Below are 72,089 nucleotides of genomic sequence, written 5' to 3' on the forward strand. Positions count from 1 at the left end.
TTTAAGAGCTAACACCCCCTCTTTTCCTCATGTATTAAGATAATCTACCCATTTTGTTTTATTTTTCTGGCTTATATAAACCCTAGAATTATTGATATTATTCATTTCCTTAAATTTCGAGATCACTTTCAGAGTACTTTCCCAGGTGATGTGGAGTTGTTTTTCAATAGAAAAACTAAAAATGTAGGTGTTTTATGTCTTGACCCAAAGAATGTTAGGATACACCATCACATATATCTCTCGGCTTAGAATTCCCTTTACAAAATTTTATTTGAAGTTTTCTTAACCATTATAATATTACTCTAACTCAATTGTCCTTTAGAGGTTATAGAATATTACTCGGTCTTCTTGCCTTGAATAGTTGTTGATGGCCTTTTTTGAATTTATGAAAAATTAACAAAAGATAATAAAATATAGCCAAATATGGATTACAAATTGAGAAGAGTCCACTATTGGCTTGGGCCTAATGGTGGATTATTGCACACTTTTTTCTTGGGCTTTGATCACGTTTTCTGAGTAATGTCGAACCAACCCGTAGCCTCCTTACAAGAGTCCACTCCAAGGAGCATGCTCGTTGTAGTCTTGTCATCATTAAAAGTCAAACAAAAAAGACCAAGGCTGACGTTTATTGAGAAAGAAAATGTGGAAGCCAAGCATCTAACTAGTTAGTGAAAACATGTATGTTTAAGAAATGTTCTAGGTGATTAGAGTAATGAAATTGAAGCTAGAAGATTTAATAGAAAAATCAAATTTCGAAAGAGTAGAAAATTCAAGAAAACAATGTTTCGGTTTATCGTAGTTCGTGTAGATAGCTTACGGGAAATTTGCTGTGTTTGTTGGATTTTGTCTTTTGACTTTAGTTGTCTGCATAAAAAATGTATTATGACCTAGAAAAACTACTCAAAGGGTTTATGAATGTAAAAATACGAAGTGATCTCCAAAAAAATATAAAAAGGTAGCAAGAGAAAACCCGAAATGATGATTGGGTTCTGATGTTTGCGGACAAATCGATTTTGATTCGTTGGTGTGATTTGTATAGTGCTTGGGGTTTATTTCGTGGTTAAAGTGTTTGAGAATGATGGATGTGGTGTTTGAGTATTTGATTTGATGGAGAAGGGTGAAACTGGCTAGTGTTTAGGTTTAGGATTTATATAAGAATATAAATACATTAGAAAATAATTAGGGAAAATGATTGAGAGTTAAATAAGTCAAAGTTCATTTAGGAAAATATTTATTTAATGAATACCTAGTAATTTTAATAAATAAAAAATATGGAAACGGTGAATTTATCTAGACATCAGCATGTGCAGATTCATTGAATTTAAAATAAATAAATAAGAGAAAATACTAATGATTTATATTAAGGATTTAAGGATATAAATCCCACAAATAATTTTATTATTTGATAAATAAATATAAAAGAGACAAATGCTTTAAAATAATATTTTGTCCAAGATAAATATTAAAATAAAATTTATATAAAAATAAATTCGAGATTTATATAGTTTAATTGATATGATAAGAGATAAACCTGGAAATAATTTATCTCTTGATAAAAATGAAAAAACAATTGTTGAAGTGTTTTAATAAAATGAGAAAGGAAATGACCAAAAAGCCATTTACAAGTTTTTGTGCAAAATTATGCGAATCAATGTGTTTTGAAGCATGCAAAAACCTTCAAGAGGGTTCTTTTAGTAGTTTTGAGACTTTGGTCATGCTTGAGAAAATCTACAATTGGAATTTTGAATAATGCAAAAATGTTGTAAGCAGGGGCAAATCCAACCCCTTTGAGGGTAGGCCTAGGGTTACCCTCAGATTTAAAAAAAAAAAATTAATAATATATAGACTCACAAAAAATTGTTATAATATATACACCAAGCCCACCCTCATATTTTTTAAAAATGAGAACTATTATACATATATTTAGGCCTACAAAAAACTTGCTATTAATATATATACTAGACATGGGGTTCGCATATTACGGGTATGTTTATTCAATGTTTTTGAAATAGAGTGTAAACAAATTTATTCTAACCAAATAAACTAATTAGATTAAGACATAATAATTGTTAAATTATACAAATTTTAAAGTAAATATAAATTGTATATAATAAAATTAATAATTGTACTTATATAATTATTAATATCAATTATAGGTAGATGTTATTAAATCATTCATCCAACTTGAGAAGATTAACTAGATATTATATGATCTAATTATATATTCAAGATCATCACCTTGTACAATTGATATTATTTTTGCAGACATGTCTTTGGTATTCGATGTCAGTATTTTGTAGTGAATCATATATGATATTTAATATCATCCGAATATTATCAAGATCAACTATTTAACCTTAAAATTTATACTGACTTTCCACAATTTTTGTAATTTATATTCATTTTCAAGTTGCGTTGCGCGGACATGTTTATTATATATATTTTACATTATTATTGGTTTTTTTGTATTTTAAATATATATTTTCTGTATTGAAGTTCATTTTATATTGAATTGATAATTAAAAAAAATCAATAAATAAAATATCCATAAATTGAACTCAAAGTCTATATCATCATAGTTCTCCTCAAATATGTCACCATTTGACATCTACAACCAAAGTTTAAAACTTTGTCAAGAAAAGCCAAAAAAATTGCATGATAACCCACCGGGTATATTTCATAATTCTATAAATCAATCAAAGAAAAAGAAACCTCATTGAAAAATGTGAACTTTTAAGCAAGAGACTTGTAGAGCCAAAGAAAAAAACTGATTTTGATTGTTGAGCAGAGAAAATGAATTATTTTTATTATTATTATTTTAGAAATAAAAAAAATTAAGAATATTGAGAAGAGAACTCACATAGAAAGTAACAACAACTCTAATAGCATAATCTGAAGACAACTTAATTGCAGCATTGAAGAAGCCATGAAGATAAAGGTCATGCGACACAAATTCATTTACTGCAATTAGAATTGACCACCACATAGAGCAAAAAAAAAACATTTGATCATAGCATCCTAAACAAAGACGATAATTGTAAAACCCACAAAATCGACAAATTAAACAACAAAATCAATCCAAAAATTAACAAAAAAGAGATCGAACAAATACAATTAAAATTACATATCAATATTTCTTTTCCTTGGTCATCACTAAAATTGAATTTGTTTTATGTGTGTGATGATAAAATGAATGGCTCGGCAGTGGGGCTATAGTTATAAAAAAAAGCATATAATGTATTAAATTAAAGCCTTATCTGTCTGGTTTTCAAAGATTTAAACAACTCATCAATTGGATTTTTATTGAGCAAGTTATGACTAATTTACTACTGACTATTAATTAAGTGGAAATCAAGAAATAGGGGAAACCAAAATGTGTGTGATGATAAAATGAATGGTTCAGTAATGGGGCTAAAGTTATCCAAATTAAGCATATAATATATCAATTTAAAGTTCTGTCTATCTAGTTTCTAAAGATTTAAACCTCTCATCAATTAGATTTTTATTGAGCAAGTTATGGTTAATTTATTATTAACTATTTAGTGGAAGCCGAAATGTGTGTGATGATAAAACAAATGGTTCAATAGAGAGGCTACAGTTATCCAAATCAAACATATAATATATGAAATTAAAGCACTGTCTGTCTAGTTTTTAAAGATTCAATCCTCTCATCAATTGGAGTTTTATTGAGCAAGTTATGCTCAATTTACTACTGATTGTTCAGTGGAAACCTAAATGTGTGTGATGATAAAATGAATGATTTACTAAAGCTACATGGTTTGACATCAAACATGGGTTGATATTTGTTAAATAAATGAAGTTAGTTATATTCAACAACAACATCTTTTCATGATATATGTATGTAACATAAAAAAATATCAACAAAAAGAGATACAACAATTACAGTTAAAACTACATATCAATATTTGTTTTCCTTTATGGATAATAATAATGGTTGACATATTACAAATGGTTTACTAAAGCTACATGGTTTACTAACAAACATCAGATAATATTTATAATACAAATAAAATTGGTTATATTCAGCAGCAACCTATTTTTGATATATGTATGTAACATAAAAAAATATCAACAAAAAGAGGTAGAACAAATACAATTAAAACTATATATCAATATTTGTTTTCCTTTGTCATTGCTAAAATTGAATTAGTTTTATGTGTGTGATGATAAAATGAATGGTTCGACTGTAGGTTTATAGTTATCCAAATTCATCATATAATATATCAAATTAAAACTCCATCTTTCTAGTTTGCAAAGATTTAAACCGCCCATCAATTGGATTTTTATTGAGTAAGTTATGGTCAATTTGCTACTGATTGTTCAGTGGAAATCGAGAAACAGGGGAAAGCAAAATGTATGTGATGATAAAAGGAATGGCTAGCTAGTGGGGCTATAGTTATCCAAATTAAGTGTATAATATATTAAATTAAAGTCATATCTATCTAGTTTTCAAAGATTTAAATTGCTCATCAATTGGATTTTTATTAAGCAAGTTATGACTAATTTACTACTAACTATTAAGTGGAAATCAAGAAATAGGGAAACCGAAATATGTGTGATGATAAAATGAATAGTTTGAAAGTGGGGCTAAAGTTATCCAAATTAAGAATATAATATATCAATTTAAAGCTCTGCATGTCTAGTTTCTAAATATTTAAACCTCTCATCAATTGGATTTTTATTGAGTAAGTTACGGTCAATTTACTACTAACTATTCACTAGAAGCCAAAATGTGTGTGATGATAAAAAGAATGGTTCAGCAGTGGGGCTAAAGCTATCCAAATTAAAAATATAATATATGAAATTAAAGCACCGTCTGTCTAGTTTCTAAAGATTCAATCATCTCATCAATCGGAGTTTTATTGAGCAAGTTATGGTCAATTTACTACTGATTGTTCAGTGGAACCTGAAATATATGTGATGATAAAATGAATGGTTTACTTAACCCAAATTTAAGGGATTATCATATTAGGACTGATAAGAAATATTTCAATAACACCTATTAATTGGGACACATAATCAACTAAAATTAATTCATTTAACATATATACTCGCACATCGGTAGGACATAAACAATTAATCATTCATATAACAAATTAAAATACACGAATGTTTTTATAGAAAATATATTCAACACAAATGAACTGTTTTTACTAATATAAATATGACACATACTCATAGTTCAACTGACAATAGGATCATCATTGATTTGATCTTCGTAAAGTATATGAACATTTCCTTAAAAACAAACATAACAAAATTTCATCGATCTTTATGTTAAGATTGTTAAGGAACAATTATTCATTCGTATAACAATTGTTACCTGAAAAGGAAATCAACAAAAGTTAATTAATCTTCATATTAAAATTGTTAAGGAATACATTTACTGTTTGGCAGGACTAACATAATTAATCATTCAAATAGATTGACTGAACAAAAACAGTCATTCAATCAAATAATAACCATTAAAATAGTTAGGAGATACACTTATAATTTCGTATTAAAATAATTAGAAGATATAATTATAGTTCAGAAGAATGAATCAAAATAACAACTCATTTGACAATGTCAATCGAACATCCTGCCTTTATTCCATGCTAATTCACAAATCTTTGACATATAAACAACAATAAAAACATAAATAAATAAAAAACCATCGATTAACAAAATCATGAGGAACATACGTATTATTGACACAAACTAACATGATCTATAAACAATTAACAAAAGATCAGACATATTGTTAACACCAACTAACATATTGTGATAATACGCAACTGAACATATACCCCTTTGATAACCCCTTATTTAGACCTTTCGAATGCCAACACAATTAAATACGAATTGAATACGAAGAAATGTTTGCAATATCAATACAATGCACCTATATAATTATTAATAGTAATCCCAGACAGATGTCATTAAACCACAATTATTAATAGCAATCTAATGCACCTGTATACTTGTTATTATTGCACATCCAATGCGTCAAAATGGTTACAACTTTTGGAATGCCAATGCAATGCACCTATATTATTATTATTATTAATTATTAATACAGATCCAATAATTTTTATTTAAATACAAACCCAACGTGTCAAGATGGAGCAATTTGATTGGGCTCATTAACACACAAATCCTACTTGTCAATCTAATGTGTCAAGATGGAACAATTCTACAGCCCCAAAATGAGTTCCAAAATGTGCTACGTAATGTAATCAAAATGATACGAACCTTTGGAATACCAATGCAGTGCATTAATATCTCATTAAACCTAATCAAGAAACGTTTGGGTTGATATGAACATTTGGAATATCAATGCAGTGCAATTATATCTCATTAAATCACACATCTAATGTGGCAAGAGGGAGCAATTCTAGAGCTCCAAAATAAAGCAATTTTAGAGCAAAAAAAAAAAAAAAAAAAAAAGTATCCTATGTGTCACTCAAACAGGTATCCTTTTACCTTTGGATTTGGAATACAAATGCAACAATTAATATCTGTCCACATCATCACCAATAAAATTCAACCACATGGCAACCACAAATCCGACGTGTCAAGATAAAACAATTCTACATAAAATGAGTTCAAAATGTGCTACGTGACAAACAACCAAGGGAGGTATTCAGCTTTATATATATATATATATTTCAAGCCCATATCATATTAAAAATTTAAAACTCTCTCCTTTTTCTCCATGACTCTACCTGTTTTTTATGATTTTATTCCAAAAATTCTTTACTCTCTCATTCTTTTTCTCATGTTATTCGCTCTTAAAACTTTTGAAGACTAAAATTATTAAAGCTTTCACTACTCAAGGTGCCACAATTAACTCTGTTTTCGGTTTTATCAGTTTTAGGTATGTGTATTGCTTATTTCAATTTAGTTTATTTTAGGGTTGAATCATATTTTTTTTTTTTTTGTTTAGGTTTTTTATTCTAATTTGAGGGAAAAAGACATGAGCTTGTGAGTTTATTTTGTGTTTTGTGTCTAAGAATGAATCTAGTTTCCTAAATTAAAACCTTAACTATATTTTAAAGGATATTATTCTTCACCTGTCACCCACCACTTTCCTACATTTCAAACGTCACCGTTCAGCTTCTCAAAGTTATTAAAGAAATTTGAGTTACTATCTATGTTTATACAAAGAAAATTCCCTTTTTTTTTATTAATTCATATTAAAAGTCAACGTAATATTGACTTGATTTAAGTTTTGGTTGACTTTAACTTAGGTTAGGTCTGATCAAAGTCATGAAAATTTATATTATAATCTTTGAAAGCCAAAAATTAAAAAAAGGTTTTGCTTAAGGTTTATTCATCACATTAACTCAAAATTTTGCTTCTCATAGATTTATTCAAGTAGGAAAGTATTGTGTTATTGCATTCTTTTCTCTCATGCTCTTGATATTGTATTATTTTCTTTGCTTAAGATTTAGTGAATTTTTAGAGTTTTCACTAGTTGTTTGGCAAATAATGGCAAAGCCGCGAAGACCCTCCTGGGCAAAAATCTTGGATCCGGCACTGGTTGTAAGAGTGGGAATTTTGTAATATTCATAGAAAATAGAATATGTATTAGGTATTTTGGTATATGGGAAAAGTAAGAAACTTGGAAGAAACATGCTTTAAGAGGTCATAACGTGAACGCGTTATTTTGGTAATTTTGGGACTTTTGGCCTCTGGAGGGTAATTCATCATTTGGCTACCTAGATTAGTAAATATTAGTGTTTTAGGGCTAATATGATTTTTGGAGTTTAAAAAAGTATTCTTCCTTTGGGTTTTTTAGAAATGAGATTCCGCACCTATTGATCCAAGATGTCCAATTAAGTACTCCCCAAGTGGCCTAATTCAAAGAAACATCTTTGCCCAATAGACCTCTTTGGATGCTCTAATATTGCCACACTATAACCCATAAAAATTTCCCAATTGAAGTGGCTGGGGTCCACTGGTCTTTGGAAAGGAAAAAAATACTTACTCTGTTTACCTTATTATTCGATTGTAGGCCATTGAGTTGTGGAGCATTCTAGATTTTGCGTTGAGGTGAATTTGGGCCTTGCATTACAAAAGGAGTTATGAAAGTATGCTGATTGGATTCTTGGATTGAAATGGACCTGAAATAGAAATTGTCACTTGTAATAGGCGTTACGAACATTGCCATCGTGTAATGGGCTTTTATGGGACAATTAGTGCTATCTCTTGATAGATTTTTAGAAATGATATCATCATATAATGGGCTTTTATGGGACAATCAGTGTCATTTCTTAGTGAGCTTTTAGCAACAGTGTCATCATATGATGGGCTTTTATGAGGCAATTTGTGCCATCTCTTGTTAGGCTTTTAGCAATGAGTGTTGTGGACTTATATTATGAGAGTGTCATGGGTTTGTATGAAAGAATGCCTCGGGCTTGTGATGAGAAGTGCACTCATATTTAGTGATTTTAAGGGTATTTTGTGTGGGAATTAGGTTTAGTTAGTTAATTTTACTTAATTTTTGTATCTCTTTTGTTTTCTAGAATCACGGTATGTTTTGTGAATTTTCAGGTATTTAGGTGCTGAAAAATGAGGATTTCGAGCATGCACATTGAAGAGTGAAGAACCATAATCATGTAGGAAAAAACGGTTTGAGAATTGAAGTTCAAACGAAGAAGTTATGAATTTTTGGAGATTGTTTGCAAACAAGTGCAGCGAAAGAAGCATGCAAAATGGAAAAAAGTGGGCAGAAACTTCATGCTGTAGTGGATCTATTCATGTGCCTCGATGTATTTCATGAATTTTATGCTCGGGAGTTTTCTACTAGAGTATGTTGCATGCAAATGGGCATAACTTGAGCTACACAAATTCAATTGACTTGATTCTAGTGGCGTTTTAAAGATAAGAGACAAAGCTACAACTTTCATGTTTTGATTATGGGAAGTTCAACCTGGAGTGGTGCTAAAACTTAACCCAAAAGTTATGTCAATGCATAGAAGACAAGAAGACAAGCATATGTGTTATTATGTGTTTTTAATTGAATTGTGACTTGTTACCATACTACCCTCACAACCTTACTACTATAAATAAAGGTCCTTAGCAATATTTTGGGAGAGCTAGGGTTTACTATATCAATTAAAATTAGGAGAGGGTTTTGAAGGAAGGAAAAAGAGGCTCTCCCTAGGGTTTGTAATCAAGTTTTTGAACTCATGCTTTTGGGGGAAGTTGAGGTTTGCTTTCTTGCTAATTATGGGTAACTAAACTCTCCACTATGGATCCATGTAGCCTATTTTGAAGGCTTTGTGTTTTAATCAAAGCTATTGGTTTATCAATTCTATTATGTTCTTGATTCATTTATTGCACTTAATTTCAATTATTAATTACCATTATTGTGTGAGGACCTTTGATGTGAATTGATAGATTGTATGAGTTAGGATTAGGCATGGCCACATGCTAGTCTTAGATAGCTCTTGTGAATGGATGGTTTGTGTTTGTGCATATGCTCTGACAAATGTAATCATTAGGCTAGACTATAGGATTATCAAATACCCCAAAACTTACGATTTTCTCCTCCTCGAGCAAAGAAGAAAAATAAAACAAAAATATATGAAACACAAAAACAACATAAAGATACCCAACTTGAAACAAAATGCAAGTCTCAGAAATTGTTTACGAACGATATTTAAGGAAAAATACTCAGTGTTTCAAAAAGTCGAAATTGATAATCTACTCTATTCCTCTATCCATTCCCCAAGCAAGTAATCCCCAATCCAATCCATCATTCAACTATTCTGATCATTTTATGTAACTAGGTAAAATCTCTAAGACATTTAACAACTCCATAAGCCTATTTTTTTAACTATTCTCCAGCAATGTAGATTCAACATCACTAAGGATCAAAAGGTCTTTTCAGGACTGTAACATTAGGCTCGGGTAGTAGGCTCCAAAGAAAAGATAGGATAACAAAATAGGAGAACTCGGTTTTTCTCATGCATACTCTAAGAGCTACTTTAAGTCATGACATTCCCTCAAAACACAACCTCTAAACTATAGTAAACATCTTTTAGATCCCCCCAAACTTATGGGTTTCTTATTCTTGATTCTGACTTGAACCTTTTTTTTTTTTTTTTTGAAAGATTAAAACATGTACAATAACAATATCTACAGTATTTGGGAAAACCTTTGGGGTTGTTGCCTCCTTTTACAACGTTTTCACCACCCCCAAACTTATGAATTTCCGATTGGGAACCTAGTTACTACCTTTATTGCTCTTCTAAGTTATACTTGTGGTTCGAAGTTCTCCTAAAGTTATGATAAGTGTTTAGGGTGCAAAGGGTTGGACAATTTGGTTGTATAAGAAAAATAAAGCAAAATATTATTAAAAGGCTCAAAAAGGGTTACTAAAGACAATTTAAAATCGGGTTGGCTTGAAAGACTTAAACGTTCCAAAGAATGCCCAAATCATTTCCTCAACAACATCTAATTTAGGATTTCACCTCAAGCAATTCTCAAACAGGTTCTAGAATTCATCAAAATCATCAACATTCTATAATATTTGCATAAAATGTCTCTAAGCATGTTACAATGAATGAATTTTCATGGTTGAACTACTTAGGGAACTTCTAGTTTAAAATAGAGTCAACCTAATTTCAATCTTAGAGAAATACCTCATATTTTCCCAAAAAAAAAAAAAAAAAAAAAAAAAATCCAAACAATCAAAAATCATCATCGACTTATGAGAATCAATTGGGCATCACTTTCATTTAGACTCATAAAACTTAAAAATAAACCCAAAACTAACATCAAACACACAAAAACAATAGAATTCACTAAACTAAACAAAAACAAACAACAATTTTTATGTTTTTCCCTACCCCCAAACTTAAAGTGACATTGTCCTCAATGTCATGCATTAATGCACAGGAATAGAGAAAATAAATTTGGTTCAAAAATACCCTCATATATAATCCGTGAAGTGCAACCGCAATGTAAACGCCTGACATCCGTTCGTCATCTTCATCATCATAAAAATCTGTCAAAACATAACAACTCATGGTGCATTAAAATGTTAGGACACAACAAAGATTGAAAATATGGCTTATTTAACTCAAACACAAAATATCCAAGTTCAAACTTCAAAATAAGAATAAAAATGAAAAGTACCAACATTAAAAAACACAACCACAATTACAATTCTCAAAATGAAATGAAATAAAATTAAAGTTCATCAAAATGAGGCTTTAGAAGGTCAGTCTTCCATGGTGTCTTCATCATCCTCATCCTTGTCCTTTTCATCTTCATCATTGGCTACAGCTTCTGGTGGATAGCTTCAAATTGTTGCTTTCGGAACGATACCATGTCCATTCTATCGAGAATGCATTGTTGATATTGCATCTCAAACATTGTGTGCATTTGGTGACCCATCCATTGCTGGTATTGCATCATGTGTTGTATGTCTTGTGTTAGCTTCTTCACTTGCTCCTTGGTTAAGGCTTTTGTGGAGGAGGAGGGAGCTTGTGGGGTTACTTGATTCCTTAAGGCATCTCTATTCAACTTTTGTATGTACTTAAAATTCAAGATAGGGGCTACTTGGAGCTAGATCTCATTTAGATGAATCTGCACACATGCTTTAGTACACAGAGCAGTAATTAGATGAGGGAAAGGATAAATGGCTCTTACCGGTCTAGCTGATTGCAAAATATAACTCATAATTTTCTTCCCCATGTTCATTCTCTTCATTGTGTGAATACAGTAAATCAGGGCTACCTTTACACTATCCACTGAACTATAATGAGTAACTGAAATCAGTCTTGAACACATGAAATATTGCCAAATTTGAGAGTCAGAGTTCAAGTTGTTGCCAAGAAACTTTCACCTTCTATGCTTCGAAATCTGCCAAGTAGTTCCTAGCTTGGCTATTTGTAATACTCTCTCTTTAGCTAGTATATTCGGAAAATAACAATAAAACTCACAAAATATATATAAGAAAATATACATGTAGATGAGTATAAAATAATGGGCCCATAAGTAATTTTTCTTTACATACAAATCTTTATAAAATATAATAAAGTCACAAAACATCAACTCGACAGTGTTGCCCAACCCTTCCGCTGCGTGACATTCCAAGCGACCGCATCTCACCTATTACCTGCAAAAACATTGAAAACAATGGGGTGAGCACTAATTGCTCAGTAAGTAAACCCGCTATGCTACTCTTCTCTCTCCATTGCTTAAATTCTGAATTTCTTTCCTTACATCACACCTCTCTATTCTTCCCTGTTCTTTCTCTATTCTCTGTCTATTCTCTGTCTATTCTTTGTCTGTTCTTTCTCTATTCTTTCTCTGTTTCTAATTTCTCACTACCCATGATAATAGGTGTGGTATCATGCATAGGTATGATGCAAATGCACAAATGCATAGAATGTGCATTTTCTTTTCTCTTTTCTGTTTCTTTTCTCTGTATTTCTTTCTTTCTTTTTTCTGTTCTTTCTTTCTTTTCTATTATTTCTTTTCTCTTCTTTTCTTTCTTATTCTCTTCTTTCTCTTCTTTTCTTTCTTATTCTTTTCTTTTCTTTCTTATTCTTTGCCGATCGGACTTTGTTGAGGCATGGATTCGGAATCCTAGCTGTGTAAGTGAGTACAGTCCTTATCTACATGCACTTTTATAGACTGTACAAATTCTTCTTCTTCTTAGGCCGCTCACTAAAGGCGGCGTGCATGTAGGAATATTCTTCTGGGTACAGTCCTCATCCACATGTACTCTTACGAACTGTACAAATTCTTCTTCTTCTTAGACCGCTCACTAAAGGTGGCGTCCATGTGGGAATATTCTTCTTCTTGTCACTCACGGGTTCCCCATCACAACAACCTTCTTTTCTTTTATCTTTTTACACTTCTTTAGATAAAATTTCAGATTTGAACTTCTTTAATATTCTCATTTCTTTCTATTTACTCTTTAACATTCTTTAGTGCTTTTTCATGCTCTTATGAGTATGTATGCATGTAGATGGTTTCATGCTTATAATTCTTTCTAAATTCACATGTTTAGATGCCTATGCAATATGGAATGCAAATAGGTCATTCTCTACCTCTACAAACTCATCTCAATATAACACAAATCATACTATACATGTACTTCTCTTTGATATTTCATCAAACAACTTATGTGCACAAAGCAACTCTAATTTGGCTACACTTCTATCTCTTTTCTAAGCCACCAAAAATCTGGTATAAATCTTCCATATTTAACGCCAAACCTGTCCAAAATGTATACTCCAAAATTTCTACCCATTCTTCCATTTCATCCAACTCTCATCAAACATAAAGTAACACAACACTACTTCTCATGGATAAATTCTAACCATCATTCAAATCCATTCCATCAACAATTCTTCATATATAGCATATACATGCATAGAAATTCTCTACAATTCATCCAAACTCTCTCCTTGTTCTTTAATGTTCTCATATATGTGTATGGGCATGGAAATATGCTCATTCTTTGCTATTCTTTCTAAATACAAATGTGAGAATGTGAGAATGCATTATAGCATATAAAGATATCATTAGGGAACTAGTATTCTCTACCAACAACATTCCCATACTTGAAATCAATCATAGATTATTAGACTAAAAAACTAATAATTGGAGGTACTTTTGAGATAGTCAGTCTACGCAGTTCATATTCAAGAAGCAATCTCGAGCTATACATGTCGATTGCTATGATCTTGGTCTCATTTTAAAGCTTAGAGAAGGGCTACAACTTTTATGTTTAAGTCTCAACCCATTTCGATGGGTAAGATGCTCAAACATCACTCATAAGGTCACATATTTGACAGGCAACCATGGTATATGTTTTCTCTTAGGATTTCATCAAACAATTCATATGCACATGCTACTACCATGTTGGGTACGCTTCCACAACTCTCTAATTCAACCAAATTATGAGCCAAAAACTCACTAAATTGAGTACAAACCTGCTAAATTTATCACTTCTCTACACTCCAAATCTCAACACAAAATCTTCCACAACTTCCCCAAATCATCACATAACCATACACTACTTCTCATGGCAAGAATTTATACATTAATAAACATAAAAAAACACCCATAATTCTCTCATACCATCACATACAAACATGCAAAAAAAATTCTTCAACAAGTCTTGCTCAAATTAAAGTTCAAATTAGGTTTACTTACCTTGAATTTGAGCAACTCCAACACTATACTCTCTCTGATAAATTCCCTCATTCTCAAACCCTTTGGATGCTTAGGTTGAAAATCTATCAAAAGTTAGCCAAAATCCTATGAATTATCTTGGAAATTTAATGAAGAAATTTGAGAGAATTTGGGTAGAGAATGACTTGAATGGGGTGAGTGGCTGGTTTCTCTTCTTCAACTCTTAATATCATAAAATAATATATTTAGATTCCCATTTTACCCTTGCACTTTTTATGAAATTCCATCTATGTCCCTTAGTCAATTACCAAAAATCCCTTTTTTTTAACTTCTCCATGTTATTCGATCTCTATTCACTCCCCTTTTTAAACTAATTATGAGTGAAAAGACCATTTACCCCTAATGAAGGTTTAAGGAATTTTCTTCACACTTGTTCAAGATAACTTTAATAAAATTCACTAAGGTATTAGGACATAAATAAGCTACGTACCTTGATGTGGGCGTTACACTATTCTCTAAATTACCTTATCATAATTGGGATCTGCAAAATGTAGCATACTCATCATCCTCACATCAACTAAATCAAAATACCCATTAATCATCCGCGAGTGACATGGAACCGAACACCTCTAACATAAACCTTTCCATTCTAACACTAAGGGAAGTTCGTGTAAAATTCCATTACCGATGATGCACATGCGGTGTGGCTGGGCTCCTGCAGAAATCAAGTCATCCTAAAGCCTCAGTCTATCACTAACCCCGGATAGTTTAAGGAATGAGTCCCTTTCTAATAAAGCCGTTGCTTCAAACATCTCCTCATATTTCTGCTTAGCCTTATCGTTCACAAAACGATCATCATTCATTTTCCCTTTTCCTTTACTACTTTCACCTCCTGTCTTTCTCTTCTTAGTTGATTGACGTTTCACTGAAGCCATCTCAACAATTTCAAAACAATTCGAAACCACACTTCACACCACTCCAATTTGGTTCCACACCAAACTACCCTAAAACACACTTCAATTACTCCCAATCAACCACAACACTTCACATTCCTCAATCAACACACAACACTTCAAAACACACAAAATCAATAACAATTAAATTAATTCCCCAAAAATTCTTCAATTTACACACCAAATTTCTCTCCACAGCTAAAGTTTCAATCACTTCCAAACGCACCAAAACAATAAACAATTGAAATACACCACCACCAAACTATATCCAACAATAAACAAGTCCTAATTATCTTCCAAATCCAACCACAATTTCAAAGAAAGCATAAAAATTCAATTTCAATTAATTTGAGCAATTTCTCCAAAAAAATGTCAATAATTAGCGATTTAATTTGAAAGAGAAATCTTATTACAACCAATCCTAGCTTACTTCACCTTTGATTGTTTGAAATTTCATCATGAATCACAAAATCCCCAAAGTTCTGAAAACTTAGGATTTTCAAAATTTTCTAAACCCTAAGTTTTCAAAATTTTCACCCAGATCAAAACAAAGGTTAAATGTGTTTAGAAGTGATTAGAGGGTGTTGTTTTGGTAAAAAAAATTGGCTAGAAAAGTTGAGTTGAGAGGGGGAGAAAAGGGTTTCATGAAAATGAAAGTGGCTACGTAACCCTTTTTATAGTTTCTAGTTTCGATGCGGCAAGAAAAAAATCTCGTCGTGGCGAATTTGAAAATTTGTTGATCTTGAACATTTTCCTAGTTTCATCATGGCAAGAAATTTTTTTCACCCCGACGAAATTGGAATTCCTTTTGGCTATTTTGGACAAAAGTATTATCACTAAGGCGAGAAAATATCTTTGCTACAACAAACTAGAATTTTCAAATTTCTCCTTCTTTTCAACTCATTTCTTGAAACCACAAATAAAACACAAATTATCAACCTGACAAACACTCAAAAACATAATCTAAAAGAAAAACCCCTAGGTTGCCTCCCAAGAAGCGAAAAGTTAAGAGTCAGTAGCTTGACTTTCCTTATGTCCTTTGTCAATTTGGATAATCCGGGCAAATCACAAATCAACCATTTTCCTTCACCCAAGGCTTCATTAAAAGACGCGTTTCTTCACATGGATCCTTTGGGGGATGCTTAGCTACCCATTGCCACTTCTTTGTCTCTCCCTTGGGGAATTGGTCTTTCACATACACTATTTTGAAATTTGCACCTCTCATTTGTAGGGTTGCGATGAGAATTCAACCAAATCAACTCATGATGAGATTTGTCCTCCATTATCAATTGCGAATTACTTGCAAGTGCGCCTAATTCACTTAAGTGCATTGCATCCACTTCCAACTTAGGATATTTATCCTCAATCTCCCTTGCATCCACAATGTCTACTTTAAAACAAGAATTCAACTCTAAAGGACTCTTCATATCCTAAAACATATTAAATATGACTTCTTCATCTTTCACTCTCATAATAAGCTGTCCTTGTTGAACATCAATCAACATCCTTCCGGTAGTAAGGAATGGTCTTCTTAAAATAAGAGGAATTTCCTTATCCTCTTCCATATCTAGCACTACAAAATTTGCAGGGAAGATAAACTTATCCACCTTTACCAAAACATTCTCAACAATACCCCATGGATATTTAATCGATCTATTCGCCAACTACAAACACATCATTGTAGGTTGTACCTCATTAATCCCAAGCTTCCTAAAAACAGAGAGAGGCATAAGATTAACACTTGCTCTTAAATCACACAAAACTTTATCAAATTGGGTACTTCGCTATAATGCAAGGAATAGTAAAACTCCATAGATCTTTGAGTTTTGGTGGCAATTTCTTTTGGAGTATCATGATGCATTCCTCCGTGAGCATCACTGTTTCATCTTTCTCCAGTTTCCTTCATGAATTTCACATAGCATGGGCTTTGCTACAATGCATTTGCAAAAGGAATATTTATATGAAGTTTCTTAAAAATATTTAGAAATTTAAGAAAAACTCTTATCCTGATTTTGTTTCTTCAACTTTTGTGGAAATGGAATTGATGGAGCATGATGGGTTGCTTCCGGTGGAATCTCAGAATGCAATCTGTTCCTTCTTTCTCAATTGTGCCCTCTCTTCATTTGCTTGTTTTGTGACTTTCTCTTCAACTCGAACCGCTTCTTTTTGTTGAGATTCACTCAAAATTGTGTCATTCCTCAAAGTTATCGCATTGATTTGTTCTTTTGGGTTTGTGACTGTTGTACTAGGCAATGAACCTTCAGATCGTTCCATCAGTGATTCCGACAATTGTACAACTTTAGTCTCCAAATTCTGAATAGACGCTCCTTCATTTCTAAAATTTGTCCTTGTCTCATTCATGAAGCTGGTAATTTCTTGCATAAACTTTCCAAACATCTTTCTTCACCGGTTGTTGAAATTGAGTTGCCGGTCTAGGTGCTCCTTGATTCCCCTAAGAAAGTTAGGGTGGTTTCTTGATCCTAGATTATATGTTTTGGAGTATCGGTTGTTTTGCAGCCTTTGTGAACTTCCCATGTAGTTCAATTGTTCATTTATCGATGAGGAGAAAGGATTTCCCACCTGGCATTCTACACTTGCATAGTTTTCTACACAAAATTCGCAAATTAGTTTAGGAGATTGAATTGAATTAACACTCATGCCTCCCAATTGCTTTTGAAGCGCTGAAATTTGAACGAAAAGTGTGGTGAAGGCATCAACTTCATGAAAACCCTGTACTCTTCTTAGGCATTACTCGATCAGTGGGTCTTTGATAATTGTTACTCACCAATACTTCAAGTAACTCATAAGTGGGTTATGGAGTTTTTTTTTTTTTTTTTAAAGCTCCTCCTAACATGTCATCCACCATAGTTTGAACATTAGATAGCAATCCATTGTAGAAGTTTTGCACTTGCATCCAAATAGGCAAACCGTGGTGTGGACACTTTCTCAATAACTCCTTGTATCTTTCCTATGCCTCATATAAGGATTCACTATCGCTCTGAATGAAGGATGTTATATCATCCCTCATCTTGGCCGACTTAGCTGGTAGAAAATACTTGGCAAGGAATTTTTGCGCTAGCTCATCCCATGTAGTGATAGTTCCCACTGATAGTGACATTAACCTTCCCTTACCTTTGTCCCTCAACGAAAATGGAAATAGTCTTAGTTAAATGGCATCATCCATCACTCTGTTGTGCTTGAATGTATCATAAATCTCCAAAAAGTTAGTTATGTGCAAATTAGGATCCTCACATGTATTACATCCAAACTAAATTGATTGCTAAATCATTTGACTGATCGCTGGCTTGATTTTAAAATTGTTGGCTTGAACTAGTGGTCTTATAGTGCTTGGACCACATCGATCAACTACTGGTATTGAAAATTCCTTCAAAGTTCTTTGGTTAGCCATAATCTTCAAAAACACCTAAAACACCCATCAACAAGAGGAAGAGTTTTACTGAGAGATCCAATCTTTCCAAGCACAATTAGGAACAAAAAAGAAGATAAAGGTAAAAAATGATCTTTGAATTCCTTTAGAAACAGATAGGTGATGCATTAGGCTTGGTCCATCTTCTTATGATGTTAAGTTGTTGTGGTTTTGTAATCTTTCATATAGTTTAAATCAAGAATATATTTCACTGTTATGAACTATCAAATGGCTTTGTTTCAATTTCGTTTTTTGATTACTTCTTTTTGGTGGGGTTGAATTGAGTTTATGTGAAATTGTTTGATTGTGGGTATGCTTCGAAGGTATTTAAATGTGAATTTCATTTAATGCCTTTAAATTCTTAAATGAGTTAGTTTCAATTTGGTTTTTTTATTGTCTATTTTGGTGATTGAGTTTTTCTGATTTGGGTTTGTTTGGATTGTTTAGATGGGAATTTTATTTGCCGGGCATGAAGTCAATTTTTTTTTTTTTTTTTCTGAAATGGGTGTTAGTGGTGGTTGAAATTATTAATGATTCATCTTCTTATGAATTGTGGCTTTTGCTTTAGTAGGTTTTGGTGATTGAAATGGGAGTTGGTTTAGGTTGAAGTTATAAATGATATGTCATTTTATGATTTAGGATCTATTTTGCTCGTAGGATGCTAGACTGGTTATTGATGCTTGTAAGCATGACTTATTATGTTTTGTAGAGGACAACTAGGAAATCTTAGTAACAGTAGATTAACCTTTGGAAATCTGTTTTCTATGGATTTGCTTAAGTTTTTGGCAATTTTCAAGTTCCACATTTTCAAACTTAATGAAAGAACTCAAAGATTTTTGATGGATTGAATTATCTAATGATGATTAATGAAAAGTAATCTCTTTAGTATGTTATTACTATTATAACTTAGTATGTTCTACTTAAATCTCCATTTGAACTGTATATTGTTAGCATTTCAATGCCCTCACTATTTCGTTTGTGTTGTGTTTTTCATTTTGTTGTTGAGGTCAAGTTGTTGGATATTAAGCAAATTAATGTTAGTCCTATATATTGTTATTGCTAATGTTGTATGACGTGATCTTTTTATTTTGAAATGCACTGTTCAAATTGTTTTCGAGTAATTGAATAATTCTTCATGCATGGATTAGGTGAAACATCTATGGCGCGTTTATCTCTAAGGCAAAAGATGCATTTGGTCACACTTTTGATTTTGCACTTGGACATGATGGAAAGCATGTTGACTGTGCTTCAACTTCTTGCTGTGGCTATCTACTTAAAATAGAAATAGAGATAGGCATTCTATAACAGGATGAATAAAGCAATAGATATAATATTAGGTCAATAAATTTACAAAACATGGTTTTTGAGAGTGATAGATAGTGTGTTGAGTATTGTAGAATGTGTAGGAGAGTCTTTCACAAGTTATGTGAGTTACTAAAAAATCATGGCAGGTTACATTCAATTGAATGCTATGTTGAGACTGCATACCATTTTACTAAAAAAACTAGAGTCGATACCAGAGGATTCAACTGAAGAAAGGTGGAAATGGTTCAAGGTACACATTTAAGACGTAGGGACTAAGATTTACATGTTGTTAGGTAACCAGATTATGCACATTACTGATTTTTATTCCCTATTTTTATCCTGTTAGAACTATTTGGGTGCATTAGATGGAACAAATTCAGGGTTCATGTCAACTCAGTTGATAAACCTAGGTATCGCACAAGAAAGAATGAAATTGCAATTAATGATCTTGGTGTTTGCACACCAAGCATGTGATTTATTTATTTCCTACCGGGGTGGGAAGGTTCAACTATAGATGGTAGAGTACCAAGGGATGCCACTAGTAGGAGAAATGGATTAAAGGTGCTCCCAGGTAAAACCTCAATCAAGTTGTGTTGTATATGTTAGGTTAGACTAAGACATTACATGTATATTTTGAGTCTAACATGTTAATTATTCATTATAGGGTTTTACTATTTATGTGATGATGGATACACCAATGGCAAAGGGTTCTTAGCACCATATAGAGGACAAAGATACCATTTGAATGACTGGAGGCAAGTTCATCAACTATCAACACCACAAGAATTTTTCAACATCAAACACTCTTAAGTAAGAAATTGTATTGAGAGATGTTTCGGCAACTCAAAGCCAGATGGGATATTTTGAGAGAAACATATTTTTACCCTATCAAAACCCAATGTAGAATAATTTCTGCTTGTTGCCTTTTACATAATTTCATTAGGACAGAAATGCCCATAGACCTTATTGAGAGTAAGGTTGGTGAAGTGGTCAATACCCAAGAGTAAGAGGATGCCAATGGTGAAGGAGACTTGTTATGTTTGGAATGCATGGAGAGATAATTTAGCTCAAGAAATGTTCAACAGTTGGATGGGTTCGTAACATGTGTAGTTTGGGATTAATATGTACTGTATGTAATTCTATGTTATTGTTCATGTATTGCGATGCAAAACAATTATTCAGTTTACTTTATTTGCGATTGGACTGTTGGATTTTTTATTGTACAACCTGATTGATGCATTATTCAAATGTCGTTGACGGATCTTTTATTGTACAACCTGTTTGATTGTTGGATTTTGAATTGGACTTCCTTAGTTTAAATTAAGTTTACATGGCATGCCTTATTTTTAATTGTACAACCTGTTTGATGCCTCATTTTTATTCGGACTTCTTTAGTATAAATTATTCTTATTTTCTTGCTATTTACCTGTTTCTTGTCTTATTTGCTATGCAAGTTGGTTATAGAACGAACATGTCACCATCACAACCCGACAGTGGCAATAAGAGTTTGACGACCCAACACAAGAGGAAAGGGCAAAGGGAAGACTTTCGGTGTTAAAAGACAGTGGACGAAGATAGAGGACACCCAACTAATTGAATGTCTGCTATAACTAAAGGATAATGTCCAATGTAGAGCAAATAATGGGACGTTTAGAGTTAGGTATCTTGCCCAATTGGAGAAGATGATGGAAAAAAGACTGCCCGGGCATAGGCTTAAAGCGATGCCACACATAGAATCGAGGGTCAAGGAAGAAGAAAAGTGTATAACTGTGTCGAAGGATGTACTCGACGACTAGGTTAGGGTAAGTGCTCTTCTTTCACATAACATCTATTTACATGTCTTGCTCATTTTATTAACCTATTTTAATTCTGTTTTTAATTTTGTAGAGCCATCTTAACGCCAAGAGCTTGCGACACAAACCATTTCCACACTATGACTCCTTAGTCATAGTGTTTGGAAAAGACAAAGCCACTGGCACGGTAGTTGAGATCGCAACCAATGCGGTTGGGGAACTTGACACAGTGAATGTCGGCAACAATGACGTAGAAATGGATGTTGATGTTGAGTTGGAGGGGCAAAGTAATGTCCCGGTGAAAGAAGATGTGGATGAGTCCACATGTCAGACAGGCACTAGTGGCCCCAGTAGAGAGGTCATCAACAGCAAGAAGAGGAAGGTAAGGGATGACAGTTTATTTGACTTGGTGGACCAAATTGGCAGGTTTATTAAAGCTTTTGAAGGAACCTGGGAAGAAATCAAAGAGATTGCCTTATTTTTCAAAAGAGAGGCTGAGGAGAAGGACATAATAAGGATGTTGTTTAATGCAATTGCTAAATTTGTTGGGTTCACAACCGATGAGATGCTTGAAATAGGAGAGGCAATATGCATGGAATTGCATAAGACAGAGTTCTCCTTCGGGTTGTTGATGGAGGTTAGGCGGGAGTATGTGAGGAAGCTACTTAGTGAAAGTAATGTGCATCGTCCCCCATTTGATCCTTAGTATATATTCATGCCTACATTTTTTCTATTCAGGAATGATGTGTAAATACAACAAACTGTGATGTCTTACATGATGTTATCCCTTGTTTGATTTTGCTATGTTAGTCAGTGAAAGACCATGGTATAGTTTGTTTTTTGTAAAAACCATGGATGTCTTTTTGTGGTTTGTTAGTGCATTGTGTCTGCATTTAACCATATGCCAGCAGGGATATTTTTTGCTATGTAATCACCTTGTCGTTGTAAAGAAATTGGAATGTTGTGCATAAATGGTTGTCTCTTTTGTTGCTTCTCTTATCTAGTTACTACATAATGTTGATATCGCATTGTCATTTTCTGCCACAGTTATGTTCATTGCAAGGTATAACTTAAATTATCATCATTTAATTCTCTAAGTTTTTAGATGTATGTCTCATTGATTTGCTCTGTTTTTTTTTTTTTTTTTAATTATTATTATTATTTTCAGAGGGAATGCCAGGATACCATTTTCAGCATGTAGTTCCTAGAGACCATGGAGGGCATGGAGAATCTAAAGTCAGCCACCTAGTGTGCAACGAGACCAAATCTCAAGGCTACGGTCTAGGTTTTAGAAATTTAGTTTTTGGGGGATATAACCATTCTTTAGATATTAATGAATTCACGTTGATTTATAGGTGACAAACCTCCACGACGGGCAAGTAAGCAAATTGCCAACAGTAGAGACCAAGGTATGTTGAGTAGCAGTATGTTTGACCGCCATTGGGGTAGGCTTTTCTTGTTAAAAAATTCAGTTCAATTGGATTCCTTTTATCAATAGTTCAGAACTTGGGTTTTGACAGGAATTTGTGGAAGAGTTTTGTACAGGATAACATGTCAGATTTCCAGTGTCTGAACTCCATGTGGTTTTATCTACACTTAAAAGAATCTCATAGATGGAAGGTGTTGAAGTGGATAAAAGAGTAGATATTCTCAAAGAAATATGTATTCATTCCCATTGTCTTATTGTAAGTCAATGTGTTGTGATATTTACAAACGTTAAACTAGTTTGACTTATGCTAATTGGGGTGCTAAAATTTTGAGTTGCAATATCTTTAGGGGTCACTAGAGTCTATTGATCTTATGCAACTTTGGTGGAAGATCGCGATCAAAACCTATAACTATTGAATAATGTTGCACGTTGTTGCTAGATTCACTTCGAATGCATGACCCTATGAGGTTTGAACCTCTAATAAGAAAGTAAGGTTTCGAAACTTCAAATATGCTTTTGTGCCAGATTAATTTATATTCAATTCTGCTTAATTTGTTTTCAAGTATGCGCACATTTTTGGCTAACAACTTTTTTGGCAGGTTTTCCCTAGACATATATGAAGCATAAACTATGCCAGAAAAGAAGAACAGGGTTGCTCAGATACCTCTCATGATGCCTAAGGTGATAACAGTTTTACTTTATCATTTGGTATTTCAGTTCCAAGTTTTCATGTATATCTTAGCTGACTAACTGTAATTGAACCTAGGTTCCACAGCAAAGGAGACAAACTGATTGCGGAAATTTTGTCCTTTGTTATATAATTAATTTCATGAAAGGTGTCCCAGCAAGTTTTTGCGTTAGTGAAGGCTACCCTTACTTCGTAAGTTCAACAGTCTTCCAACATACTGATACTTATTTTGCCAGGAAGACACTAATTGCTTGTGTATTTTTAATTTATCTTCTGTTCGACACTACAGATGGAGGATTGGTTTGGTTTGGTCTATAAGTGGTGCAATCCTTCCGTGACAAACTATTGTTTGACGTTGTGTACAGTGAGTAGTTGGATTTGTTTATGTTTGGTTTTACTTTTTCTGAGACTACGTGATAAGTTCAGGATTGTTGAAGTAAGATTTAATATACTGTTGAATTGTGTTGGATTGACGAGTAATTTGATGTGGTGGATTCTAGACGAACTTAGAAACAGTGGACAAGGAAAGAAGAAATAATCAACAATAGTGTTGATGCATGATTTTAACACCAACTAATCGACACGTGCGTAACGTTGATTGATCAAGAGACATACGTGATTATGGATAGAATGTGGAATAAATGCAATGAGAACTTTTTTAAGTGGTTCGGATGCTAAGATAGCAAATCCTACGTCCATTGATTTGTATTGGTATTGTGGGTCAGGTCGCAAGGCGGACTGACTTACAAATGATTAGGGGAAAATAAGTACAAAGTTTACAAGAGAGAGAGAGAGAGAGAGGGAACGTTCCGAGTGTGAAAATAGCCTAATCCCCCTAATGAAGGGGTCTTCCTCTTTTTATAACGAAATGAATGCAAGTAATCATCATTAAATCCATGGGTTGGTGTGAATGTCAGGACATAATCCAGCTTTACGTCACATTGCCCACCTCCCAAGCTGATTTCACGCGATTTGGAGTAGGGAAATAGACACGTGGGAGCTCCATAGCGTCTGGCAGGCCTGACGTGCGCTTATCGCTCTGACGGGAGCAGGTCACACTTCATCACGTGATTTCCCACGTCAGCCCTTGATTTCCCAGGCATAATAGAAGTCCCCTAGTTTTTAAGGTTTGAGGATCGAACCTTGGAAACTAAGTCATGCCGCGATTTGAGGTACTAGTAGTTTCGACTTGAATGGAAGGAGCTCGGGACAGGACCCTTTGCGAACACGACCTCGCACAATTTTTACCCAACCGACCTGACAATCATCATTATAGCAACCCGGATTCATCGGGCATTTCTTACCGTGCCTTAGGGTTGGAGATTAAATAGGCATGTTTCTGCGCTGTCAGGCGCTCTGCACGTGTTAAAGCGTCTGGCAGGCGCATTAAATGCGTCATGTGCTGACCCGGCGTTGTTTTGACAAAGCATTAATTGCACGGCACACTCGAAACGACAACCATAATCACAACATTGAATGCGATGTGGGGCGCATTTAATGCGGAGAGAGAGAAAAGGCTGCCGTTTCGATTTGGAGGGGTGGTAACCGTTGGTTCGTGGTCATATAAAAGCCCAAATTTTTCAGATGATGCCACCAGAATCCCTTCTGCCTCGAGCAAAAAATCTTTGCAAACTGGAAGTTCTTCTTTTTCGATTGGCATCTCTCCGATATCCGAAACAAGATCCGTCCTCGGTCACGCGCCCCAGAAGGTAAGGTCTTTTTCTTTCTTCTCTCTTTTTTTTTGGGGGGGGGGGGGGGCAATGGCTTAGGTCTCCTGGCGTTTCACTAGAGACGCGACGCTAGCGTCGGATTCGAGCCGTGGATGGCGGCTCGAGTTACTGTTAGGGTTTAAGGAATTTATCCCATGCCGCTGTGCGGGGCAACGTGCGATGGCTAAAATGACCTGTTTGTCGGTGTTACAGACTGTGGAATGGAACCTTCAACGTCCAGACCCGACGAAGGAACCAGTTCATCTTTGCGGGACGTTCCTACGGACGCATCCCTTGATGTCTTCTCGGTTCTCACCCAAGAAGAGTTCGAGAGGATAAAAAGACAGTTCGACGTCCGCGCAGAGGTGTTCCTCGACGACACCCAGTCGCCGCGGCATCCTTCCGATGGCCTAGCTGCAATCTCCGAAGAGATCTTCAAGGGTGGAGGGATGATTCCTTTCCATCCTTTCATTAGGTCAGTCCTGGATCACTTCGGGATCGTACCAATGCAGTTGATGCCAAACGCGTATGTCATCACCATCGCGATGTACATTGCGTGCCGCGAGAGTGGCTTGGGCGAGTTAACGGAGGTAGAGCTCGGCGTCACCCATTATCTAAAAAAGAGTAAAGACAAGGACTCCTATTACTTGTCCCGGTGACCTACCATTGCCGAAGGGATACATAGCTATCCCAGCAACGTAGGGGCCTATGAGACGAAGTTCTTCTTTTTCTGCTACGACGGCTACCGTCGCTTTCAGAAAGCAAGAAGGTTCTTCTTCGCTAGGTGCATTGGCTTTTCGCTTCCTTTATTATAACGACCTGCATTCTTTTGCAGTTAACAAGACAACCAGCCAAGACCTGCTCACTGACCCGGACAGGCTCGTGTCTTTCGGGGTCCTTCCCGAGGAAAGTCGGGACGCGAGGAAGCTTATGACGATTGCGAACTTGCGGAAGTACGGTTTTTTTAGTAACAACGCGTCTTTGGAGTCCCCAGAAGGTAAGTTACTGATTCCCTTCTGGTCGTAGAATAATTTTTGTTTAGTTACTAATGTGCTTGCATGCAGTGACCATGCCTCCGAAAGAGTCCAAGCAGCCCCGGCGAGCACCGTTCATCTTCTCTCGATCGAGGAGAGAAAGGGCGGCTAAAGCTACTCGCCCTATAACCGCGCAATCGGTGTGAACAGCCGCTCCTTCCCAGTCCCATCCTAAGCAAGAAACGACCAGGACAGAACAGGACGCTCAGCCACCACCTCGCCAGAGGTGGAAGGCTCCGGCCCAGAGGTCGAAGAAGAGGAAGTAGATTCAGGTTGACGAGTCAGAGACCGAATCTGAGGAAGAACCCTTAAGGTCGCGACAGGACTTAAGAAGGAGGTCAGGCAAGGAACCCGCGGACGAGACGATTGCTACCGACAAGGCGAAGGGCACACCAGTGCTGGACTCGTTGGGGAGCCTGCCCGAATACCTATAGCCGATAGTCTATTCTCTGCTTGAGTGTGGGCTATCGAAGTCATATGATGAATTCGTCGATACGGGCGATGACCTGATGACCACATCGTTCCAGCATCTAAGCAAGGTAAACGAACTGTTCTTAAAGTTTATCCGCCATTTTCATTCTAATTCACTTCTTGCTCGCAGGCTTTGCTTGTGATGAGGATGTCCGTAGAGAAGGCTCGGCTGGGGGCCGCGAAGGGGACAAATGATCTGAAAGAGGAGGTCACGAAGCTCAAACAGAGCCTGGAGACCGTCGAAGCGGAAAAAACGCAAGCATTTGAAGCGGCGAACAGGTACCTGAACCAAAAAGAGGCCGATATGCAGACAGTTGACTTCCAAAAGGCGGAGCTTGAACGACGTATGAAGGAAGTAAAAGAGCTTTAGAGGACAACCGCTAGGCTCTCTAAGGAGGTCGGAGAGAAGGACCAGGAGCTCCAGACGACCTCCATATGGGCTCAGCGAGTAGAACAAGAAAAGGAGGCCTCCGAAAAGGAAAGGCTAGCTCTCGAGGCCGAACTCCAGGAGAGTCGGGGAAAAATTGCTTCACTTACTGAAGAAATACGGATCCAGTCAGAGGAGATCGAGGATAAGGTCGCCGACTGGGCAATCGGGTCCATTTATACCCTGTGACCAAAGAACCCAGATCTGGATATTTCTGACCTCCCAGAGGGGTGGCAAGAGACCTTGCGGGTCTTGGCGGAGGAAGATGATCAAGCAGCAGTGGCCACCTGAGGATCCAACCAGGCAGAAGGTTCGGGTCTTGCTTCGAAGGACCCCCCCGACCAGGCATAGTGCGATGAGACCGACTCCATTGGAATTAATAGGGTCTTAACAATTCTTGTAAATAAATGAAAATACATTTTGCTTTCGATTGCTGTTCGCTTTATCATACATAAGTGCAGTTTACAATTCAGTTTTACATAGGCAATATTACATGCGAATTGTTACAAGCGAACAGAATAGCACTTTACAACAAATGGAACTTAATAAAATAAAAAAAACTAATTTATAATGAGAGCTGAGTTCAGGATTACTGATAGTATGGCCGGAGGTGCTCGGCATTTCAAGCTCGGGGTACTTTGGAACCGTTCAACCTTTTGAGATGGTAAGTCCCCGGTCTGATCACATTGTCGACCCGGTACGGACCTTCCCAGTTAGGTCCTAGTACCCCCGCACTTGGCTCCCTAGTTCCAAGAACTTCTTTTAGCACAAGGTCTCCGACCTGGAAGTCTCTTCGCTTGACCTTTGAATCGAAGAACCTCTTCGCACGTTGCTGGTAGGCTGCTATCCTTAGCGAAGCCTTGCTGCGGTGCTCTTCAATAAGATCCAGACTTGCCCTCATAAGTGCTTCGTTTTCAACCCCGTCGTACAAGTCTCTCTGAAGAGAACCAGTTCCCACCTCCACAGGAATCATTGTTAAGCGGCCATAGGCTAGCGAAAAGGGCGTTTCTGAGGTGGAGGTTCTCAGAGTTGTCCTGTACGCCCATAAGACTTCGGGGAGATCGTCAGCCCAATTTCCTTTGGCTGCCCTAAGTTTGGCCTTTAGAGTGTGTTTGATGGTCTTGTTGACAGCTTCAACTTAGCCATTTGCCTGCGGTCTGGCGACTGATGCAAATTTTTTATGGATGCCCAGCTTGTCGCAAAACTGCTTGAACTCCTCGTTATCGAATTGCTTTCCATTATCTGAGAAGAGAGTGTGGGGAATTCCGTAGTGGCACACTATGTTCTTGAAAACGAAGTCTTTTAGCTTTCTGGTCGTGATCGCGGCTAGCGGTTCAGCTTCCACCCATTTTGTGAAATAATCTACCGCGACCACGGCATATTTGACTCCTCATTTTCTGACTGGCATGGGACCGATAAGGTCGATCCCCCACATGGAAAATGGCCAGGGGCTAGACATCGTTATTAGCTCGTGAGAGGGGGCTCACGGAATGTTCGCGAACCGTTGACACTTGTCACATTTCTTGAAAAAATTGTGCGTATCTTCTTGGATCCGGGGCCAATAATACCCCTGACGAACAACCTTTCTCGCAAGAGATCGAGCAGCTGTGTGATTACCGCAGATCCCTTTATGAATTTCCCTTATGACGTAGTCTGCTTCTTCACTAGTTACACATCGGAGGAGATGGGCACTGAACCCTCTTCTATATAGTTGGTCCCCGATGAGTGTGTAACAAGCAGATCTTGCTCGCAGGACCCTTGCCTCGACCTTATCGTTTGGCAAGGTCCCATCCTTGAGGTACTGGAAAATAGGAGTCATCCAGGAATCCGGTTGAGTCACATTTACGGCCTGTTCAGTTGAGCTGATAGTTGAAGCATCGACGAACTGAATAGGAATGTTATCTGGAGCTTCTGAATCCAACGATGAGGCTATCTTTGCTAGGGCATCCGCTATAGAATTGCTATCTTTGGGAATCTGAGTGATTTCAAAGCGTTTGAACGACCCAAGGGCGGCCTTAGCTTCTTTCAAATAGCGGACCATGTTTTCTTCCTTTGCTTGATATTCCCCTAAAATTTGGTTGATGACCAGCATGGAGTCGCTATAGACATTAATCAAGGTTGCGCTCATTTCTTTGGCAAGTCGCAACCCAGCGAGTAGGGCTTCATACTCAGCCTCATTGTTGGTCGCCTTAAACCCGAACTGGAGAATACCATGAATTCGAGCCCTTTCGGGGCTTACAAGGAGAAGACCCACACCAGCTCTTTTTCTGTTTGATGACCCGTCGACGTAGAGGTTCCAGGTTGAAAGGTTCTGAATACTTTCCTGGATGACTTCGCTAGGCTGTTGCTCGCCTGGGAGATAGGAAAATTCTGAGATGAAGTCGGCAACAGCTTGCCCTTTGATGGTCGATCTGGGCTTGTACTTCAGGTCGAACTGGCTTAATTCCATGGCCTATTTGAGCAGTTTACCCAAGGCTTCTGGTTTCCAGAGTACCTGCCTGAGGGGGTAATTAGTCATTACATGGATCGTATGGGCGTGGAAGTAAGGTCGCAGCTTTCTGGACGCGATCAGCAGAGCATAGGCTAGTCGTTCCATTTTCGGATACCGCATCTCGGCATCTGACAGGAGCTTGCTCGCGTAGTATACTGGCCACTGTGCCTTTTCCTCTTCCCGTATTAGAGCTGCACTGACCGTGAACTGAGAGACGGACAGCTAGAGGAGCAGGATTTCTTGCGGGAGAGGGGCTTAGAGAGGAGAGGTGGCTTCCCTAGGTGTTCTTTTATACTCTGGAATGCCTGTTCGCATTCGGGAGTCCATTCGAATTTCTTATTGGCCTTCAGAACATTGAAAAATGGCAAGCAGCAGTCTGTTAGCCTCGATATGAAGCGACTAAGTGCCGCTATTTGCCCATTTAGACTCATGACCTGTTTTTTGCTGGTCGGGCTCTCCATATCGAGCAGAGCTTGAATCTTCTCGGGGTTTATTTCTATCCCTCGCTGATTAACCATGTACCCCAGGAACTTTCTTGATGATACTCCGAATGAACACTTGAGAGGATTCAGCTTCATTCTGTACAGCCGAAGGATGTTAAACATCTCAGCGAGGTGTGCGATGTGTTCCGAGGCGACCTGGGATTTGACCAGCATGTCATCCACATAGACCTCCATTGTTTTTCCGATCTGGTCGGAGAACATTTGGTTAACCAACCTTTGGTAGGTCGCGCTAGCATTCTTGAGGCCGAAAGGCATAACTTTGTAACAATAGAGCCCCCGGTCTGTAATGAAGGACGTATGCTCCTCGTCTGGCCCATACATCAGGATTTGATTGTATCCCGATTATGTGTCCATGAAACTTAGCAGCTCGTGCCCCGAGGTGGCATCCACGAGTTGGTCGATTATCGGTAGAGGGAAGCTGTCTTTCGGGTAAGCCTTGTTAAGGTCGCTGAAATCAACGTAGGTCCGCCACTTGCCATTTGGCTTCTTTACCAGGACTGGGTTGGCAACCCAAGTCGGGTAGAGTGCCTCTCGGATGGACCCATTTCGGAGGAGGTTTTTCACTTCTAATTTTAATGCAGCGTACCGCTCCGGATCCATTGCTCTTCTTTTCTGGCGATTTAATGCATGACAAATAATGTCTGGACTGATCCCGACCATATTTGCATGCGACCAGGCAAACACGTCAATGTTTTCTCTTAAGAAGCTTATCAGTTCGGACGCGAGCTGAGGGTTGAGGCTGCTCCCAACCCTCAATATCAGGCTTGGCTCTTTCGGGTCGACTAACACTTCAGACAAGTCCCCAACTGGGCCGCTGGAAGGGATCTCCTGAATTCGAGGATCCAAATTATCCTCTGTTGGACAAGGCTACGGCTCGATCCTGCTGATCGCCATAGCCTGTCGGGGCGCACTTCGTGGAATGCCCTTTCCTTTACTTGCCATTTGCACCGCTCTTACGTAGCAGTCGCGAGATGCGCTTTGCGATCCGCTCACTTCCCCTGTCCTTATTGGGGTAGGGAACTTCATCTTGAGGTGGTATATGGAAGTGACTGCCTTGAAGCTTCTCAACAGAGGTTGCCCTAAGATTCCATTGAAGGCCGATGGGCAATCCACGACCAAGAACTCAGTAAGCCTAGTTACCTCGTCGTAGTCACCGAGCGTGACTGAGAGCTGGATCGTTCCTTTGGGGATCAAGTGATCTCCCGTAAAGCCATAAAGGGGGATCGAGGCGGGCTTCAGGTCGGCCTCGTCCGGGTTCATTCTTTTGAAAGCGGTTTGGAACAGGATGTTCACAGCGCTTCCATTGTCCACAAGCATTCTGCAGACATTATGGCGCCCTATGAGGGGCGTGATCACCAGGGCGTCATCGTGAGGATGGTGTAGGCGAGCTGCTTCCTTTTCGCAGAAGGTGATCGGCTCCTCCTTTCGAACCTTTTGTGGTCGCTGCGATGTGTTCATTACCCTGATCGGGTCGTGATATGCTTCATGAGCGTACCTTTCCTGCGCGCCTCGCGTGTTTCCTGCGAGGTGCGGGCCTCCGAAGATTATGTTAACACTACTATATGCACTGCGATCACGACACTTTTTCTTTTGCTCCTCTTGGTTCTCTTTTGGAGTAGAGTCATCAATATACTCCTTAAAGTGCCCTTTCTTGATGAGCTCTTCGATTGCCTGCTTTAGAGCTCGGCATTCATCAGTGTGATGCCCGTTATTCCGATGGAAACGGCAGTACTTTTTGCTGTTTCTAGCCATAGCAGGGGTTTTCATGGGTTCCGGCTCACCGAGTAGGCTGGCCTCCTCGGATTTGTCAAGAATTGTAGATATGGACACGTTCAGCGGAGTGTATTGAATTCTGTTACGGTCGCGATGAGAAATAGGAGCATATGACTTTTCGTGCTCGTAGCGGGGTTTCTTCCCTTTTCGCTGATTATCAATGTCTCCTTTGCGATTAGCTCTCCTATTTTCTCCCCGACCGGACATACTGCTCGAAGTGCCATGATCGCGAGCGGAGTGCCGCTAATGAATTCTCTATTCAGAGATATTTTTATGCAAGGTTGTAAAATCTGGTGAGGGAAACATCGTCCTTAGTCTGTAGTTCTTTCCACAAGTCGGTTTGCGGGCGAACTCCAGCTATTATGAGCGTTCAGATGGATTCTTCGGGGGCATGAGCCACCTTGTTGAGTTCCCTGTGGAAACGGTCGATGTAGGATTGTAGGGATTCGTCTCTTTCTTGCCTTATGTTGCTGAGATAGCTCAAAGGCATCGAAAACTTTCGATTTGCTTGGAAATGCCGTAGGAACGTCATGCTCATTTGAGGCCATGAACTGATCGATCCCGCTGAGAGCGACCTTAACCACCACTTGGCATGAGAAGTCAGCGTCACGGCCAAACAGCGGCATTTTGCAAGATTCGATACCTGGTGGAGCTCCATCAGGTCGTTGAACTCATACAAATGATCCTGCGGGTCATGGTTCCCATCAAACGACCGCATGTCGGGCATTCTGAACCCTGGTGGGAGTGGAACAGCTAGCACTTCGGGAGAGAAGGGGGATGCGAAGGCGACCTGGGCCTGCTCGTTTTGCTGCTCTCTTAGCCTGTCCAGAGCTCGCTATAGCTCCTCAATCTACGGTAACAGAGCCAATTGGGGATTGCTTTCACCCATGCGAGTCCGGCCTTCGTGATTACAGTTCAGGAAAGTTTGGAGGTTGGACTCCTCTTCGCCTTGGCCAGCATTTCCGGCCGCTCTTGGCACACGCTGACTAGAGGCGTGTGAAGGCGATGGATGGTGCGGGGTATTTTCACAACCCTCGCGGTGGTATGAACTACCCCGCGAGGTGTGGGGACCTCCCTTATGATAGCGATCGGGATCGCTCTACTGGCGGTGATAAGAATCGTCCTACTCGGCACTTTTGCTTGGGTTCATCTGCGACGTGGCGTGGGACAGCTCGGGATTCACTTTTTCGCCGAGTTTTAGCTTTGCCGGCACCCTGCTTGGGGCGTGGTTTGTGTTCGCTGACCCTTTGGAGCCCGTAGGCTTGCTTTTTGCCACTTGCTTACTCTTACGTCTACGTGCTACAGTGCTCGCGGCACGGGCTATTTCCCTTTGCCACGCTTTCGTGTAACCTGCAGGCGTTTTTGGCGGTTGCACCGCCCCAACTGTTCTAGATGGCATGCCTTGGTCCAAACGGTCCAGCCTTTGGTTGACCGTTTGGAGGGTGTTGTCGAACCTCTCCAGGTAGCTTCTGATGGCAGGGTCAAGCTACGAAGCTGCTGGGATATCTACCGCAGCATTTTGCGGAACTGGAAGTATTCTGGAAGAGGTATCCCCTTGGGTCAGGGGGACTCCCTCAGCGCGCTGGTTGGCTTGCTCAGGTTCAGATTGGCGGGCCATTTGCTGCTGTAGGACCAGTAGGTTAGAGATTCTCCTGATGAAGGATGAACACTAAATTGGCCCTCCTTCTAGCGCCAAACTGTTGTTGCGTGATTTTAACACTAACTAATCGACATGTGCGTAACGTTGATTGGTCAAGAGACACACGTGATTATGGATAGAATGTGGAATTAATGCAATGAGAACTTTTTTAAGTGGTTCGGATGCTAAGGTAGCAAATCCTACGTCCACTGATTTGTATTGGTATTGTGGGTCAGGTTACACGGCGGACTGACTTACAAATGATTAGGGGAAAATAAGTACAAAGTTTACAAGAAAGAGAGAGAGAGAGAGAGAGAGAGAGAGGGAACGTTCCGAGTGTGAAAATAGCCGAATCCCCCTAATGAAGGGGTCTTCCTCTTTTTATAACGAGATGAGTGCAAGTAATCATCATTAAATCCATAGGTTGGTGTGAATGTCAGGATATAATCCGGCTTTACATCACATTGCCCACCTCCCAAGCTGATTTCACGCGATTTGGAGCAGGGAAATGGACACGTGGGAGCTCCATAGCGTCTGGCAGGCCTGACGTGCGCTTACCGTTCTGACGGAAGCAGGTCACACTTCATCACGTGATTTCCCACGTCAGCCCTTGATTTCCTAGGCATAACAAATAGATTGCATTATTTTATGAATTTCTTTGTAAAATTTGCACATGGCTCCATTTACTGTTGAAGGAAATTAAATTCACGTGTTATGGAATTAAGTTTGTAAGAAGTGGGAAGCTAATTTATTTCTCACTTAGCAATAAATGTGAGTGCGTATCAAGTTTTTGGTAGTGTATTACAATGTATATTCAATTTCATACCTTCCATTGGTGTCATGTAATGGTAAAAGTCTTGAGTTGACGTAATTTTCGCCCGAAAAATGAATAAAGAGGAGATTTTGCTCATTATAGTTTCGTTTGAATAGGCAGTTTATTATTCACACTTGCAGACAAATGTTACAATAGTCAATTTGTCAATTCAATTTAACAAATTCTTGGCTCCAACTACAAAGTTAAAACAGGTTATTTGTCAATTCCACTATGTAAGGTGAATCAATCCTAAAACTAGAGGTATCCTGGTACAAACATATTTTGTTCCGAGGGACGGAATGAAAGCAAGGAAAAGAAAAAATTACAAATGGCTGACAAATATGTTTTGGACTCTCAAATTTACACACATTGACATAATTTCTCATCTCAATTAACTCGAAGGAGAGCTGACAAGCTATAAAAAAATCACATAGAAAGAAAATCTCCCAAAACTCCTACCTAACTTGGAGCCTTATTAATTATCTTGGTAGTGTAGTCACGTACCTAAAATCCATTTCTTGCCCTTAACATCTAACAAGCACGGATATTATGTTGCCAACCACAGTAATGTTACCAGGCCGCTCTCATGGATTATGGATAGAAGAAATGGTATATTGAAATATCCTTAATATGTGACTTTGCCAAAATTATACTTGTTTAACCAAACACAATATTAATTTATGGTAATTCTACACGGACAAACTTTTCTCACTAACTTTCTCTCACAAACACGAAGTGTCAGTTCACAATAGATTATGTCTGACCAAATGCGAGCTAACCTATTGCGAGCTGTCACGTTGCATTTGTGAGAGAAAGTTGTGAGAAATATTTGTCAATGTATCTTTATTCTTAATTTATATCTAATAATCTTTTAAAGGGTCGTCTAGTAAAATAATATTTAAGTAATATACATTTATTGCCAATCAAACACCTTAATTATTTATATAGTCCACACGAACCAAACACAGTAATAATTTATACCCAATAATTTTTAATAGTAATCTATCTCATTAGTAATCTTATATTTCTAGTAATAAAACATTCCCTAAACCAAACGCCCCTAAAAAGGCTCACAATTGCACTATGATAGAAACATTTCAGAATTAACATGTACAATTATTTTTTAAGCTGAACTCTACTTAAATTCTGGTCAAAATTATGATTTGTAGTTGATAACTCTACTGAAAGTGGATTACCATAATCGCAACACATGTACCAAATGTTGTGATGGAGCCGCCATATATATGTATATTACTATGTCTAATGAAACAAATATCTAATTACTCCGACTGTGGTAACCAAAACTTATTGACAAAGTTCGTGGGAAGAAGGGGGTGAAAGTACAACAAGAATGTATAGCTCTTTCATATGTTTATCTCGAGCTAATTAATTATACATGAAAATTAATTTTAATGGAGAAAACAAAAGAAGATATATATAAAGGGTGAAATGAAAGAGTATCAATCAAAAAGTTCCCACTGAGGTGTGGTTGGAGGAGGATCAAAACTTTCCCACTTTGTTGTAACAACAACTGGCTTTACTCTTGCGTTTGATATCTTCAGAACATCGAGGCTTTCAACACACTTTTGCACTCTCTTGCCCTGCACAAGTTACAATTAAAATTAATTCCTTCAATAATTGATAGCCCAGTTAAATAATATGTTTTCTTAATAATTTAATTGTCTGGATAGAGAATTTTTTTTGGACATATTCTTTTTCATTTATTTGAACAAGTTTCTGTACTTTTTATAAGATAATTACAACCTTTTTTCATTTTTGACTAATGGCCAGTAGTGGATCCAAAAATTTCTGTTAGGATCAACTAAAAAAAAAACTAATTACATATAACATTTATATTCTATTTTTTAGTTGAAATTGTTGCAAAAAGAAAAAAAATTACATATTAATATATATTTTTTTTAAATTTGAGAGTGGGCCATTGCCCACCCTCAACACCCTCTGGATCCGCCCCTGCTAATGGCCATTGATAAAAAATACTCTCTTTATATGTTTTAATTAAGAATATTTTAGTAATTTTAACCTAAATATCAAATTATAAAATCACTTAATTCTTTCATATATTGAAAGCTTGTTTGATTAGATTTATTTATTGACTAAAAGAGTTTATTTAAAGCAATAAAGACTTTTGAAAATTTTTCAAGTTATTTGGTTGTAACTCAAAATTGCTTATAGGATTTAGAATAAGCTATATAATTTTTTCTTGAGCTTATTTAAGGTGTTAAAAAATTTTAAAATATCTTTGCACTATTTTAAAATTTTGATTTTATATTTCTTATATATTAAATTATTTTTTAGTAATTTAAGACTAAAAAACTCTTTTACTTTATTTTAACCAAATGATTAACAATTTTTTTTTTTTTTAATAAAAATTCTATTTGGATGAACTCTATTCTAATAAATTTTACTTCAAGATGCTATTAAAATCTGGTGTGCATATATATATACCTGCAATATTTTCTGAGCAGAAGCGTCTCCATCTGCAGAAATGCTATCCAGCTTGATTGCTTGCCTCATCAGCATCTCAGCCAATGTTGTAATTTGAACTTCTGGTACCTTAACTCCATTAGAGACCGACTTTTCAATGGCCGAAACCTATCACGTGCAAAAACAATTTAATTAAGAAAAAACTTATATATATTCACTAACTAATAAAAGTTTATTGCATGCACTACATTTATAAACTGGACGGTCAAGATTCTACGCCCAATAGTGATATAAAACCCATATCTACGTTGATGACCCACTCATATTAATGCCAGCTGTTTCAGGAACCACTTTTAACTCCATCTTCATTCACCCTATCTAACGGCTGCTATTAATCCACACTATATTCAGCACTTGAACATATATGAATATGACATTGTAACGATTTAACCAACTTTAACATGGATATTTTATTACAATTATACTACTTAAATTTAGAATTTTTTTTGGCATTAAATTTCACTTATTTATTTAGAAGGATATTATATCAACAAACTCTATATACAAATCGACAATGATAAAAATTAAAGTATTTTGATACCCTTTATTTAACAACTAAATAATTAAATTATTAACATAAGGTTTACCAATAATATATGTTAATTAAAAGCTTGTCCGATTTGGCATGCAACTTGAAGTATCATTAAATATATAGTTTAATTATTATTTCGAAACATTAAACTAATTTTAAAATTGTAGCGGCAAATTGTAAAATAAGCTGTATGAAGTTTAAAGTTGGTATAAGATCGGCTTGTAAAATTGAAATTGATTAGAGGGAAGCTGACCTGATCCGCAAGCTTATCAACCTCCATGGACACGTTTGAGATGGCACGATGAGCGCTTTGAATCTTGGCATTTCGACGCAGCTCAATGAATCTCCCCTCGATGCTTGACGGGTCTTCCGTTAGTATGACTTTTGATCGGTCTTTCACCGCACACATGTCCAAGTATTCTCCATTTTCTCGTTCTTTCCCTCGGAAAATTACCCTCTGTTCACCTGGCTGTAACCCTGTCTCTACCGTTAACAGCTTCTTCAAATCTCCTGTTAGTCGTCCACACCCATCACAAAATCAACTCTTTTTATTCCCATGCTTTATGTAATTATTCCAAAATTGAATAGCAATACTCTTACAAGTTATCTTACTAAAAGATCCTTACGAAGTAACATGGTAAAAGATGAATGAAGGAGTTAAAAAAAAATAAAAAATAAAAAATAAAAAAAATAAAAATAAAAATCAAAGGACGATATGTCAACCAATAGATATTGTTATGTTATTTTATATGTATTTTTGTAAGATAACTTTGTATGTATAATTTTACTCTCAAATTATAACTCGATATTGTGACATCTTTTTAAAACTTTCTAGACACGAAAGTACATGAATTTCTATGCAAATTTTGTATATATTATATTATTTTTATTTGTAATACAAAGTTTCACTAATTTATATTTATATTTATATTTCCAATTAATAAATTATTAAAATTATATTTGATTTACCCTCTACCCAACTTATGTTGATATAAAGTTCACTAACTTATATTTGATATTTCCAATATTTATATTATTACCTTATTCAATCTTATTTATCATTTATTTATTAAATTAAGCTTTTATTTTAATTTAAACATTTAATTTGTATCCATCATTTTAAATAATTATTACAGAAATTCAAGAATAATGAATACGAAGACTCATTTTGTGTATCAAAGAACACGGTATAAGCAAAAGCGAGTAGTAAAAACCATGCAAAAACGACGCAGTAAATAATAATTAAAGAAAACCAAACCAACTTACTTTTCTTCTTTATTATTGCAAACTTAATCACTACCAACATCCCACGTCATGACTAATTATTCCTTGATTTTCTAACCAACCAAACAGAAAACAAAATTAAATCCAACTATCTTACCAAAAGTCGCCAGAGAATTCACCGAGATCTCGTACCGGAGCGCCCCAAAAGCAATCCTAAGACGCAAATTCGGGGCCGAAACATCCTTTTTTTCGCTTCTCTTTTGCACCAGCATGCCTCCTGGCCTCAATTCACAGTCAATCTCTTCTTCTATTGATGTAGACGACGATGTCGTCGTCGAGCTCTCATGCATTTTACCATACAAATTCGACCTTCGCTTCATCACGATCATTTGAAAAAATAACCTCAAACTTTCCCAGAAAGACACGGTTCAAATATTTTCTGGGGAAAGTGAGGAAAATTTATCTCAGGCCATGAACATTAAGATAGTTGTGTTTTAATTTGCTGCCGACACAAAGAGAGTGTAACATGGGGTGTGGGGTTTTATATGGTTCGTGGAGTTTTTGCTTAGAAGACATGAGAAAAATGACAGGAAAAAGTTTGAGCCAATAGTTTTTCGACACGCGTCTTGATTTGTCAGATAATTTGTAGTGACAGCTAAGTAGAGAGGTTGCCGACAGCTTAAGGAAGGAAGGATCCAAGAGAAGTGAAAAAAAAGGGGTCTGGTTTGTTTTTGTGTTGGTTTAAATCGAGAACGTGGACGTCTGGTATCTGCTTAATCGATAATCATGTGTGGGCCATAGACATCAGGAGCTATTTGACGTCGTTTTATTATTGCCTTTGTAGCTTCAACCACAGTGGCTACTTTTCATTTTTTGCCTGGTTAAACTACCACGTAATCCTATTCTCACGCTAAAGCGACAAAATTTCATTTTCTCACATAATTTAAAAAATTTATATTAATTAAAGAGTTAATCATGAATTTTTCTAAAGGATGATATAATAGCAAAATTTCCTTTAAAGTTTTAAAAATAACAGAATTTTCTTGCTGTTAATTTTTAGGGTTTTTTTTTTTTTTTTTGATAACCATTTTTAATTTTTAAGTGTTAATATAAATGATAGGACGATAATTTCATATTATTGTTAAGTTATAATAATATAATTTTTAACTGTTCATTAACAGTTTATTAGTGACAAAAGAATTTTAATTATTTCATAAATCTCAAAGGAAATTCTATTACTACATCATACCTCAAGGTTCAATTTTTTAACTCTTAATTAAATGTGAATTATTGTCACTAATTCAACAAACTTCATACCTAAATGGTCGAACATATATAAATTTATAATATTTTTGTATTTTACGAATTACCACAGAGAGCTTTTGCATGAATTACATTTGTAATATTTTACTTTAATATTAATTTCACGTTCACAAATTACAGGTAGGTAGGTCACCCATTGGAATTAATAAATCTCTTTTATCAGATTTTATAATATGAAACGAAATGTAAATTGAATTTATATCCTAAATGCTGTGATTACATGAGACAAATTAAAAATGAATAAATAATTTTCTCGATCTGTAAATTTCATTTATATAGAAAGGTGAAGAGAACTTGGAGATTTGCAAAGAGTTTGTTATTGTTGCTTAAAAGTTTAAAAGGGATAGGATAATAAGTCTTAACGACCTGTGATGTTACGTGATTAGTAGTCCATTGCCCCAAACGGGGTAAGTTGCCTTTAACAGCGTTGGTATCGGGTCAAAACATAAATCGTGTATTTTACATTGCGTTTTGTTATTTTATTATTACTGTAATAAAAAATTAAACGAATATTGAGTCCAAGGGCTCACTTGGGTTTGATTTTAAGAATTTTTAATGTATTCATAAGTTAAGATCTCACATTGAAAAGAAAAATGGTGGGTATGTGGGTTATAAAGGGTTTGGACACCCACCTGTGGTAAGCCGGTTTTTTAAAGAGAGTTCTACTCAAACTCACAAAAAACCTATTGCCCAATAAATTGTTAGATAGGTATCTATCAAATGGTATTAGAGTATAGGTTCGAGTTGCGGGAGGGTCAAAGCCAGTTAATGAATAGAATTGAGCGAATGCCTATCTTGTGCTCAAGTCACGCATAACGCGATATCAGAAGCATGGTGGAATCTAGGCTAAGTTAAGTAATAAAGGTAACGCCTCTACTACTAGCGTTAGCTTTTAGTAGGATGGTAAATGCCTTGCACTTGTCAAGGGAGGGTGTCCAAGCCCTTTATAACCCACATGCCCTTCATTTTCCCTTCCAATGTGGGATCTTAATATCATATCTATAATAATTATTACTACATCATTACAATAGTTTTGAAAAGTAGGTAAAGCGGTCAATGGTTATTTTCGAAGTCTAATTACAGAATAATTTATCATGACATTTTAATGAATTATTTAAAATGCACATTATCTACTTACTAAATAATGCTCAGAAAAAATATGATGAATTTTTTATATTATTTATTATATCTTTAATAGAAAAATATTTCTTCTTCCTTTTATTTTTTTTTAAATAAGTATTAAATGTTATATATTGCATAATATTCATTTCAAACAACCACAACAATTTTAATAGGTTTTTTTCATTGTACTTAATCTCAAAAAGTAAGGCAAAAGTTACATTTTGAATTCTAATTTTTGGAGTATCTGATTCTGGTTATATAAATCACCCAATCTTGCATTATGAAATAATATAACCCAAAATGAAACTTGTATCAACAATAACTTAAATTAGATAATAATTATAAATATGTAATTGATTAACTAGTTAATATAAGAATTTGTAAACAATTTTGAAAAAAGAAAAATTGAAGCTGAGCAATCGTCATAATTAGACCTAGCAAAACATGCGGGTGGGTCAGGCCAAATGGGTATGGGCCCAAAATGGGTCAGTTCAAAATGGGTCAAAACTATTGGACTCGAATCCTACCTTATGTGGGTATGGGTGAACCCGCAGGTACCCGTATTGCTCATGACAGTTTTCAATTTTGACAGTTACACCCCCAAAATACCTGTAGTTTTCATTTTTTATAATTACACCCCACCATCAACTACTACAAATTCAATTCAATTCACCACAAAAGTGTTAGTGTATGCCCTAGGAACCAATCATGTTATCGGTTTTAAGGTATTATATCTTGTAAATATTCTTGTAAGAATGGAAGAACGAGTTTTGATTTCACATATTGTTTGCCGCTTCATTTATATTGTATATATATACTACATGTGAAAGAAAGAGTTCCGATTTCACATGTTGTTTGTGTTAGAGTAAGTACCCTAGAGTCAATTAATTATTGTAAAATTAACTCTGTAATAAATGTTTATTTATCAATAAAAAGGCACATTCTTCTATATCGTGTAAATCGTATTTATATGTAATGATATATGTCCTTAGGATGGTAGAACCATGACGAGGGTATCAAGTGTTTCAAATCTTGATAGTGGAACCTTATGATCACATATGGTGACCATTCTAGAAACGTCCGTAGCCCCAATATTATTCTGACCAAGGACACAGATAATATGGTAAGATTATCATAGTGTTGAACGACCCTATCAAAAGGCAGTGACTAATCTCACTTATCAAGGTTGTTTGTCGACAACCTGGTGCAACGCATGGGTGCTTGCTATAGGCAAGTTCACTGGACAGACCCACCAGAGGATTCCACATGGATGGTAACCCCAATGTCTATGAAATAAATCCTCTAATGAATGGTGGCAAATGTGATCCTTAGACTTGAGATCACCGGAGTGCCTTGTGCACCAATTGGTGTAGCTTGACACTAGTCTAACGTAGTTCTATTCAGAGCTATCAATATGGTAGTGATTGGCTACATTGAGAAGTGTATCGAGACTATGGTGAATCGACAAAAGATTCATCACTCCTGGGTACGGGAGAAGTTATCTCACTGGGTAATTCAGTAAATGGCAATGACACTGAATCTGTGGCCATAGTGGGATTGAGTTGTTGCTCAATCCTATTTGATATTCCTGTCATTGGTCTAGTAATTGAATACAAACATGTCAAGAATATCTGAGGTTGACACTATTTCTGTACCTCAGTCTCAATGAGATAACAATTGATGAAAGAATTTGATTGCACGGTAACCATACCATTGACAGGTTGCGGTTTTGCTGAATCTGAATCTATTAGGTGGCCATGATGCCTTGCTAGGGGCCAATCTTGGTCTATGTGTAGTGAGACGATTAATTAGTGTTAATCGCAATACTATATACTACCGATATGATGAGGAGCCTACGGGTCACACACTTAGAAGATAATTTAAGAATAGTTTTGTGAGAAGGGTATTTTCTTCTTTTGGAACGAAAGGGTATTTTGGTAATCTCGCAGCGTAATTAAATTTGTTGAGGTTATTGCCTGTATTTAATTTGATATTAAAATTAAATATGAGATTATATTTAAATATACGTATGCATATATTTAAATGAATTGTTATTATTAATTAAATGTTAATATATATATTGATTTTAATTATAATAATAATTAATTAATTTAAAATACCAATTACATGGTGTTTGGTTGCAAGGGTAAGCTTGGGTTGGTGTCCATGGGTATTCTTTATTGGAATCGGGTTTTAATTAGTTGCACTATATAAGTGCAACTTAATTAAAACACAAATATACTTTTATAAAAACAAAACCCCAGCCACCCTATCTCTCTCTCTCACATTTTTACCTTTGAGTGAAAAGAAAAAAAATTTCTTTTCCCTTTGATTGTTCTTGATTCTTGAAGCCAGCAATTGTTCTAGCAAAATAATTGTCAGTTCTTCGGATTATCTTCGTGTGGATTTTCGCTGGTGCGATCCTACATTGGATCGATTAGTGAACAGTGTCAGTGAACAGCTTTGGTGAACAGTATCCGATGAACAGTTGGTGAATAGTAATCGGTGAACAGTAGCCGGTGAACAGTGTTCATAAGCGAAGTCGGATATATTCGGAGGAGCCTCCAAACGTGGTATGAACTAAATCTTTATATGGATTTGCTTTAAACAGATTTTATTTTATGTTTTAGTTTATACATGAAAAACGTTATAATCTGTATTCGGATCTGGGTTCGAGTAAGTGATCTTTTCGTTTTTAATATTACGCTTGTTCTGCCGCGTAAACCTGATCACTTACTTACAGTGGTATTAGAGCCTCGGGTACTAGACTATAATGTTTTCATTGATGTTTGATAACATGTGGCTTTTTTGATAACATGCTAGTATAAACTGTTTTTAAAATCTGTAAAATCTGCCTTGAAAGCACGTTTTAAGAAATTAATTTAATTTATTGATGATCTGCTGGATTGGTATATTGGATATGGATTTTTGTTGAGATCAGAAGTTCAGATTGATTGTAAAAAAATCCGATTGGCGTTTTGTTTGCTATTGGTTGAACTGATACGTTACAGATCAGTGTACATTCACCGTGACGATATAACCCATTGTCGCGGCGATCGTTGTTTGGCGTACTCATTGATTGTAAATCAATGCTCGCCGTGGCGATCGTTGATTGAATATTAGCGCTTGCAGCGACGATATAACCCATCGCTGCGACAATCGCACGTGATGCATGTATACGACAAAAATCAGCACACGTCGCAACGATCTAATCCATCGCCGCAGCAAGCATACTTTTGAGTGCGTAGGGGCCAAAGTGAAAAGTTTTAAAACTTTTTGGACCAAATATAAATCTGTAAATTGTTGAGGGTAATTAATAATTCACCCACCCAAATTCAAAAATTGATTGTTTTTGAATGTAGGCAATGTTCTTATTTGATAATTGCATGATGCCCAGTACATGAGCCTTAGACCTATTGTTTATTGTTTATTGGGTTTGTTTGTAATTTGATAAAGAAATAGGACCTGCATGTCCTGCCTCTCTCTCTTATATCTCCATGTATTTCTTCTTCTCATCTCACTCCCCTCGTATGTAACGCGAGGTTTCTATTCTATTGATGTAAATTAGAATAGATTTTTTGTAATAAAATTATTTGTAATGATTGTGAAGAAGAAACGAAGGAGCTATGAAAAGGAATAACTTGAAGACCTAAGATTTACTTTTAAACCCTAGGTTGACCTACCGATTCCTCTAGGCTCGAGGAAATCGATTTTAGTTGGGCCATGTATCGACACATTTAATTTTTGTTTAGAATGCATGCTAAGGTTGAATGTTCAATAACATGCCAAACAATGTCATTCTAATAAAGATAATAATCTAGTGAGACATTAAATAAAAACCCTCAAATAAAGTATATTAAGTCATGTATGCCTTCCATCACCATGGTTTTAATCAAACCATTGTTCGTCAGAACCTTGTTCACCACAGTGAAGGGTACACTTCTACCAGTGGGAGGTTAAAATTCATTGGAGTTTTCCTTAATAGTGATGGGTCAACCTAAAATGACAATTTTGCTTGTTCGCCGCAGCGAAGGTTGATAAACACGTCATGAGCATAGTAGAGAAGTGCACATGTTCTGTGTACGTGATGACATGTAGTGTTCTACTGAGACTGGGAATCACACTTGAGGATGATGGCTAGGCCGTTGGATTGTGTGATTGGCTTGTTGGCTTGCTTCACATTTGAGGTTGGTGGTAGGAGCTACCAACTGGTGTGGATTAAGTTTGTTGGCCTACCTAATCAACCCATTTTGGCTTGTTCGCCATCGCGAATGTTTGAAATGGGCCAGATGAGATCTCAGTCCACTAGGAAAGCCAACGGGCTTTTCTGAGTTAATAGTGAGGGCTATTGGCCTGAGGAAAATAGTGGGATCGTTGTTTTTAATAAAAGACCATATTAAGAAATAATAAACATTACATTGACTTTACTTTTCTGAATTGTAGATTCACTTAAAAATGAGCATTATGAACCTGCGACTGATAATCGAGAAAGAAAACAGGTTGGATGGATCCAATTTCTCAGACTGGTATCGTAATCTTCGGATTATACTCAAGTCCGAAAAGAAATTGTATATCTTTGATAAGCCATACATGGCTGAACCTGATCCTGAGCCAGTCAGGAAGTAAATGATACTTATCAAAAGTTCCTTGATGATGCTGATGGCATTCAATGCTTGATGTTAGCTTCGATGACACCAGTGCTGCAAAAGCAGCATGAGAATATGGACGCTGCTGCCATTATTCTACACTTCAAGGAGCTTTACGAAGGGAATGCTTGACATGAGAGGTATAAGGTGTCAAAAACACTGTTTGGAAGTCGCCTGACGGAGGGAGCCCAAGTTGGCCTTCATGTGCTCAAAATGATCGAGCACATGGAGAGGCTTGAGACTTTGGGGTTTGAGTTGGATGCATGATTACAAGTGGATTTAATTCTGCAATCTTTGCCTGACTCTTATGCACCGTTCATAATGAACTTCAATATGAACGCAATGGTGAAAACCTTGTCGGAGCTTTTGAACATGCTGTTTTACTAGTAGTTGCCAGTAAAGGAAAGGGTTAGGGTAAGGGAAAGGCCAAAGACAATCCTAAGCCCAAGCCCAAAGGACATGATGCTCTCAAGCCTGAGGGTGACGTTGGAAAAGGTGGGAAGGTAGTCTGCTTCTATTGTGGCAAGCCTGGCCCCTGGAGGAAGCACTGCAAGGCTTTCCTCGCAAACAAGAAGAAGTCAGATGCTTCGACTTCAGACATATTTATGATTGAGATTAACTTCTCTCCTTCAACATCTTGGGTCATTGACACAGGATGTGGTACTAACATTTGTACTGATGTGCAGGGACTAAAGCAGAGTAGAGTGCTCGCCAAGGGAGAAGTGGACCTATGAGTTAGAAATGGAGCACATGTGGCTGCATTAGTTGTAGGGACCTACGAGTTGGAAATGGAGCACACTGCCGATATGATGAGGAGCCTACGGGTCACGCACTTAGAAGATAATTTAAGAATCATTTTGTGAGAAGGGTATTATCGTCTTTCAGGATGAAAGGGTATTTTGGTAATCTTGCAGTGCAATTAAATTTGCTGAGGTTGTTGCCTGTATTTAATTTGATATTAAAATTAAATATATGAGATTATATTTAAATATATGTATGCATATATTTAAATGAATTGTTATTATTAATTAAATGCTAATATATTATTATATATATATTAATTGATTTTAATTATCATAATAATTAATTAATTTAAAATACCAATTACATGGTGTTTGGTTGCAAGGGTAAGCTTGGGTTGGTGCCCATGGGTATTCCTTATTGGAATAGAGTTTTAATTAGTTGCACTATATAAGTGCAACTTAATTAAAACACAATATACTTTTATAAAAACAAAACCCTAGCCACTCTCTCTCTCTCACGTTTTCACCTTTGAGTGAAAAGAAATTTTTTTTCTTTTCCCTTTGATTATTCTTGATTCTTGAAGCCGGCAATTGTTCTAACAAAACAATTATTGGTTCTTTGGATTATCTTCGTGTGGATTTTCGTGAGTGCAATCCTATATTGGATAACAGTGTCGGTGAATACTATCCGGTGAACAGTTTCGATGAACACTATCTAGTGAACAGTAACCATTAAACAGTTGGTGAACAGTACCTATGAATAGTGTTCGAAAGCGACGTCAGAGATATTTGGAGGAGCCTTCAAACGTCGATATGAACTTAATCCTTATATGAATTTGCTTTAAACATATTTTATTTTACGTTTTAGTTTATACATGAAAGACTTTATAATCTGTACTCGGATCTTGGTTTGAGTAAGTAATCTTTTTGTTTTTAATATTACGCTTGTTCCACTGCATGAACCTGATCACTTATAGTTTGCTGCTTCATTTATATATATTACATGTGAAATGTTCGAATGATACGAATCTTTAAAAGATAAAAATCATCAAAGTATTCCCTACATAGGTAATATTAATTAGACAATAATATTATATAGTAGGCATGCTGAATGTCTCCGTTGAATATCATATGATGATAGTGGGTGATTATGAGAGTCATATCATTAGGGCATTGGCATGGATAAACAGTTAATGAACTGTTTATTGAATTTAACCATTTACAAGGAATCAGATGGACATCTAAAATGTAGTCAATGATACATCATAGAATCGTATTAGTGTATCATTGATCCTTAGACTTGAGATGTCATGGTTGAATTATGCATAGATGCATATGATTCATATGGTGTATAAATATGAGACTAATCATGTCATGTGTAAAAAGCCGATTTGGCCATGTGTTATTTGTGTGTGAAGACAAGTGATAGTCAAGATGGGATCCGTTGACTTGATGTAGTTTGATATAAAGTTCTCAGACAAATGTCAATATATATTGGAAAAGGAAATCTTTGGCCGGGGTATATAAAATGTTAGGTGACACGTTCCGAATGTTTTGATTGTCAATTTGATATAAGATTAAGACAAAGATTTTGACATACTATGAATCCATGCTTAATTGGGATTAGACAACAAAAGGATTTAACTACACAATGCTATGATTATAAAAGGGTTCGTTGGAGTATATCTTCATTGTGACTTAGGGGATATGAAGCATTGCTAGATACTTACCATAATCGATGGGAGTTTTGATCATAAAGAGTTATGACGAAACATATCAGAATAGACTACGATATTAGGCCTACGACTAAGCCATAGTAAACCTGAGAGGTCACACATAAAAACTAAGGAGAGGAAGAAATAACCAAAGAAATTGATTATCTAAGGTTGGCTAGCACCTACCAAGGGTAATGAAGATATTTATACTATTATCATTGAATTAGATTTAATGGAGGGTTATATTTGTAATTGTGAACAATTTAAAATGGTAAATTGTTAAATGAAATTAAGTGTAATTCTAAGTTCATAATTAATCATTTTCTTTATATTAAATTAAATTTAATAATGGGTTGTAATTGTAAATATATAAACAATTTAAGAGTTAAACTGTTAATTATGATTAAATGTGAATCCAATGTCATTAATTAAAGAAGTTTAATAAATTTTAATAATAATTATGGAATTATTTACAACTCCAAAAACAATTATGGAATTGTTTAAAGAAGTCTAAAACACTTATTGAATTTTTACAAGGCTACATAAATAAAGAAAATGATATATCAATTTTAGTGTAGAGATAAAAATGAATCTCTAAGAACCCTAATATATCTCTCTTGGCCTAATTCTTCCTTTTCCCTAGTGTGGATACTCTTTTGTTTAATTTCTCTTGAAATTAAAAATCTCCAAGGTTGCTAAGGACTTAAGGTAACAAGCTTATACCTTTCTTGTTTTTCAATTTTATTGAAAATTTTTGCAAAACCCTTATGTATATTTTATAGTATTACATGCATCAAATGCTTATTTCTCCATGCATTCCCACCTTCAAAAAGTTCACAACCAACCCAATTTCTCATCAATTTGAAACCAAAAAGCACTAAATATATAAAATTACATAAACACAATACAAATACAAACACAATAACACAAATATAAAGTTACAAATTAAAAAAAAAAAAACATATATTTAACTTGGCAATGATCAACTAAACATAACATAAAATTACAAATTCAAAAACATAACATAACATATATTATCTTCATCCCACAATGTTGGTGTTAGTGGAGTCTCTTGATTCGGAACTCCCCAGATTAGTTAATGGCACACGAAGAATATCATCATCCGTATAATCATCTATAATTAACAACTATAAATATATTAATAAATGAAAATAATAAAACATATGAAATATTATGTTAACATGTTACCTCTAATTTCTTATCCACATTGCCAAGTCTGAGTGTATATCAAAGATTTTGCATTATCTGGTTAAAGTGAACTTTGGTATTTACTGAGCACTTTGCTACCAATACTAAAAGTAAATTTCGAAGCAACAAATGTTATTGGTTTACTCATGATATCACGAGCCATCATGACAAATATTGGGTAACGATCACAATGGTTCTTCCAATGGTCGAGGATATACATATTCTGATGTTTGATGCGGTTAGATCTTGGCTCTTCTAAATAAAGATCCAATTCGGATTTCTTAGTAGAAGTAAAATCAATGTTCTGAAACCCAGACCGGACCGGGTGGTCGAACCGGGTTTCGCTTATATTTCCGGTTTGAAAAGAGTAAAAACCCAGATTTTTGCATCAAATCGTGGTTGGATCGTCCTACTGTAGCAAACCGACGGTCCAACTGGTATAACAAAGAAATCCGGTCCACATCCAATCGTCCACTGATTAAAAATATGAAAAAAATTAAAAAAATTTAAAACCACAAACACAAAGTCAAAGTGTCAAACCCCAAATTTTTTTAATACATTTCAATTTGCTTTTGCGGTTGAGCTGTGAGCTGTTTGCCACTTTGAAAAATTTGCTTTTTGCTTTTGCCTTTTTCATTTTGGTTTGCTTTTTTTTTTTTTTTTTTTTTTTTTTTTTTTTGCTACTTTGCCATTCGCGATCTCCAGTCCAGTCGCGATCTCGAATCTCCTTTAAGCTTCTGCTTCAGCGGTTCAACCTTCAAGTCTTCACTCTTCAAGTCCCCTTCAATCATCGCGATCTCCTCCTCTTCAATCAACCTCTTCAGGCTCCAGTCTAGTCCTCCTCCATTCGCGATCTCCTTCAAGCTTCAGCTTTCAGCCTTTAAGTCTTCAAAAGATGCAGAAGAAGAAAGAGAAGAGGAGGTGAGAAAAGAGAAGATGAAAGAGAAGAGGAGGTGAGAAAAGAGAAGAAGAAAGAGAAGAGGAGGTGAGAAAAGAGAAGAGAATACAGAAGAAGTAAAGAAGAAAGAGAAGAGACGGCGAGAAAGAGAGGGAAAAAAAAAGATGAAGTAGAGAAGAAGAAAGGAAAGATGAGGTGACGGGTGAGAAGAAGAAAAAGAAGATGAGGTGACATTTTGAAAATATATAATATAAAGAAGAAAGAGAGGATAGAAAGAAAGTGAGTGGAAAAAAATGAAGGAGAAAAGAAGAAAGAGAAAGATGAAATGGCATGTTAGGAAATAAATATTAAAATATAATATTTGATGACATCATCGGTCTGACCCGTCGGTCTGACCAGTTGGACCGCTCAAACCGGAATCGATCACTTGACCGAGTCACCTTTTGGTCCGGGTTTCGGAACATTGAGTAAAATCACTCTCATAGTTGCCAAAATCCTACACCATTTAAATAGTTAAGTATCAAAAGTGAAAATTACACAATAAACAACAATACTTTATTAATCACAAGAATATAAAAAAACATAGTGACTCAAACAAATATCATCTCTACTCCTAGTAAGAGTATAATCACTCGCAATAGAAGTAAATGAAGATGCAACGGGAACTTCTTTCGGACATTGTAACTCGTGAGCTTGAAAAATCTTATACAAGTTCTGCTTAAAAATCTCCATCTTTATTTGGGTAGTAGTGAAATCATAAACTTTTTTGCAAGCATACTCTATAAACTGAAACTTGAAACGTGGGTCAAGAACTATTGTCATAGTTAATGCATCACTATAAGAATCCCAATATTTTGAAAAATTTTGGGATCATTTGTTTTGCCATGCTACTAAGAACTTCATCCTTACTCATCATCTCTTCATGTAAATGCAATTGAATTTGTCACACATTTTTAAGGTAAAAGTTTGCTATGGGGTACTTGGAACCCGAAAAAAAGAGTTGCAATCTCATAAAATGGTTCTAAGAACTTGCCTATCCTTTTCCCCCTATCCCATTCTTCATCTGATAGACAATATTTATAACTGAGACTTACAGAAGATAAATGTACAAACACATGACGATATATTAATGTAGTTTCAAGCATTAAAAAAGTCGAAAGCCATCTAGTGGGAACATCCATTCTCAACCCCATTGAGCTTTTTCACACCAGTTTGTTCAACAAGTTCTCTAGACTTGATTCTTTTACCCTCAGTTCCTTTAATATGTTTTACACTTTCTATAATCTTATGTAAAGCCACACTAGTAACTTTTAACCCTTCTTGAACAATAAGATTCAAGATATGTGTAGAATATCGCACATGAAAAAAATCATCCCTACATAACAAAGCATTCTACAGACAAAGTTGACTTCTTAAAATATCTTCCATCTTATCATTATTACTTGTATTGTCCAAAGTAAGAGTGAAAACTTTCCATTCAATTCCCCATTCCTTTAAGAAACCCATAACTTTATTTGCCAAAGGAACCCCTGAGTATGAAGGAGGAATATCACAAAAGTTGAGAATTTTACTTTGCAGCACCAAATTCTCATCTACATAATGTGCTGTTGAAGAAATATACCCATCGATCGTAGAAGAAGTCCATATATCAAAAGTTAAGCATATTTTACTAACAAGCCTCTCTAATTAAAGCTTAGTTTTTTCCTTCTCCCTTTTATATATTTTTAAGCAATCCGCCTTAGCAATGTTTATAGTATAAGACTTAACTTCCTTATTCAAATAGAAATGGACATCCCTAGTACCTCCATGCTTCACAATCGAATATGGATAATTATGTTTAATAATTGATAATGTCATCTTGTCACGATAAATCTCTTGAAAAATCTTTTCTACTTTGCAATTTATGCTCATGATCAATTAATAATTGTCTTACATTAGTGTTGACACGTTTTGAACAATCTCCTAAATGACGCTTCAAAGTTTTAGTCCCATGAGTTGAACTACCATATGCATAAGATTTATTGCACACTATACACCTAACCCTCTCATTCCCATTCTCATCAAAATATGTCTCAAAGTGATTACAGACTTATGAAGTTTTACGTTTACTTTTAGAACTAGTAGTAATACTAGTATTGGAAGGAGGCGACATTACCTTAGAAACATTGTCGCTTTCTTTCGCAGAAACCATATCTATAGACTAAGACTCCTCCATGTCAATGCCTGAACAAAGGTGAGTTGAATTATTAATTAACTTAAATGAGTGATATTATATTATATATGCATATAATTATCCTATTTTTTTGGTTCAAGCAAGAATTAGAATTGGAATACTAATCCATCATTAATTATGGTTCCAATTTGGACCGCACCTATTAAAAAGGAAAATAAGTTATGTTTTTTTGATTCGGGGCAATGACTTACACTTACCCAGAGTTTGCTGTAAAGACAAACTGGTACCCAACAAGTTTTGAAACGACAAATACCCACCTTCTATTAGAGTTCGTTAGTAAAAACCATTAACTGATATGATATTATTAACGTTCTTTCATCTCTAAAGGATAATTTTGACTATTTATATTTTATAAAATCCCAATTTTTTTTCTATTTCTTTATTATCTTTTACTCCTTTTCGCCTTTCTTTCCATCTCATCACTTCACCTTCTCTACCTCTTCTCTTTCTCTTATTTTTCTTTCCTTTCTTCTCCCTTTCTCTTTTCTCTCTCCCTCCTTGTCTTCCCATCTTCTTCTTCTTCATCTCCCCCTTTTCTCGTCTTCATCTTCCCATCTGGCCAAATCGCACCCGACTGGTGTGATTTTAGCTTAATCCCACCTGGCCAGGTTCGATTCGATTGGAATCATATGAGATTGGGGGTGATTCTGCTTGGGTCAGGTGTTATTCCAACCAAATTGCATCCGGCGGCATGCGATTCGACTGGAATCGCACCACCTGCACCTACACCTCCACCAAACCTACCACCATTTCCTCTTCCACCCCTGCCTCGAGCTCCTCCTTCGCCACAATTTCCTCTCTCCCTCTCCCTTCTATTGTTTAAATGTGAAATAAATCCTTGAATAAACCAAATTATGTGCTTGTTTGTTGTGGAAGCTCTTCACAAGAATGCCTATGTTTTGCTTTTACTTTGTTTGGTTAAACAGAATGGTGAAGGAAATGACTGATTCTTTTGCTTGTAGTTCGTGTTGCGTTTTTGGAGGAGAACCATTGCGTATTATGATGATTGCAGGTGGCATAAAGAGGGATAGCTAGACTGTGGAGTTTTGCTGGGAGCTTATTGCAGATTCGGTGCATTAGGTCCTCTTGGGCATGCTGCCTTTTTCTTTGTTTTTGTTTGTGTCTGTCTAAGGTTTCTTTCTTGATTCGGCTTTGATTGTAAATGATCTTTCCTTTTTGTTTCTTTTTGCTTGGTTTGTTGCTGCCTTGGCTTGCCCCAAGGTGTTTTGCTTGGAGGGGCGTCCCCTTCTTTAGGTTGTATTTTTTTTTTATTTTTTTTCTATAAAATTACTGGATTACTAAAAAAAAATCTGTATTTGTATTTTAATTTGAGTTGAGCAATTGAGAATTTGAGTAGAGAGGAATGATTTGAGAATTTTTAAGTTGGGAGGTGATTATGTTGTACATAAATTATTATTTTCTAGGCTACCATGGTTCTGGTCACAGTGGAGGTTTTGGTAGAGGCGTGGACAATGGATGATTTGGTGAAGGTGGACGTTGTGTTAGATTTTCTGGCTGTATAGAAAATTACCATCCTGTCCATTTTCAAATGGTTTTTACTAACAGACTTTGACAGTAGTTGGATATTTGTCGTTTCAAAACTTTTTGGGTACCAATTTGTCTTTACAGCAAACTCTGGTAGGTGTAAGTCGTTCCCTCTTTTGGTTCTTATTAGGTCTAAGCAATGGTGAGATAAATGAAATTCATTAAGTAATGGGAGAAAAAGATAATAGAATATATGTTTAATAATAAATTATGCTTCGATGGAGAGTTTTAATTGGCAACTACAAAATAATAAATGGAATTTTGACTTTGTATAGATGTGTGGGCGTGATTGATGAGATGGTCTCTATTTTGGGGAGAGCTTGGCTTGCATGTTACTTGTTTAATTCAAACTCAGCCACTTTAATTTGTTCTACCTAGCTATACCTATACCCTTTTATTTTGATTCTTCTTGTAATAAAACTAAAGTGGTAAAGCCAATCCAATCAAAGAATTTCCTCATGGTTTTGTCTTCTTTTTTAGTCCAAAATTTATCTTCATTTTCCTAAAGATTAATGAAAGTGACTCTAATTTTTTAATTTAAATACAAAGTGCGAGATGCTTTTATCCTATCCAAAGACAACAACTCATAATACAAAAATTAGTAATTACCCTTTGTAAATGAAAATATACAAACACTTATTGGACCAAGTTGTATCACCTTATGTCTGTTTTTCTCGACTCTCAGGCGTTAATCAATCACAAATTGAACCTGCAAATACAAAAGGCAAAACATGAAACGATGGTCAGCTTGACTGGACATCAAATTTTTACTCCAAATTCATCCATGATTGACTGTTTAATGAAAAATAAAGATAGATTTACCACTAATCTATTGATTAATGAGCTATACTTGCCATTTTTCTAGACGAAATAAAATAAAATTAAGAATGATGATCCATAAAACTCCATTCTTTCCTGTAAACTAGAATGAAAACATTCTGATTTTTAAGTTTATTAAATTTGTAATACCTGCCATTAAACATCCATACACAATTAAAAAAAAAAAAAAAAAATGCTGACAACAGTATGTGTCCAATGCTCCAATTCTTTTGTTATTACAGGAAAAGGAAATCAAAACATAAATAAGTAAAAGATGGACAAATCTGTTGTGCATATGGAAAGATATATGTATAACAAGAGGATGGGTTGCCTTAAAAAAAAAAAAAAAAAAAAAAAAAAAAAAAAAAAAACAGTTGATAAATGCCCACACACTTGTCAAAGATTCCATGAAAATAGTGGTAATGAATGAAAAGGGCTTCTAAAACCTAAAGACAGGTGCCATACAGCTTGTCGATGCTTTTCTAAAATAGAGATAAAACAATTCTGGCATTAGACTATTTTATGGAAATATATTAGATTTATACACATTACCAAACTAAATTGTTAGTGTTTTTGCACCGGAGATTACAAAAAAGAAAGAGAGCATAACGAAGTGAAGAAAAGTTGTCTGATATTTCTTACATTCAAAATGAGTTTACACTTCAACTAATAAAGTTGATATTCACTATTACACCAACCATGCAGACATATAATAACATGATTTAATACAAAGCTATTGACTTAATACAACTAAACAACAACTATGCAGCACATCCCATATAATCTGGAACACATATCTAGTATTGCAAAATAAGTATAACTTTGCAGCATTACAAATAGACCCCCGGCAGATTGCCTTCCAGTTTTACCGCCAAAAACACATTCAAAAACACCAGTTAAACTGCTGCATTTCCAGCCAAGTATCAACCTTCAACAAAAATGCAGTAAATTCATGAAACATGAAGTACAACTATAAAACTCATCAACTAGAGCCATAAAGAAAGAATTAGTAGAGAAATTTGATGAATAGTAGTTCAATAAACCACTAGCAGCAGTCCCAAAATCACACACCCACCACCAAGCGAGGCACAAAAACCTTGGCCACTCAATCCAAAAGCCGACATCCACACTATATCTCCTAAACACCTTCACAATCCAAACCAGCCTAACAAATTCTGCTGCAGAGAAAAACGGGACTGAAGACGAAAACGAATGAGACATATGATTAAAGATCCACCTACCTTCAAAAAACTTGAAAAGCTGCTGAAGAATGAAGAGTGAAGTCGAAGGAGACTGGTTGACAGTTGTGCGGCTGATGGCGGAACCGAGGAACGGTGAATGGGCGTGGGTTTGTTTGTTCGACATTTTGTGTTTTTAGGGTTTTTGTTTTGGTGTAAAGTTGACGAGTGAGAGTGACTCGTGTAGAAAAGATTAGGAGAATTTTAATTATTATTTTTTTTAAATTTTGTGGGTGTCCGTGGGTTTATCCGGCCCACTCACAAAAAAAAAAAAAAGGGGTAGGTCACGTACGGGTCTAATTTCCATGAGTCTGTGGATCCATATCCTATATTTTTTTTGGACGTGTACAAACCTATTTTGTCAGGTCTAGTCATAATGTAGTAAACCGTTTTTCCTAGATAACACCATTAATTGTAGCATTCTCGAGGATAAATTCATTAGTTGGATATCCCTTACTCCATAGTCCATATAGATAAGGGAGAGTGACAATTTCCCACCCAAGGTTAGGCATAAGTTTTCCCACCCGATATGTTAAAAAACAATTTCCCACCCATTGTTAAAATTCAAACGTTAGTTTTAACGGCAAAAGGGCATTCTCGTTGGTTTGCATAATATATATTATAGGGTTAAAATTATTTACACCCCTAAATTATAAACACATAACAATTACCTTCAACAACTTGGGAATTAGCCATTTAAACCCTTATCTTCAACTTTTTTTTATTTTATTTTTTTTTAATTTTTATATCTAACTTTTTAAAAAGAATCGTGAGGAATAAAAACAGGCTGACGTGTACGTCGGTCAAACGCATTTTGCAGGATTTGGATTTAGTCTCTAGTAGCGAGTCTGGCCACACCTTTGGTGCTGTTGAATAGATTAGTCAACGATCTATCCTATGGTGTAAACGAGAAGTCCCTTGGTGAAGCCGTTTCCGACAACCATCGTCGACAAGATTTGGGTTCAATCATTGGCATCGAGTTCGGCAACACATTGGTGCCGTTGGATAGATTGGTGATCGATCTATCCAACTGTGTAAACGAGGAGTCCCTCAGTGAAACCCTTTTTTTGGGAAAAGGACGTCGAAGAGTATTTCACAAAATAGTCTCCAATGTTTTTGGGGGAATAGTCATCACCAATGGCTTCCCCGTTTGTGCCGTTGGGTAGATCGTCCAATGATCTACCCAACGGCACTGGCTATGTTGCCGACAACCATGGTCGGAAAGTCTACGGTTTATTTTTATTTTTATTTTTTAAATTTATTAACCCTAAAATTAATATAAACCAAAATAAGGGTGAAAAATATATTTAATAAAGTTTGTGTGAGAAAATGTTATTCAACCTCATTAGTGAGATCAGGTAACAGATCTCAGTAATGAATCTTAACAATAGGTGGGAAATTGTTTTTTCTTTGAAACATATCGGGTTCTGCCTAACCTTGGGTGGACATTGTCATTCTCCCTATATAGATGTAGTGAAACACTTCATCTTTTGCTACCCGTTCATATAGTGATTTGAATTATTTTCATGTATTTGTTGTGTTTTTATCTATCCATCGATACTTATTTAAATTTATTTTAGAATGCTAAAGTTTGTGCATTTGAAATTACCAAATACGTCTATACTCATTTTGAAAAGAACGACAATTACATAAATAAAATTTATAACAAATACGGTATAACCTTTTCTCACAATTGATTATTTTCATGGCGCAATTAATAATTAGAAGTAATTAGATAATGTTATGTAACTTTTGCAACTTGTCATGTACGCTTGACCAAACTGTTGGCACCAATGCATAAATCATCGATGAGTGATCGTAATCATGTTGGTGGTGTTGACCTATTCGTCATCAATGGTTCAATATTGGCCGTTGGCGGTTGTTGACCAGGGACGCCGTCAGCCAATTTTTGAGTTTTGTGTTCTTAATATCTAAAAACAACATACTCTTCTCTAGATCATAATTCAACCCTTGGCACCAATTTGATAATATAGGTTGCGAATTATATTTCACTGACTCCTTTCTTGTAAGAGCTAGAATTTACTTTTTATGTTTAATCCAATTATAATGCCGCTTGCCTAATGGTTTCATCAGACTGACAAAAATAACATTAATACGTTCAATATAATCAACTTAATTACTGATATCAACCCTATCCAATTCACTTAACCAAGTTGAAAAAGAAAAGTAGAAACAATCATTAGAAATTATTTTGGATGTTTCATCTTAGGCCTCACATTGCCCAGCCCCAACCCCACATGATAGTAACATACATTTATAAGAAAACTTTGAATGTCATTACGGCTGTCTCTCTTGAATTAGGTTATTAATGTTAGGAGATACACAACGGAAAGTATTGAGATTAATTTGTAAAAATATAAATCACACAAACAGACCAAACATCTAACGTGGTTTGGGGTGATCTGTCTAGATTTATGGATTAAGGAGAAAATCTGCTACAGTAATGCTAATATAGATATAAGAGTACATAGTAACTAACCTAGTACCTAATTAATAGAGGGAAAACAATCATAGTTTCCACACTCAATCCACTATTTTTAAGAAATCCTTTGCATTTGATACCTTGTGTAACTCACTATAGGTTTAAATCCCTTAGCATGGCCAAGGAGTCCTTTGCTAGACGAAAATCTAGAATCCAATGGGTTAAGGAGGGCGAACAAAATACAAGTTACTTCTTCAAATGTGTGAATGGCCGAAAAAATAGGAATAAGATTACTAAGCTTTTTTTGGAAGATGGTAGTGTTGTGGATGATCCTTTGCAAATCAAGGAGGAGTTTGTGAACCATTTTAAGAGGGTTTTTGAAGAGCCGAGGGGCATTAGAGACTTTGGTGGACTTGAAGACCTTATTGGCCCGAGTATCCCATGCGAGATGGCTAGTAACATGATTGCCGAAGTGACCGACGAGGAGATCCAAAAAACTTTGTTTAGTATGGAGAATGACAAGGCTTTTGGTTCGGATGGTTTTGGAGCCTTTTTCTACAAAAAAGCTTGGGATGTGGTTGGAGAAGATGTTATAAAGGATATCAGAAGCTTCTTTAGTGAAGGTAAATTTCTAAAAGAACTCAATTGCACATCCATTGCTCTTATTCCTAAATGTGACAACCCATCTTCTTGTAAAGACTATAGACCCATCTCTTGCTGCAACACTCTTTACAAGTGTATCACTATGATCATTGCTCATAGAATGGAAAGTTGTTTGTCTCTTTTTATTGATCGTGCTCAAGTGGCCTTCGTGGGAGATAAGAAAATAGGAGATAATATCCTCCTTTGTCAAGAACTTGTCCATAATTATAATAGATCCTCGGTCAAGGAGAAAAAGTGTACCATGAAGATTGACTTGATGAAGGCATATGATTCGGTTCATTGGGGTTTCCTCCTTGAAATTCTAAAAATTATTGGCTTTCATGACACCCTCATTTCTTGGATTGCAAAGTGTATTTCTTCTCCAAACTTCTCGGTGATCGTTAATGGAGAGCTTGTGGGTTTTTTTGGTAGTTCGAGGGGACTAAGACAAGGGGATTCCTTATCCCCTTACCTTTTTGTTATTGTCATGGAGGTGTTGTCCCGGTTATTCGATAAGGTGGTGGAAGATCTGAGCTTCAAATTTCATTGGAGATGTAAAAAATTGGGCCTTACTCACCTTTGCTTTGCAGATGACCTCATGCTCTTTTGTCAAGCTGAAGGTAACTCCCTCTCTCTCTCCTTAAAAATGCTTTAGTAAAGTTTGAGATGTGGTTGGGATTGAAAGCTAACCCCGGGAAAAGAAGCATTTTTTTCTTCGGAGTGGGTAATGAGGAGAAAAAGGATTTGTTGAGTTGTGTTGATTTTTCCGAGCGTAAATTACCCATAAGATATTTAGGAGTTCCCCTTATAACTTCAAAATTAACTTATGGGGATTGCGTCATCTTTTGGATAAGATCTTAGCCCGTGTGTCATCTTGGAGGAGTAGATTCTTGTCTTATGCGGGGAAAGTGGTTCTTATTAAGTCTATCCTTTAGAGTGTTCAGATTTTTTGGGCATCCATTTTATCTTTCCATCCAAATTACATAAGGAGATTGATTCTTACTTGAGAGCCTTTTTTTGGTCAGGGGTGGGTTTGAATAAAAGAAGGCTAGAATTGCTTGGGATGATGTGTGTGTGCCTAAACAAGAGGGTGGTCTTGGGTTCATGAGATCTAAGGAATGGAACATTGCTGCTAGTTTAAAGCACCTCTGGAACCTTTGTAACCATATGAATTCTTCAACTTGGGTGAGTTGCATTCGGGTTTATCTTCTTAGAAGCAAAAACATATGGGAAATCAATGTTCCACATAATTGTACTTGGGCTTGGAGACACATTCTAAAATTAGGAGTACGGCTAGGGAAAATATAAAAAGTCTTATCAGCAATGGGGCTTGCACTTCTCTATGGTTTGCCAATGGCATCCAAATGGGCCCTTGGTTTGTAAATATGGGGACCGAATTATCTACGACTTCCAAAGATGCTATGTAGATGAGGTGATTGACGAAAATGCTTGGAGTTGGCCTGCTTGGAGATGGCCAAGGGCAAATTCTTGGGCTCTTATGGACATGAAAAACTCGGGTAGTTTTGCCCCCTCTAATGGTAAAGACAAAGTGATTTGGACTCTATCTCCTTCGGGTCACTTTTCCATCAAATTGGCTTGGGAAGCTATAAAGGGGAGAAACTGATTGTGGAATGGAGTGATTTAGTGTGGCACAATAACCACATCCCTCGATATGCTATGATCCTTTGGATGGCAACAAAAGGAAGACTTCCCACCAAGGATAACGTTTTGAGGTATGGGCTTATTTCTAATGCGAGTTGCTATTTTTGTAATGCAGGACAAGAATCCTTAGATCACATCTTCTTTGCTTGTACTTTCACTCACTCTATTTGGTGTAGTGTTGTTGTTTCGCAAGTGTACAAAATCGTGCAAGTAATAAAGTGTATGAATACGGATATTGAACTTAAGGGAATTACTTTTATCAATTACCAAATTAAACTATCCTATTACTATTTGATTAATCTAAATTGTATCAAGGAAAACCTAAATTAGACAAAAATAACAATTGAAATTAAAAGAGAACTGAAAAGAACACAACTAAATAAAACTTTGAGTTTAATGCAATATGACTATACCTAGGACATAGATTTCAGACCAACTCTTATTCCTATGTATTGATCACTCATGCTAATTTCATTAAGCTTTTCTTACAGGTCAAACTCTCTAAATTTCTAATAACTTTCTGTCAAACAATTATCAAATTAACTCCTAATTACTAAACCAAATGATCTCTAATCAAATTTAAGCAATTGGATATCATTACACTCTATGGAGTGTACCAAAATCTCATAAGTCGCGGTAACCTATCTTTAGTATTCGCTCAACCTATCGTTTTACTACCGTAGACCAATTAAGTATCATCTCGATCTCTTAGTTCATTCAATTCTTGGGCCCTTAAGAATCAAAAGCGTTAGGCATAATAATAAAACTTAGGAAGAAATCTTAATGAAAATCAACATACATAAATAAACACATAATCAAGAGATTGGGCTACATCTTAGCCCTAGAAATAAAAATTAATTCATAATAAACATGAAAGAAACAATCATCTTTATTAAAATAATTAACATGAGTTTATAAGAAAGAAACAAGAACTTCCCTATATTGTGAATCAAAGCTCTAAAAATTCTAATACTTTTCTTCTTTATAGGTTTTTCTTCTCTTATTCTCTCTGAAGAATCCTCAAACTAATGCTAAAAGACTTCTATTTACATCCCACAAGGGTTAGGGTTTTATTTCCTTTATTCTATTTAGTTTAGGACTCTTAACCCTATTTTCCTAATAAAAAATGGAAGAAAAGTTCCTAACTGTCGTGACTATGCCCCGACACTGTACTACGGCGTGGTCAATTCTAGACAAAGTGTGCTATGGCACAGTGATAACTTCTTCTTTTTTAGTTCAAATCTCGCATCATTCCTCAACACTCTAGAGATGGTGGATTTTGAGCGTGATAACGATGGAATCTAGAGAAGTGGTAAACATATGAAATGTAGCCATTTGAATCAGATTTCCAATAGTTGAATAATTGTCTTAATCCAAGGTCTACATCTCGAGTTATAGTCAAAACACCAAGGCATGCTCAAACTAGAGCGTAATCTAGAATCTCCTGTTTACTTCAAAGCTCCATAATTTCTTCGATTCAACTTCGATTCTCAATCTGTTTGTTTCTACTCATGACTCATTCCATTTCTGACATGATTCTTCATCTGAGCATAACATTTAGTACTAATAACCTGAAAAGCACTTAAACACAGCTGTGATCCCATAAAAGATAATTATGAAAATATTAAGCAACTTTACCAAATTAAGCCTAACTTCTCGAAAATAATCCCTATAAACCACTAAGTAAATGTGTATTTTCAAGCTCTTATCATGTAGAATTCTTGAGATATCCCACATTGGTTACTTGACAAGACCATGGCATGATTACATAACTTGTCTTGCTAGGAGATGGAAAAGTAAGAAGCTAAAATTTGCCATTGGGAAGCTCTGTTTGGGAGCCACGGTGTATTGGGTTTGGAGAGAAAGGAATAATCGGTTATTTGGGGGCAATTGTAGGGATGCTGGTTCTATTATGGATTTTATGAAATGCATTGTGAGAGAAAGGGCTATGGACTTTAGAATCTTCAAAGCAACCTTTGACAATGGAATGGTGGCAGAAACTTGGGGCCTTCCTACGATAGTTCTCAAGTCTCCTCCCATTGATTCCAACTCTTCTTGATTGACTTTGGCTAGGTCGAGGACCTTGGAGGATGACAACAAGCGTTGGTTTTCTTTGCTCTCTTTTTATTAGCTATCTTGTTTTGTTGGTTTTCTTTGAGTTGTATTGGTTCCTTTATTGGGCAACCTCGATTGAGGTGTGCACTATTTGTAAGTTTTTGTGATTAGTTGCTTTATTTAGTAATTAGTTAGTAGTCATTAAGATGACTTGATTCTTTTGTGCCTAACCTAGGGCATGTCCTATGGTAGGCTGGCTGGTTTTTTCAAAGGCCTCTTGTATGTGTTTTCTTCTCTTTTAATGAATATTTACTTACCCAAAAAAAAAAAAAAAAAAAAATCCTCTCGTAACCTTAAATTGATTCTTACTCCTACATTTATAGGTGATACATGAGATATTTTATTTCGAATTGGATTCTTTTCTATTCCTAATAAGGTTCACATTCCTTATAACAATTATATGCCTCTTTAAATTATTTTTCGTAAAGAGATACGATTTTAGAAGAAAATAATTAGGAAAGCGAGAAACAATATCTCAACAATTAATTTTGTCAAAAACTAGGTTGTTTTTTTTTTTTTTTTTTTTTAAAAGAATTTGTAAAAAAGTATCATGGATGGTTAATGAAAATTCTACGAAAGAGTTGATGGTATACAATTATAAACATTTTCTTTTTGCATTATGAAAATAGCAAAATATATAATTCCTCAATCACCAAAACGAATTAAGAATGATCAAGTGATGTGTCTATTCTAAGGAACAAATTAAAGCCACTTAGATGTGAAGTTACATGATAATTTATAATTAGAAATTTCAAATGTCAAGCCAATGTCAAGCCACATGGCTTGTTCCCCAAAGTTGTTATAGTTAATAACATCACTTTTTTAATTGATTATATGACTGCAAATACAAATCTCTATATATCTCGATATTCAATATAAAATCAAACAGCTACGTAGACTCCCACTTTCTATTCAAAACAAATTGTCTTTTCTTACATCATCATTATTGAAAGGTTTTATACTCATTTAAAAAAGAGTTTATTACAATTTTAACCCTGAGGTATCATAAATAATAATTTACTCCTTGCTGTTAGTATTCCATTAGTGTTTTATTGTTTATTTAATGGATTAGGAGTAAAATGTATTACTTAGATGACAAAAATAATGGAACAAGAGTACAAGGAGTAAATTGTTATTTGGGTACATGAGGGGACAATTTGTTATTTTATGATACTTTAGGGGAAAATAAAACAAACTCCTAAAAAGAAACACCATTTCTAAGAACATTGGAGCACACCGTCGCAGGAGTATTTCCAACTAAACCACCTACATAGGATGGATAAGAGCATGTTGATATACCAACTGCTAAACTTCACTAGAAAAGATGTCTATATTGGCTGTAGGAGGTTGTCAAAGTTTGGTTGACCATCATCAACCTTCATCACTAGAGCAAGTCCAGTGACACCACTCACATGGACATGCTCGAAACGTTATTATGTTTACATCGATATAAATTTCATTGGAAAATAATGTGTCTATTGGCTATAGGAGGCGGTCAAAGTTCTAGCAACAGAAACTTTAATAACCTCTTGCGGCCAAAGGCAGCAGTTTTTGATAGTACATGATATATGGTTATGTTAATATCAGACCAAGAAAAATTGTCATATAAACAATATTTTTTGGAAGAGCTCAAGAGCTCAAGAGGTCGTGGCTGACGATTGTGACTATGGTGATATGGTGGTGCATGATTTTTTTTTTTTTTAATTTTATGTACAATTTATTTGAAAAAAATAACACACACACACACACACACATATATATAGATTGTTGATATGAAAATTTGCACCAACCACAGTGATTTGATTGACCCTGACAGAATCGGAACGGATGTGTGCGTGATTTAATAAAAACCAGCTATCGAACAATTAAAGAGAAAATAAATAACACGGAAAGATTTTCAAAGTGGTTCGGAATTTAGAACTTGAGTCTACATCCACCGTTATCTTATTGCTTCTGATGGATACAAAAAACAATAATAAGTTTGCCTAGAATAATTTGCTAACCCCTCTCTCATTGTTGGAGGGGTTTATGTACAAGTTTGTGATAAAGGAAAGAGAGAATTTATTGGGATTGCAATCAAATTCAAATTGCAACTCCGATATTCTCATGATTGAGTTTTAAAATTGCGTTGTCACTAATGTTAATTTTATCCCTTCTGAAATATCCAATATTTGAGCTTATCCCTGGTTTGTCGAAAAACCGCTAGAGTTGGTCGCGACTAGCTTGTGCTAGGTAGATTGCGTTGTCATTGCTGTTAATCTTATTCCTTCTGAAATATCTGATATTTGAGCTTATCCTTGGTTTTTCAAACAACTGCTAGAATTGGTTGCAACTAGCATGTGCTAGGTGGAGTTATCTCTCGACAAGCTTATGCTGGGCTAGACTAATGTTGAGTCGAACTGATTCTGGGTCGAACTATATCCTCGTTGGCTTCTGGCTTTTGACTTCCGCGAGGTAGTGGAAAAATCACATAGCAATCAATATATATATATAGATAATATATATATATATATATATATATAATTTAAAAGTAAAGGATATGGATTAATGGCTTACCCTAATTAGGGATGAAAACATTTCTCGTAGGACAGCCACCGTGACCTTCACCTTGTTTGGGTTGGAAAAAAAGTGTAAAAAGTTAGGGATGGGGATTTTTTTATCCTCGCATTGATTTTAAGTTATTGGGTTACCCTAATTAGGGATGAAAACGTTTCTCGTAGGACAGCCATCGCAACCCTCACCTTGTTTGGGTGGGAAAAAAAGTGTAAAAAGTTAGGGGTGGGGATATTTTTCATCCTCACATTGATTTTAGGTTAGGGGTGGGGATTGGTTCTAATCCCCAGCTCGGCTTGAAATTCATGAAAGATTTAAAAGAGGTTGGGAGGTACAAAAGACGTTAAGAGGTTTACTTCCCTTGTTGTAGGATACGGGTAAAGGAAGGATTATGAGAGTTTAGGAGAATGTGGGATCTCTTTCCTCTTTTCGGATTCTAGCCACATTCACTTCCTAATTTGACTAATATTTCCTATTCCCTTAGATTCCTCATTCTACTCCCTATTTTAGAGAATATCCCTAAGATAATTTGCTTGGTGCACAAGTTATATCAAATAGGGAATTTTTATTTTTGCTCATGATAAATTCGGGCACTACAATTTAAATAAAATATTTAAAAAAAAAATTGCAAAGCAAATTAAATAATTTTCTCTATCAATATCATCTATAGAAAACGTATTTGATATAATCTACCAATTATAGTTAAGTGTTGATGTGATAAATCGTACCAATCAGAGATACCCAGCTGGCCTCGGTAGGGACCGAACAAGAGGTATGCATGGTTATGGGTAACCAGCAAGGTTGCTAAAGTAACGTAACGAAGTAAAGAATACAAGAGGTTTTATAGCGGTTTGGCGGTTATGAGACACAAGCCTACATCCGCTATCATATTATTATTGTGGGTTGTTACAGGATTGAAATGAGGTTACAGAAAAGGAGGCTTGTGACTGTGAACCAACAATGTTCAGTCCTCGTGACCTAACCAATCTTAACTCTCTCTAAAAGATCAGTGTATTTTCCTCTTGAACTTTACTAATACTGGAATCCCCTTTGAAATAGAGGATGAGGGCTCCTTTTATACTCGTCTCGTCTGACAGTGGGTAAGAGTGGGTATTACGGGGTTCATGCACGTATAATCCCCTTAATCAGGATCTGGATTAGTAATCCCATACTTGTTGTAGGCCGGGTCATGCTAATGGTTGGATTACTGTGCATTTTAGGGACACGTGGTATAAATCTAACCATTTGAAGATCAGTCATTACATTAAGGAATAAATATTTTGGGACATAAATTTGTTAAATAATCATCCTATCAAATTTCAATTTTGTTTAGAAAATCCAATAATTTTTCTTTCTATTAAAATTGAATCTAAATTGCTTATTTAGCGGATAACTTAATTTTAACAACAATATACATTCATAAGAAAGATTTTTTTTTTTTTTAATATAATTGGTACTAAAAAAGAAAAAGTGATGTCAAACAAACAAATACCAATGTGGTTTTGCAAGAAATATACCTACGGATGGCAATGGAGCGGTTAGCGAGGCAGGGATGCCTCCTTCATTCCTAGAGATGGAAATGGGCCCGATATTTCCAAGCACCCGACCCGACCCATCCCAAAAAGGTCGGGCTTTACCTGATGTTCACGGGCTTGGGCTTGGGCCTGGGCTTGATTTTAAGGCCCGACCTCGGATACGGGTCGGGCTTGGGTATGTCTTCAGGCCCGGCTTGACAATTTTAGTATTAATTATACTAAATTACCCTTATACTATATATTTAATTACAAGATTATCCTACATATATATACTCTTTTTTCCCAAACCCTACATGGATGGATGGATGCACTTTGTGGAAAGTTATTTATATATTTGGTGAGTATTCAAAAATAAATTAATATTTAAAAATTGTTTCTAGAATTAAAAATATAAAAAAATTGAAATTTATTAATATTTAAAAATTCACATTATAAAAATGGGCGGGCTTGGGCCGGGCCTAAGGTTACAAAAAGCCTGTCGGGCCAAGCTTGAGCTTTACCTGTCATACCCATGATGGGCCCGGGCAAGGCTTAGGCCTTTGTCATGAGGTCGGGCTTGGGCCTAGGCCAAGGGGTACCCGGTCCTGGGCCGACCCATTGCCATCACTATTCATTCCCCACCTTACTTAGGATTTTGGTCCCCATTCCCCATATTGTTCCCCAAATTATGTAAGCAGGGTGGGGATGGGAATCCTCACACGAAAAGTGTGTTCCCCAAACCCACTCCATTCTGCAATTTATTTAAATATAATTAAGTAAAGATTACTATATAGTATTAATATTCTAAATAAAAATAACCATAACATATTGTAGCAATATTAAAAAGGAAGAATTTTAAACAAGTCATAACCAAAATAATAAAGGAAAAAAACTAAATTGTAAAATAATTTTTCCCGGCTTTGTCTTGATTCCTCTTCCTCAAGAATCATTAAGACTGTCAATCCTATAAAATGTGAAATAAAAAATATACATCATCTTTCACAATACATCTATTTATAGTCTCAAGATTATCAAATATTATAAATGAAATTAAAAGCTAATAAAATGCTTTGAAGTTGTTGAACTTGAAAGGTTCAAGAGTTAGAGAAGATGAAAGATTAGGAAGTTATAGAATTGCAAAGAACATCCACATTTATTCATAACACTCCCCTTGGATATTTATTACACAAAGAACATACCTTGTTAAAACCTTACTAGGAAAAAACCCAATAAACCTAGTGAAGGAAAAAGAGTACATTATTCTTGTACATTATATGCATTTAGAAACAGCCTCATTAAAAACCTTACTAGGAAAACCTAGTGGGATAAAACTTTAGTCAAGGGAAAAGGAGTATAGAGCGTATTTACTCCCCTCAAGATGATATCACTTAAGATTTTTGCATCGACACATTCCAATATTGTATACCAACTTTTCAAATGTTGCAGTCGGTAAAGCTTTAGTGAATAAGTCTACCAAATTATCACATGACTGAATCTGTTTATCATGAGTGAAGAAGAATTTTGGTGATATATGTTTCGTCCTATCACCTTTGATATAACCTACCTTTAACTGAGCTATGCATGCAGTATTATCTTCATATAATGTTATAGGAACTTCTTTGTTGTAATCAACGCCACATGATTCTTGAATATGCTGGTTATTGATCTAAGCCAAACACATTCTCGGCTTGCTTTATGGATAGCTATTATCTCGGCATAGTTTGAAGAAGTAGCAGCTATAGTTTGTTTTGTAGAAAGCCATGAAATAGTCATACCCCCATACGTGAACAAATAGCCTATTTGAGATCTAGCTTTATGTGGGTCAGATAAATATCCTACATCTGCATAACCAATTAATTGAGGTGTAGATTCATTTGAATAAAATAAACCCATATCTATTGTTCCTTGAAGATATTGGAATATATGCTTAGTTCCGTACCAATGCCTTCGTGTCGGAGCAGAATTATATCTTGCTAACAAATTTACTAAAAATGCTATATTTGGTTGTGTATTGTTAGCAAGATACATTAATGCACCTATTGCACTTAGGTATGATACTTTAGGACCAAGTACCTCTTCTTTATCTTCTGTTGGCCGAAAAAGATCTTTATCCACATCAAGTAATCTTACAACCATTGGGGTACTCAATGGATGTGCTTTATCCATATAAAATCATTTTAAGATTTTCTTGGCATAATATGATTGGTGCACAAAAATTCCACTCTTTAAGTGCTCAATTTGCAAACCAAGACAAAATTCTGTTTTTCCAAGGTCTTTCGTTTCAAATTCCATTTTTACATAATCTCCTACCCTTTGAATCTCTTCAACAGTTCCAATAATATTCAAGTCATCAACATATACAACGATTATAACAAATTCAGATCCAGATCTTTTTATGAAAACACATCGGCAAATAGGGTCATTTTTATAACCTTATTTCAACAAATATTTACTAAGACGATTATACCACATACGACTTGATTGCTTTAATCCATATTGGCGTGCTGTCGTAGGCACCCAGAATTAAAACCTTCCGAACCTAACTACTGAACTGTAAATAGGGTAAGTAAGGGTCGATCCCACGAAGAGTGTCTAGCCGAATTTTCTTTGATGTGAAAAAGGCTGGGGGGCTTGTGTAAAAACAGAAAACAATCTCAGCCAAAAACAAAAACAATTTAATTCGAATTCAATCAAAATGACGAACTTGGTCTCTGTCAACATCCACCATCGGAATCTTACAACTGATCATTGATGCAAAGATAATCAATTCACACACTGAATATTCACCGTTGGAACTAATTTCCTATCTCTCCTTAATTGTAATTAATCAAGAAACAAGCGATCCTAATTAATCTTACCCCTAAACAACCCTAGACAAGCGCTCAAGATTTAATCTAGTGGCAGCCTTAAGAATTAGAGAGATCGATGAAGCTAAACAACACAAACACAAGCGGTTGTATTTAATTTAGTTGAATGTTCTTCGTAAGGTTACTAATTCCTGACGCAGCAAATTACTAACCCTAATTGCTTCACAAGTTGGAGGGATCAAACAATTACGGATTTGATATCAAACTTAGCAGTAGATTTCAACAAATAATACACTAGTAGGCCTCCTAGTAATTAAATGCATCAATCATGAAAATATGCACAGAATAACATTCAATACTCAAACATGAATTTAACACTAAAAACAGAAAGATCTCACAGTTTATTTGATTCCGAGGTTTCCGTTTCCTTCGACCAAGTTACAAAAGTTCTAGCCGCTCATGGCCATCACAAAAACTCAAGAGAAAGAAAATTCCAGAGAGGAAAAGAGAGAGAGGCGTGGTCCTTAAAACCTAATCTGATCTCCCTTTTAAAATCTAATTTTAGAATTCGAATCCCACTCAATCTCCTAAAAGAAATATTCTCCTATCCTAAAATAACATTAATCCTAATTTAATTCTAATTGGAAATAAAATAAAATAGAGTCCTAATAAAATAGGAAAGTGGTGTTTCCAGCTGTAATTTTCGTGCAGCAAGTATGTCTTCAAAACGTGCAATAATAGACTGACTTGCATAACAAGTCAAAACGCTCCAGGACGTCGGCAATGCAGGTGCGTCAACTTCAAGCTCGATTACAACCTTTATTCAGCCAGTATCTCTAAAAACTCAAAACATGAAAGTTGTAGATCTCTTTCTTAGCGTTCCACAGCATTTTGAATCATCTCAATCGGAGCTCGGATGAGAGAATTATGCCCAGAATACGAAGCAGTGGCGAAACTGTCCGAATTCCCCTAATTAATTCCGTTTTTCAATTAACACCTCCATTTGCTTCCTAAACCAAAATAAAGTAATAATGAGTACAATTAGGAAACAAATACGTATAAAAGACTAAACATTAAGGGGGTTAAATATGACATTTTGCATTCCCATCAAATATAATGATTTATACAATTTAATTGAATAAAATTCTCGAGAATTTGAGTTACATGCTTCATGCATTTTATATCCTTCAGGGATTTTCATATATATGTCGTTATCAAGTGATCCATATAAATAAGTTGTAACTACATCCATTAGACGCATATCAAGGGTTTTATTCGTTGCTAGACTAATAAGAAATCGAAATGTTATTGCATCCATCACAGGAGAATATGTTTCTTCATAATCAATGCTAGGTCTTTGCGAAAACCCTTTTGCTAGAAGTTGTGCTTTATATCTTACGACTGCATTTTCCTCATTTTGTTTTCGCACAAATACCCATTTGTACGCCACTAGCATTACATCCTTAGGTGTTCAGACTATAGGTCTGAAAACTCCACGTTTTTCTAATGAATTCAGTTCTGCCTTGATTGCGTCTTTCCATTTTGGCCAATCTTCTCCCTGTCTACATTCTTCAACAGATTTAGATTCAAGATCCTCATTATTATTTACAATATCAAGCGCTATATTGTATGCAAAAATATTGTCGACAATTATTTCTTTTCAATTCCATATTTTTCTTGTAGAGATTTAATTTATTGAGATCTCTTCATTCTTGCTAGTTTTAGGTACCCGAACTTCTTTTGGAGTTTCATGATTAATTATGTCTCTATTCTCTTCATGAAAACTTGCCTCCTTGATGTAAGCATCATGGTCATTTGTTACTCTTTTCTTTCGAGGATTTTTATCTTTGGAACCAACTGGTCTACCACGCTTTAAATGTGTCTTAGATTCATTTGCTATAGGTAATTGTCCTTTAGGGACATCAGTCTGAATTGGAGCATTTGCAGCTGGTATAAGTGATTTAGTCACTCTTTTTGAA

At 35.7% G+C, this 72,089-nt stretch overlaps 1 protein-coding gene and 1 non-coding gene across 2 annotated transcripts; one reads left to right on the plus strand and one right to left on the minus strand.

The window, feature by feature from the left end:
• The first annotated feature begins 18,043 nt into the window (after positions 1–18,043).
• On the plus strand, positions 18,044–18,150 carry LOC116134279. The gene has a single exon (XR_004128707.1). It is a non-coding gene; the product is annotated as a small nucleolar RNA R71 (small nucleolar RNA).
• Positions 18,151–35,840: 17,690 nt separating this feature from the next.
• Positions 35,841–39,408, minus strand: LOC116134107 (BAG family molecular chaperone regulator 2-like). Its single transcript, XM_031419776.1, has 4 exons — positions 39,041–39,408; positions 37,913–38,169; positions 37,089–37,235; positions 35,841–36,223 (listed from the first exon to the last, which is right to left on the minus strand). The coding sequence occupies exons 1-4, from the start codon at positions 39,270–39,272 to the stop codon at positions 36,083–36,085; spliced, it is 777 nt and encodes a 258-aa protein (XP_031275636.1). The 5' UTR covers positions 39,273–39,408; the 3' UTR covers positions 35,841–36,082.
• Between the last annotated feature and the right edge of the window lie 32,681 nt (positions 39,409–72,089).

Source organism: Pistacia vera, unplaced genomic scaffold (assembly GCF_008641045.1).
Source record: "Pistacia vera cultivar Batoury unplaced genomic scaffold, PisVer_v2 Contig108, whole genome shotgun sequence".
Classification (NCBI taxonomy): domain Eukaryota; kingdom Viridiplantae; phylum Streptophyta; class Magnoliopsida; order Sapindales; family Anacardiaceae; genus Pistacia; species Pistacia vera.

Coding starts and splice junctions, on each gene's coding strand:
- LOC116134107 (XM_031419776.1), bottom strand. CDS start 39,272: ATGATCGTGATGAAGCGAAGGTCGAATTTGTATGGTAAAATGCATGAG. Junction 38,170..39,040: donor GAATTCTCTGGCGACTTTTG/GTAAGATAGTTG, acceptor GACGACTAACAG/GAGATTTGAAGAAGCTGTTA. Junction 37,236..37,912: donor TTGATAAGCTTGCGGATCAG/GTCAGCTTCCCT, acceptor TGCACGTGATAG/GTTTCGGCCATTGAAAAGTC.